The following is a 72,089-nucleotide window of genomic DNA, read 5'->3' as shown; positions in this document are numbered from 1 at the left end:
CGCCGCTGCAAAGTGTCCAAACTGCTCGGGCGCCCACGACGCAACCTCAAAGGAATGTCCTAAAATGAGGAACCAAATAACTATCATGAAGAAGATGGCTAGAGATCACTCCACGCACAGAGAAGCTGCAAGGGCTGTCCGGCGCAGTAGACGTCGTTCACGACACCGACGCAAACGTGGCAACAGTGCTCATCAAGTCGAAGAAAGAACACCGCAGGTCCAGTCTTCATGTCCTCCTCGCTTGCTTTTACCGGCAAGAAATGAAGACGCATGTGCTTCAGCGCCTTTACAGTCGACGAATGGACAAGGCAACCACTCACTGGCCCCTAATACTTCGGAGATACAATGGCCTTCTTTACCATCAAGACCCACGTGCACGCCTTCACCGTATAATGCTGATGAACGCAGTGAGGAGAAAGACAGGATGGATAACACTGACGTCAAGAGTATGCTTGAAAGTTTGATGGGTTCAATGCGCAAGATCCTTGGCGGTCTAAACACTCCGGCTGCTAAGGCTGCTGTACAGCTACTTGAGGTGCTGGAGCCACTTCTGGTGGTTCTACAGTAAGTGTATATGGCATCGGTGTTCGAAGAGCGCATGCGTCAAACGTTTGTTATGCAATGGAATGCTCGTGGTTTACGTGGCCGTTTGTCTGATTTTAGACAGCGGGTGTTGAAGTACCAGTTTCCAGTGATTGTAATCTGCGAGCCAAACATGGATTCTACATTTCGTCTATCTGGATATGTCCAGCTTTGGTCTCGCAGTGAGCAACGAGCAAGCAAAGTATTAGTTTGTATACGCCGCGACCTGACGTACGTAAGACACGACATCACGCCGCATACTTAGAACGATTACGTATGCTTGACTTTAAAACATAAAAGACGCAGGCTCTCCCTGGTTGGAGGATACATCCATCCAAGTGCGAAGATCGACTGTTCCCACCTTCGGTCCATGCTTCAGACTGCACAAGGCCCACACATTGTGATTGGTGACTTTAACGCTCATCATTCCCTCTGGGGTAGCACGGTAATGAATGGTCGTGGCAGAGATGTGTCGGATTTCGTGTGTAATTTCGGACTAAGGGTGCTCAACGACGGATCACCTAGATTCATTCGAGGAACTTCTTACAGCAGCTGTCTCGACCTTACGTTTGTGTCCAGGAGTCTCCTGTCTTCTGCATCTTGGTCCACGGATATAGACTCATGGTAGTGACCACCTTCCAACCTACGTTCAGTTTAATTGGTTCCGCCGCTTCGACTTACGGTGTAGTCATCAAACAGACTGGAGTTTATTCAGGACATCGGTGAAAACCGGCTGTCAGCGCACAACTATGCCATCCGAAGTTGAAGAGATCATTGCTTCTTCCTTGCGTGACACAACAAGACAAGTTAACATCCCGACGCAGCGATCAGCTATCGATGTACAATACGAGGCCCTTCGTGCTATCCGCCGCCGCGCAGAACGGCGATACAGAAGAACAAGATCGCCGTCAGACCTCTCAGCCTGTCGTCAAGCTCAACGACACGTTCTTCGGCACCTCGACAAGCTTGACAGGCAGCGATGGAGGACATTCTGCGGATCTCTGGACCCAAGACAGCCTCTATCTAAGATCTGGCGGATAGTACGAAGTCTGCAGTCATTTCCACAACAAACTCAGCCATTCCGTGCCGTTGCTCTGCATCAGGGTCGGAGCGAATTGGAGGTAGCCAAGGACTACTGTTGCCTTGTCGTGGACACTTCCGATACCATGATTCAAACTCTTACCACCACGGCCCCCCCGTGTTTTGATGAGCGCCTTGATGTACCTTTTACAATGCAAGAACTGGAAGCAGCAATCTCACTTTCCCGACGCTCATCGGCTCCTGGGCCGGACGGAATCACGTACGCTGCGCTCCGCCATCTTGATACAGAAGCACGACAGATCCTGTTGTCCTACTACAATACCTCCTGGGAGTCGGGAAATGTTCCAGAGAAGTGGAAGTGCAGTGGCATAGTTGCGCTGCTTAAACCGGTGAAGTGCCCTAACGAACTCTCATCCTACCGGCCGATCGCCTTAGCCAGTTGCGTTGGCAAAGTGATGGAAAGGATGGTCTTGTCTAGGTTAGAGTGGCTCTTAGAGAGCAATAATTGCTTTCCTGAATTCATGAATGGCTTTAGGAGAGGCCGATCAGCCATTGACGGTGTCATCAAGTTGGTCTCCGACGTTGAGCAGGAAAGATGTCGACGCAGATTAGTGGCCGCAGTTTTTCTTGATATAAAGGGCGCCTACGACAATGTCTTGCATTATGCCTTCCTTGATGCACTAGAGGATTTAGACATCGGCGGCCGAATGTATGCATGGATCGTGAGTTACCTTAGTGGCCGTACCGTGTATATGTCGATGAGCGACGGAGATACCGATCGTTATAATATTATCCGCGGAGTTCCCCAAGGGGGTGTTCTCAGTCCGACCCTCTTCAACATCACGTTGATTGGACTTGGTGCTGAACTTCCTGACACGGTGAAGGTTAGCACATATGCTGACGACATCTGCATATGGGCGTCTGGAGCTACACGTCCTCAATTGCGTGCCCGACTGCAACGTGCAGTGACCATCACAGCAAGGTACCTACGACGTCAAGGTCTCGCACTCTCAACTGAAAAATGCGCACTGCTAGCATTTGCGCGTAAACAAATGACAAGGTACCCAATAATCGTGAATGGGACCGAGATTCCTACGGTAGCACAACACAAATTCCTTGGTGTCATCATCGACCGGAATCTATCGTGGTCTAAACACGTCACTGCTATGAAGACAAAGCTGAAAAGTTTTGTCCACGTGGTTCGGTTCTTGGCAGGAGCAAGACGGGGTCCGCCGGAGGCTGCTCTCCTACAACTGTACCAATCTTCATTCGTAGGATACTTAAGATACAGCATGCCAGTGCTCTCCAACATGAAACCTAGTTGTGTGCGCACGCTAGAAAGCATCCAAGCTCAAGGTTTGCGCACATGCTTGGGCCTGCCACGGTGCACATCAACCAATGGTACTATCGCCGAAGCTCGGGCTTGTCCCATGGATGTATATAGGCTCTGCGAGCCCCTTCGAGTCCATCTTCGCTTGCTGACCCGACACAGGCAACATCCCCTATCAGCACTCCCTGTTACCCACCCAGACTGCTGTTATTCTAGAGCTCTATCGCGGCACGAGAACATTATGCCATCAAGATTCTCTCCAACATCTATTCCTGTGACACCACCGTGGGTTCTGCCTAGACCGCTTGTTAGGCTTCAGATACCTGGGATTACGAAGAAGTCCCTGGTACCATCTATCGGCCTAAAGCAACTTACCCTCCTGCACATTTATACAATGTATGGCGGTGCGGCACACGTATACACTGATGGATCTACCACCTCACGTGCTTCCGCCGCAGCCTTTGTCATTCCGCAAATGACCGTCGCTAGAAGTTTCAAGTTGGATCACAAGACCACTTCAACTGCTGCGGAACTTGTTGCTATTCGGGAAGCAATACGATTCATTTCCGCAGAGCCCGCTCGAAGATGGACGATATTCTGTGATGCCAAAGCTGCTCTCCAAACCATCGATTGCATCATGATACAAGGCCCGTATTATACCTTATCGATAGAAATTGCTGAGCTTATTGGCAATGCTATGAAAAATGGACATCATGTAGCATTCCAGTGGATACCTGCTCACTGTGGCGTGATGGGGAATGAAAAGGCTGACGCCGAAGCTAAAACAGCTTTGCATAATGCCCCGGAAGTGTGCATTGCGTTTTCGCGAGCAGACTCTAACGCCTTACTTCGGCAAGTAATGCGCACCTACACTTCGGAGCACTGGAACAAACCAGAACGCCGGCACGAGCGGCTTCATAAATGGGACCCAGAAATGAAGTTTCGTATGCCTCACAAGCTGAAGCGAAATACGACATGCATCATTCACCGCATTCGTCTTGGTGTGGCATTCACAAGACGCTATGCCCACTTGATCGGCTGCAGTGACACAGGTCCCGATTGTGGTCATTGTCGGATACCAGAGACACTTCAACATATATTTTGCGCCTGTCCGGCGTACGCACGAGAAAGACAAAAACTGATCTCATCGATTGGGCAGTATCATAGTAGGCCTTTAACTGATGAGGTTGTGTTAGGTCCTTGGCCTGACGTCAGCAGCACAAGTGTGGTCATAGAAGCAGTCGTAGCCTTCTTACAAGCCATTGGACTAGATGCACGTCTTTAGATTTGCCCCAGCGTCACGAACTATATTCTCATCTCCCTACCTTACCATCGTCATTCATCACTCTTTCGCTCCCCTGTCCCCCCTCCCCAGTGTAGAGTAGCAGGCCAGAGCAAACTATAGCTCAGGCCGACCTCTCTGCCTTTCTGTAAATAAATTTTCTCTCTCTCTCTCTTTCTCGTGACGAAGACATGACTACACGTACGCCCCTAGCATAGGAAATGACAGCGGAAATTCGCGTCACCATTTTGTATGGCCACGAGGTCAGATGGGGGCCCTTTCGGGGCGTGACCGCGAGGTTGACCGCGCGGCAGCGCTGCAGTGTGGCGGGCTTTGCACCAACCGCGCTCGTTACTGGTAATACTAATCAATACTAGAGATATTTATTCATCCCCCGTGGCATCTTCAGTGGTGAACTGGATACTAGGGGGCCCATAACTACACGTGGACGCAAGAAACGCGACATGCGTAAAGTTTGTCACTGCTAATTTAATCATCTCCGTCCACGCGCTTCTACCACGGACAACACCTTCGTACGTGAGCTATTCCTTCAGCGCTTGCCCACCCAAGTCCAAATAGTGCTGTCCACTGCTTCAACCCAGATTTTGTCAGAGCTCGCTACATTGACAGACAAGGTTATGGAAGTTGTCAATCCACTTCCTGCAGATGCAGCTGCAATTCCGGCTGCAGCATCGCACACTGTGAGCCCTTCACTGCCTAAACCGGTCCGAGCCAGCATCAACACCATTTCTCGTCGCTGAGTTGTGTGGTACACTGGAGAAGGTTCTCGTTGCGACCACTCGTAGGAGGGTTTCTGCCTCCTTCACGTCTCCGTCACCGTTCCGGCATCTTGTCGACGCGGTCCATCCATCGAGAACCAGCGCAACGATGAAGCACAGCAGTCTGACATCTCCTGGTGCCACCGCCGCTTTGGTGCCCACGCACGTCGCTGCCTTTCCCTCGGGCCTGGTCGGGAAACCGTCCGGCCGCCCGATAGTGGACGACGAGCGGTCACGAGCCCACCCCATGTCGCCTCTTCTATGTCCATCGACAAGGTCACTAGGCAACGCTTCATGATTGTCAGCATTCTACCTGCTACACGCATGGATCGCGCCGCTACTCCTAGGCTGTACTTGCAAGCTGTGAATGGAACACGAATTCTAGTATTTCGACAACGGCCGCTCACACTCAACTCTAGGACTACGAAAACCGTTTCGATGGGTGTTTATGGTTGCCGACCTTCCTTCTGCCATTACCGGCTGCTGCATTTCCTCACTGACCATGGGCTCATTGTCGACGTCGAGCGACAACTTACCTCTCTGTGAAAGGCAATCCTGCGCTGGGAACCGCAGATTTGGCTCTCTCTTGTGCTGCGGTTTCCAATAAACCCTTCACGGCTTTATTACGAGAATTCCCTGACATCGCCGCACCACCAACTTGAAAAACCCAGTGTGCCACGGCGTACGGCATCACATCGTCAATTCCGGACCTGCTGCTTTCTTCCAGCTGCGTCGACTTGCTCCGGACAAGCTCAAAGTTGCACGTGCAGAATATCAACACATGCTGGCATTAGGAATTATTCTCCAATCCACCAGTGGCTGGGCACCTCCACTCCACATGGTGCCCAAGAAATTAGGTGACTGGACGCCATGCGGAGACTACCGATGTCTGAACAATAAGACGAGTTCTGAATCGGTACCTTTTGCCCAGCATGCAGGACTTCACCGCCACTCTGCACGGCGCCGTCTTTTCGTGGATTTACCTTGTCCGCGCGTACCCCCAAAATTCTGTGTCTGAGCCAGACATACAGTTCGGCAGCAGTGCACAAGGAAGGCGTGCTTTTGACGCTCAACGTACTGCTTTCGCAGATTTCCCTGTCAAAGCGGCCTGTGCTTTACTGAGCTTCGTCTAAAGACCGCGTTCCTTCAAGAAAACAAGGAGGACACGCTGGAACCCCGGGCATCGCTTGGGTGTTTCTGCGCAGCCATTTCGGAGCACAGGCCCATCCGGTCAGCTGACACTGGGGGAGCGACGGCGAAAAGTAGAAAAGACGGTGGAATCCTGCGGCTCGCTTAGTTCGGCAGCAGTGCAGAAGGAAGGCGTACTTTTGACGCTCAACGTACTACTTTTGCAGGTGAAGCTTGGTTCATTTGTTTCTCTGGCCTAGGAGTGCACTGCTGCCGAACATAGCGTCATTGCTATTGTATCTGTCATTTCGGAAATGGGAAGTAAGGGCTCTGGAAAAGGTACTACAGATTCTAAAGAGTTACGTGACCTGCTCAAGGCGTTTGAAAATTTCAAACGCGATTTTCGGGTAGAAATTAAAGAACTGAAGGAACGAGTGTCATTTTAGTTTGATGTGTGCAGTGGCAGAAGATATTAAGATATTAAGGGAAGAAATGAAGGAACTGCCTACTGAAAACAGGACACTAGAGGCAGAAAATGAGCGTTTGTCGAAGAAGTGTGAAGAGTTAGAACAGCAACCGCGTTCAAATAACCTAGAAATAAGGGAGTACCACCTCGTCGTGATGCGCTCATTGTCCTCCAAAAGATTGGGAAAGTATGGGCGAGACCGTCGACACATCGGACATTGATATTTGTCACTGGGTTCGCACACAGAAAGCTACAGTTAGAACATTGTTGTTCGGTTCGTCAGGTGTAGTAAAAGGTATGATCTTCTGAAAAATGCAGAAAGTTGAGATTAGACACTTCAACTCTTGGTTTTAGCCAAGGGGCTGACATCTTTGTAATGAACATATAACTCAGGCGAACAAGGTCCTCCTTTCAGCCGCCATCCAAAGGAAAAAGGGTAAAAATGTGGAAGTTCGTCTGGACTTCTGCTGGTAGAGTGTTTCCACACAGGGATGAATCTTCTGCTGTGATTCATGTCACCTGTCAAGATGACATACAAATAATGTGCTGATTTCGTTATCTTGTGTATGCCAGTTTTTTTCTTCGTTGCTCATTATGAGTGTTTTCAGTGAAATTCCTAAATACTACGATATTCCTGATCTAAAATCTTGTTGTCCACAAAATACGAACTTGCTTTCTGCATTGCGTGTCAATGCCAGAAGTGTTACAAGTAAAATCGATGACAAGCATTTTTCTAGAGAGCCCAGTAGTAAACTTTGATATGCTTATGTTCTCTAAAATGTGGTTAACCGATGATAGTGATGTCCCTTGTTTTCCTGGATATCGGTCTGAACATTTGTGCCGCATTGATAGAAAAGGAGGTGGTGTCGCAATTTATTGAAAAGAAAACTATGCTTATGAAAAAATTAGAACTGTCGGTAATCACAGCAGATTTTGAATGTCTGGCTGTGAGAGTGGATAAACTTGTAGCAGTTGTTGTTTATAGGCCGCCTCAAGGGCATAAAACACGTTTTTTGGAATTTCTAGACTTATTGCTATCTTCCCCATTACTTCATAACACTTCTTATATTATTATGGGGGACACAAATATTAATCTTGCTGCAAGAGATACTTCCACTGCACATTTTGAGACATTGCTTCCTGCGTTTGGTTGTGCGAATCAGATATGTTATCCTACTAAATTGACTAGACACAGTACTACATTACTCGACATACGTGTCACTAATTCGAACCCATCGGAGACCATATGCGGTATCGTATCAAGTGATCTTAGCGATCATTTGCCGGTGTTTTGTTTTATACCCATGCCATCGAAACGCCAAAAGCAACAGAAGGAAACCTTCGTCCGACGCAACATAAATAACGATAGTAAAAACTTATTTTTTCAGCTGGTTAAATTACTACACTGGAGTGAAATATACAATATAAAAGACGCTCACGAGGCCTACAATGGGTTTCTGAATTTATCACGTCACTGTTACGACAACGAATTTCCTAGAGAACAAGCCTCCTTCAGAAAGAGGGAAAGTTGCCGGAAACCTTGGATAAACAGCACACTTTATAAGCGTATTCAAATAAAAAATGACCTTTTTAAACATTTTTGCGCATACGAGATCCCGAGGCATTCACAGTGTACAAAAAATACCGCAACGCGCTAACATCATACTTAAAGAAAGCTAAACGAGAATATTATCAGAAAAAGTTTGAGAACATATATGATAACCTAAGAAAGGTCTGGGAAATGGTTGACGCCCTTACTGGAAGAAAGCAAGCAACATATGATATCGCTAAAATACAGGGAAAAAACCTGGTGCTGCGCGGCGAAGCTCTAGCCAATGCTATTAATCGTCATTTCGTCAATGCGGGCGCGTAGAGTAGTTGCTCTGAAAGCGAACACCGAATCTTGTTTCGAAGAAACGGCAGCGATGCAGAATTCCATATGTATGCTTCCCACTGACAGTGATGAGATATACAACCTAATAAATAAACTTAAAATCAATGTTGCACCAGGTATAGATGACGTCACCGCGGCTGAACTAAAGCTGATATGTCCACTAATATCTGATGTGCTTGCTTACATAGTAAATCTTGTACTGACAACAGGCGTGTTTCCAGCACAGTTAAAGGTTGCAAAGGTAACCCCAATTTATAAAGGCGGTGGCATAAACAACATGTCAAATTATAGACCAGTATCAGTACTGACGACATTATCTAAGGTTTTTGAAGGCGTTATTCACGGCAGGTTGTTATCCTTTTTTTAACAAGTATCACATTATCACAACCCATCAATATGGCTTTCAGAAAAATAAATCTACTGAGCAAGCATTAACGATTATTACAGATGAAATAATTGAAAACATGGAAAATAAGATATTTACGCTTGGTTTATTCTTGGACTTAAAAAGGCTTTTGATTCCATACATTATGACATATTATTACGGAAACTGTCACGGTACAGCAATCGTGGGATTGCCCTTAAGCTTTCGCAAAACTATTTACATAACCGGTACCAAGTAGTACAAATGAAAACAGCTACGTCAAGTCATTTACAGTTGACCCAAGGGGTTCCGCAGGGTTCTATGTTGGGCCCCTTGCTTTTTTACAGCGAAAGCTGTTATGAGATCATTTCACCGGCCGTTTTTGGCGCCGTAGTTGTCTGCCGCCGCCGCCGGTGTCCGTAACCGGTATCGCTCGAAACAAGAAAAAAACGAAATAAGAAAAGAATTCCAGGATGGAACGAGGTTCGAACCTGGGTCCTCTGCGTGGGAGCCCAGTATTCAACCTCTGAGCCATGCCGGTGCTTGAAGCTGCTTCACAAAAAGGTCCTACACAGGCTTCATCTCGGGAAGGAACCACATTAGCATATGTAATATAGCGTGGTAGAAGAGTAAAATAAGCACGAAGCGTCGCACAACGCGAATTCTGTAACCAGGCGTCACACAATGCGAATTGCGCAACGAGTAGGTTGTTGAATGCTTCCAACCCATTACAAAGGGCTCACCCATAATTTTTCATCGTCATCAGGCACAGCATCAACAAAGTGCGCATAATGCCTTACATGCGTTTAGCAGGCTCTCCGGAGAATGACGAAAAATGACACAGCGCCTGCTGCCCTACTCAAAAATTACAATGATTTATAGCGTAGTGGGTTCCTCGCAAGTGCACTTGTATTGGTTGCCAAGGAAGCCCACAAGCGCATGATCCTTTTCTTCGGGGTCTCAGTAAAATTACAATGATTTAGAGCGTAGTGGGTTCCTCGCAAGTGCATTTGTATTGGTTGCCAAGGAAGCCCATAAGCGCATGATTTATTTCCTCGGGGCCTCAGTAAAATTACAATGATTTATAGCGTAGTGGGTTCCTCGCACGTGCACTTCTATTGGTTGCTAAGGAAGCCCATAACTGCATGATCCATTTCCTCGGGGTCTCAGTAAAGTTCTTCGCCCCCCCCCGTCTCTCTCCCACGTCAACGTATGTTATAAAGCATGACGGGAGAGGGAAATAGCAACCGGGCGTCACCCAATGCAAATTACATAACTGTGGGCCGTTTAAAGCTTCCAACCCATTACAAAGGGCTAAACCATAATTCTTCATCGTCATCAGTCGTCGCGTCAACAAAGTGCACATAATGCCTTACAGACGTGTAGCTGGTGCCTCGCTTCTCCGCAGAATGACGAATAATGGCTTAGTAGGTGTTTCCCAACTTCACAAATATTGTTACTTATGTCGTAGTGGGCACCTTTCTAGTGTACTTGTAGCCCCAAGAGAGCTTACAAAGGGCTCCAGAAACGCCGCTCTTCCAGCTTTCGCTGTGACTGTGCTGCGGTTTCAGCGCAGGCCTGGCGTTTGTTGGCGCCGCCGCCGCCGCCGCCGCCGGTGTCCGTAACCACTATCGCTCGAATAAGAAAAAAAACAGACATAACAAAACATTTCCAGGATGGAACGAGGTTCGAACCTGGATCCTCAGCGTGGGAGCCCAGTGTTCTACCTCGGAGCCATGCCGGTGCTTGAAACTGCGTTGCAAAAAGACCGTATGCAGGCTTCATGTCGCGAACGGACCACATTAACGCATGTAATGTAGCGTGGTAGAAGAGTAAAATAACCAAGCGTCACACAACGCGAATTTTGTAACCAGGCGTCACACAATGCGAATTTCGCAACGAGTGTGTTGTTGAATGCTTCCAACCCATTACAAAGGGCTCTCCCATAATTCTTCATCGTCATCAGCCGCAGCATGAACAAAGTGCACAGAATGCCTTAAAGGTGTTTAGCGGGTACCATGAATCTCTGCAGAATGACGAAAAATGAAATAGTGGCTGCTTTCCTACTTCAAAAATTATGATCATTTATAGCGTAGTGGGTTCCTCGCAAGTGCACTTCTATAGGTTGCCAAGGAAGCCCATAAGGCTCCCATGATGCATTTCCTCGGGGTCTCAATAAAGTTCTTTCCCTGTCTCTCTCTTTCTCACCTTGACCTATGTTATATAGCGTGGTGGGAGAGTAAAATAACGACCGGGCGTCACACGATGTGAATTGTGGGTCGTTTAAGGCTTCCAACCCATTACAAATGGCTCAAGCGTTATTCTTCATCGTCATCAACCGTCGCATCATCAAAGTGCACGTAATGCCTTACATGTGGTGGCTCGTTTCTCCGCAGAATGACGAATAATGTCGTGGTGGGTGCTTCCCAACTTCACAAAAATATGATTTGTGGCGTAGTGGGTACGTTGCTAGTTTACTTGTATTAGTAGCCACAAGAGAGTTTATAACGAGCTGCAGAAATGCCGCTTTTCTAGCTTTCGCTGTGACTGTACTGTGCTTTCCGCGCAGGCCTGGCGTTTTTTCGCTCTGTGTAAATGATATTGCATGTATACCAACCTCCACACAGCTTACTATGTATGCAGACAACACAAAAGTATTTTTTACATCAGGACATTTAGAAACGCCAGAAAAAACGTAAACGAGTATATGACATCACTCTCAAACTGGCTTAAACAAAACAGGCTGCAGTTAAATGCCATGAAGACAACATACATTATATTCCGCCCATTAAATAAACATATAAAATGCGACATAAAGATAAGCTTTGACGGTAACACTGTAAAGCGTGAAAAACACCAAAAATTCATGGGGGTATGGTCCAGTGAGGCCTTAACGTGGAATGTTCACCTTAATGGTTTAGTTAGGCTACTTGCGCTAACGGTAGGATGCCTGTACAGAATTTGATCACCTATTCCTGTGTGGCTAAAGAAAAATTTGTAAATGCCCTCTTGTATTCTAGACTTACTTACGGCGTACTGTATGGGGGACGACAACAAAAAAATTACGACAAACTTATTATGCTACAAATGAAAATACATCGTATTCTGAAAATTGCAATGGTAGAATAGACTGTTTGCGCACTTCAGTGCTCCTTTACAAGCACGAAATGTTAAAGGCAAACCAAATACATTATTTTAAACTACTACAAGAGGTACACAAAAATAAGAGGTATAAACCAAAAAAAAATCACCAAGGTTATCCTGCTAAAAGAAATTTACAGCGTTTACCCAGAACTAGGACAAATTATGGAAAGCAAACTATAAAATACCAATCAATGCGAATAGTTAATGAATTGGATAATAGCTTGCAGCTAGACGTTATTGCAGAGTCATTCAAAAAAGAAGCTAAAGAAATTATATTGAAAAATGAAATAACTTATGACCACTAGACAATGTTGCTCAGAACGTGTAGTGGCATCATGGTACGAAATTTTTGCTCGTGTACGGAAAGTGTGTCATTCATCCTTTTCTAACAGATAAATACATTATTATTATTATTATTCATGTGGTTACACGATGCACCGAGTTTTCTGTTCCTTTTTTTGTGTGTGTAAGACATGCTTATTTGCAGTATCCTATGTGTGGCATGTGTTGCTTGTGTTGATTGCAGTACTCCTTTGTTAGCGCTCGTGTGGTTTTATGATGCGTCAAAACTTTATTTTTTTATTGTGCATATGTACAAGGAATGTGTATGTGTTGCGAACTTCAGGTGCAGAGGCCTTTGTCGGGCGTATGAAACGCCTTTTGCCTCTGTTCCTTTTTCTTGAATTACAAGAAATAGAATAAAGATACTACTCCTCCTCCTACTACTACTACTACTACTACTACTACTACCAAAGACGGTCATACAACGCCATTCGGACTGTTCAATTTTTGGAGAATGCCGTTTGGTCCCAGAAACTTCACTCATTACGACTTTTCACTGACATGATCACGCGTTCCCTACCCTTCGTCTTCACCTACGTCGACGATTTGTTGGTGGCCATAAAATCCGTCGGAGAGCATTCACAACAAGGTGCTGTTTTCTACAATGACTATCTGAAGACGGAATCGTCATCAAAGCCTCGAAAAACGAGTTTGGTGTATCTGACTTCGTCTTTCTAGGACATCACCTCGATACCAGTGGCATCTACCCATTATCATCAAGAATTGAAGCAGCCGAGAGCTTCCCTAGGTCCACAACGATCAGGAAGCTGCGGCAGTTACGATACGAAGCGGCGGCATGGTTAACTTTTACCACCGATTTATCAAGAATTGTACTGATATAGTGGCGCCTCTGGGCCGTCTGCTTGTCAGCAAGAACAAAACATCCTTGTTGCATTGGGACGCCATTGATGAAGACGCTATTATCAAGATCAAGGGCGCACTCGCCAGTACTGCCTTTCTTGCTCATTCCAACCCCACAGCATCTCTAGCCCTCGTGACTAATGCGTCTAGCACAGCCGTGGGAGCGGTTCTCCAGCACCGTCTTCACAACTTATGGCAACCCCAAGCCTTTTAGGGGCGAAGCACCTTACAGTCTCGGCTTGTCATGTCATCGTCACGATCCATCACAAATGCGTATGTGCCACGAAAATTGGGCAAATCCCATTACTTGCCACCGGTCCACACTATGCATATTATAAGTTAAAGGTTCGTCGTTACTGCCTAAAACATTGTTTGGCTTATCAGCGGTGTCAGAATCCTCGACGAAATTTAGCAAGGCGCTCAAATTTCTTGTCTAAGACCAGAGCCACAAACGAGGTTCTCCACGGTCAAGTGGTATGTTTGAAACGCCACTTCTTGAAACACATCTGCAAAGTGATGGTGCTTTACTCGCCACCGGTCCACTAAAAATGTATAAGGCAGCAGTTAGTCCAACAGATAGCCGACGACGTTAGTGCAGCTGAAACACCCTTCCCTACATGTCGTAGGGAACTGAAACCAGGCATGTAGGGAAGAAGCCCCATAGGGTCAGCTGCATTCCGACGACGTTAGTGGAGCGGAAACAGCCTTCCCTATATGCCCGGTTTCAGGCTTGGCACGCACCACTAGTGCCTCAACAAAGAAATTTATCTCAAATCAATTGGCGAAATACCTCGGTCACGCCCTTCTTCTCGTTGTTCTTCTGTCTCTCATAGCCCATTAGTAGCGATATTGCTGTAGGAGACACCGGCGCACACTGCATGCTTCGCCCCTCCCCAGTTTTTTTGCCAGGAATCTCATTTCAGCACAAGCTTGTTACAGCACATTCGGTCGAGAGTTGCTTGGAATTTACCTCGCCCATATCGTCGAAGGTTGACCCTTTACTGTGGTCAGGGACCACAAGCCATTGACATATGCGCTTTCCAGAAACTCGTTCACGCACACGCCGCGCGAAATCCGCCATCTCTTCTTTTTATCGAAATTCTCCACCGACATCCGACATGTCAGCGGTGACCAGAATATACCTGTTGACAACCTGAGCCGTGTGGACGTCGTGACATCACCTGCAAATCCTGCGCCACTCGATGCGCAGACGCTCACCGCACACGAAGCTAATAATCCCGAGCTCATACAACTGCGCTCATCTAAAACAGCACTGCACTTGGGCGAGATCCTGCTTGATAGCGCCACCCTCGCCTGCAATACTTCTACAGGCACACCCAGACCATTTGTCCCTAGCACATTACGCACATTACGCACTGCGGAATCAAGGCATCGACGAAGCCTATATAAACATAATGGAAGAAATCTACAGCGGATCCACAGACACTATAGCCCTCCATAAAGAAAGCGACAGAATCCCAATAAAGAAGGTCGTACGGCAGGGAGACACGATCTCTTCAATGTTATTCACCGCGTGTTTACAGGAGGTTTTCAGGGCCCTAGCTTGGGAAGAGTTAGGGATAAGAGTTAATGGAGAGTATCTCAGTAACCTACGATTCGCTGATGACATTGCATTGATGTGTAACGCGGGAGACGAATTGCAGCTCATGATTACTGAACTGGATACGGAAAGTAGAAGAGTAGGTCTGAAAATTAATATGCATAAAACTAAAGTAATGTGGAACAATCTTGGCAGAGAACAGCGCTTTGCGATAGGTGGCGAGACACTGGAAGTTGTAAAGGAGTACGTCTACTTAGGACAGGTAGTAACCGCGGAGCCGAACCATGAGAGTGAAATAACTAGAAGAATAAGGATGGGTTGGGGCTCATTCGGCAAGCATTATCAAATCATGAATGGTAATCTACGACTATCCCTCAAGAGGAAGGTATATAACAGCTGCATCTTACCGGTACTTACCTACGGAGCAGAAACCTGGAGACTTACAAAGAGGGTTCAACTTAAATTGAGGACGACGCAGCGAGCGATGGAAAGGAAAATGATAGGTGTAACCTTAAGAGACAGGAAGAGAGCAGAGTGGGTCAGGGAACAAACGGGGGTTAAGGACATCATAGTTGAAATCAAGAAGAAATGGATATGGGCCGGGCACGTAGCACGTCGGCAGGATAACCGGTGGTCATTAAGGGTAACTGACTGGATTCCAAGCGATGGCAAACGCGTGAGGGGGAGACAGAAAATTAGGTGGGTAGGTGAGATTAAGAAGTTTTCAGGTATTACGTGGCAGCAGAAAGCACAGGACCGAGTTGATTGGCGGGACATGGGAGAGGCCTTTGCCCTGCAGTGGGCGTAGACAGGCTGATGATGATGATGACATTACGCAAGCAGCTTTTCGACACACTGCACCAGCTCGCTCACCTTGGCGCTCGTGCCTCTCAACGCCTTGTTTCATCGCGCTACGTATGGCCCCGGATGAACGCAGACATACGCGACTGGGCACGTGCATGTGCACCCTGCCAACGAGCAAACGTTCACAAGTACCCTGTTCCCCCAACACGCCAGTTTCTTCAGCCTGACCATCGTTTCGACTTTGTTCACATCAACATTGTTGGGCCACTACCACCGTGTGATGGATTTCGCTATTTGCTCACAGCTGGCGACAGGTTTACTGGTCGGCCAGAAGCAACTGCACTTCAAGGCAGCTCTGCTGCAGCGGCCGCGGCAACATTTTTCACAACATGGGTTGCCCGCTTCGAATGCCCTACCAAGGTAGTCATTGGCAGAGGGCAGTAATTCGAGTCTGCTCTCTTTCAAGAGCTCCTGCGCTTGCTTCGCACGAATCGTTTGCATACGGCCGCCTATGATCTCCAGACCAATCGCCTCGTGCAACGCTTTCATGGACAGCTCAAGGCAGCATTGATTGCCCATTGCACGCCATCGCATTGGGTTCAATGTCTACCACTGGTACTTCTGCATATCCGGTGCGCCTTGAAATCGGACATGGGGTGCTGGAGCGCGGAGTTCGTCTACGGTACTATGCTCCGTCTGCCAAGCGACTTCTCATCACAACCACCATCGGCAACTCTGCCTACTCGCGAGTCGCGAGTACGTGCACCTTTTTCGGGACCTTTTCCGGGACCTTAGTCTCTGTCCGACACGTCCTGTTCCAGCACGCACACCCTACCTGACCAATGCAACCCACGTTTTTGTGCGTTTTGGACCTATTCAGCCTGCTGTCCAACCACACTACCTCGGGCCCTTCCCGGTACTGGAGAAACGCAAGTGCGTAAGCAAGCTCGAGGGACAGTGTGCGAATTCGACGTATGCATGTCCCCCCGTGCAATGAACTTGAGTACGTGTGTTCTTTCGTGCGAACATTTTTTTTTCAACTTAAGACCCTGTTTTATTCAATCAAGCCATCCTGTCATCTGTGAGTCCCGGATTTCTAGCATCTCAGAAGCAAGACTACTAGGCCTAAGGAACTTAGCGACACCATGAACGTCAAGGAAGTTGGGAGTGGAGGTGGCCGAGCCGACAGCGACAGCGTGAGGGGTGTTACTGGTAAGACTGATTGTGAGACTGCGTGAGGCAGATTCTCCCGTGGGTGCCGACCAAAGTGATGGTGTTACCGTGCGCGAATTGTTAAACGCTCTAATGGAAAATGACTGCTTCATAACGGCGTTGCACGAATGCTTGGTTCCGTCAGCGACGCCACAGTCCGTGACCGCGGGAAGGTCCGGTGTAACCACTGCGTTCCAGTTAATGCCCGAACTCAGCAACAACATACCAAGCTTCGAAGGCTGCGAGTAGTAGTAGTAACCATTTATTAAGCTGTTATATACAGAGAGGCTGTTCGCGAAATCATCTCCTAGTGGGCCAGCTCCCTTACAATACCAGGTGGAGCCCCTAGTCAGGGACCTCAATGGTCGTACCCGCTGTCCTGACACGTCGGACCATGGTTTGTTGGGCCGGAAGGTCCTGGCAGCCGAGCAGGGCCGCCTCCCATTCCTCTCGGGCTGGGTCTGGGTTCGGAGGCAAAGAAGGATTGAGCTGGCATGCCCATACCATGAGGTAGATGTCAGCCACCTCCGCACAGTGCTGGCAGAGGTCGGAAAAGGAAGAGCCAAAATGTTTAAGCACTGCCGGGCACAGTAGCGTATTAGTGAATAGTCGGAGAATTCTCTTGTCCGTCTTCCTGAGTCGTTTGCAGGGCGCAGGAAAGCAGTGGGAGCAGTCCCGATAACTGGAAGTTATATCTTTAAACCTGAGAAGAGGAGAGTTCTCTTCCAGAATAGAGGGGTCGTCGGTGAGCGAGGCCCGTGTATGAGTGCGCGGGCGGCAGCGTGCGCTGCCTCATTTCCTGCGAGGCTCTGATGGCCAGGAGTCGAGATTAGTGAGCGAGGAGAGGGGTCGTCAACCTGTGGAAAGGACTTAAACACTGACATCAATATACGCATGTGGATCTTCTTGCATCCGCGAGTAGCTATCAACCGCCTAGTAACGATTCGCGACTGAAAATGCAACGGAGGGACGAATAAGTATCTGTAATATTGATTAATGTATGCAGTATCAAACGCTATTCAAGATGAGAGGAAAGCCTGCCACTTTGTAGTGCTGGCAGCGCTACCTCACGGCAACGTCGAGGCCGCACCCCAGCCAACGCCCCAGCTGATCCCGTGGCCGCAAAAAAAAGTGACGTCACGTCCACCTGACATTTTGTCCGCTAGGAGCACATGTGCTGCCATGTCTTTGTCGCCAACATCGTCGTCGTCACTGTCGTCGCGGCCAGCATCGGCAAGTCATGATGACAGCGATCTGGAAGAAGCGGCAGGCTCGCGATTCTTGTCTGACCAGCTCTGCTTTAAATGCAATGTATTTATCAGCCCGGCCGTACTGCTGGAGCACAGGAACAGCAACTACGCACATCATGTCGCGGACGTTTGGCGAGTGAATCACTGCTTTTAGCTGGAGTGGGCCACACGCCGATATATATGGTGGGAATAGCCACGGCCTCGAGAAGGGGCCTCGTATCGCCAGGCAGACCCAACTGATTCGACAACACAGATGTAGCAGCCCACCGCAAAGTGCAGCGAGCAAACGCAGCTGTCGATCACGGGCGTCCAATACCTTGGTCCAACGGCGCGTACGAAGTGAACCCACTGGCTGCGTTGGGGTTCACGGCTCGGAAATGCATGAAACGCCATGCACTTTCCGCTTTTTCCGCGCCTCGACGAGCAGGTCCGCACTATGCAGCGGTTCCCCGACGTGCTGGCACGTAGTCGCTTCGATTGATCGCACTCGCGCTGAGGAGCAGACGACAAATCAGTCGATGCGACACGATGAATTGCAGGCATGGATCGGGGCAGCAAGGAGAGCCACTGGCTGGGAGTGAGGGCGTCGCCGGGCGTCGGCGCAAGTCGGCGCTACAATAAATAAACTAAAATCGTCGACGGCATTGTTACTAGCGTATCGTCACTCAGGATGGTATGTGTGGAATGTTTCACACCGAACACGTAGAACTAGTGTCGATGTCGCAAGATTTTGAATCTCTCGTTGAGCTTTTGTACGATGTTTGCCCTCGAAATAAAATTACTTCCACGCGACGGACGCCACTCAAATTTGGCCATGAAGAGCTATGCATACCGACTAATCAAATGAAGGGCACACCTCGACGTTGAACTTTTATGTCAGTGCCCCTTAAAGAATTTTAGCAGCTAGAGGTGAGATCCGTCCCAGTGCGAAATTTCGGCAGGCTCCTCTGGAGTCTGACATTATAATTTTAGAATTGTCATGTGAGATGGCTATTTCTGTGGCCACCTCTTCAGAGTGGGTAGCACTGGGTGCACGGAAGGAGAGACCATCACCCTTGGTGGACTACGGCTGCCGTATACCAACCCTCGTGGTAAGGGCCGGCGATATCTGTCTAAAATACGTTTTGTTTAGAGCCGTATTGGCGCCAGAGGGCAAGAGCCTGCGGCCAGCGTGCGACTCATGGGACATCTTGGGGGGGAGGGGGGGCCGTCGAGCATGGAATGCGTATTTCTAATGTTCGGGCACTCGTACCCGCTCCTCTGTGTGGAATTCATGCCTGATGTGTAGGCGACCTAGGAGTCGTCTGCCTGATGGGGTGTATAGGTTTGTTAGGTGAGCATCCTGGAGCTCCCTATAGGTATTGACCACCCCCAAAGCAGGAAGTCTTGCATTTGGAGTAGAAATTGGGAGATCTAGGGCTCGCTTGAGGATTTTCCAGAGGGTGACCTCCGAAGAATCTTCATCAACTTCCGTAAGTGCAGGCACGGAGTCCCATACAAGGTGCGAGCAGTGACAAAACATCTGCCAGACGAAGCGTATCCTTACTTTTCAGACACCCGCCCCCCGCTAGTTGGAGACCCGGCGGACCGTGCGGCCCACCTGTTGGCCAACCTTACGGAGTTTGTGAAGTGTTGTCTCAACTCTGCGGTGTTTGTTACCGTAGAGACAAAGGACACGGATCTCCAGTGCCTCGTCAATAGATCCACTGCACAGGGAAATGTGAATGGACGAAGTGCATTTCGGCACTGGCCGAATATGCACGAATTCCGATTTCTGTAGGGAACATTGGAGGCCGGAGTATGCCGCATATTCGTCTACTACATGGGCTGCGGCTTGCAGGCCCGGGCTTCCTTCTGTGGCCCACAGGGTAATGTCGTCGGCATAAAGCGGATGCTTTACCCCGTCGACAGCACCCAGGTGGGCCGGAAGCTGCACCATAGCTAAGTTGCAAAGCAGAGGCGACAATATAGCGCCCTGTGGTGCGCCTCGCGTGCCCAGTGGATAGGGGCCGTATTCCTGATCTTGGATGTGAACGTACGCATTTCGGACGGTAGGAAGTTTTCGGATGTAGTTGAAGGCGAGCCTGCTGCAGTCAGTCACTCAGGTGCGCTAGGATGACTTCGTGCTTGACGTTATAAAGGCTCCCTTAAGGTCAAGCGCTAGAATCATCTTGTCATTGTGAGGGTATTGTATGGGAGCAAGTACTTCGTGGTGTAGTTGTAGGAGTATGTTCTGCGAAGATTTCTTGGGCCTGAAGCCATACATAGAGTCGGCGAAAATGTGGCGTTCTTAAAAGTGGGAAGACAGACGGTCTTTTACCACATTAACCATTAGCTTCCCCGCCCAAGAAGTAAGAGAAATGGGCCTGAGGTTGTCGGTGTTGATGGGTTTCCCTGGCTTTGACATGAACACTACTAGAGACGTTTTCCAGTCTAGGGGGGGGGGGGGCGGTGTTTTTTGAACTAGCTGGCATTAATGTAGCCAAGAAGCAATTGGTGCTCTGTATCGGGTAGATTTGCTTAGATATTGACGGTTTGTCTCGCCCGGGAGCCGCGCCCCACCTTATTTTGAATAGAGCGGCGCGGGGGTCGTGTAACTGGAAGGCAGCGTCTAGCGCCGAGTTCTCTCTGCCTGCATAGTGATACTTGGGGCCCCGCTGGTCTTGCAGAGTGCAGAGCTATCGGTCCCGTAGTGAGAAGGCTGGTCGTATTGTGCAGCCTTGAAAAATGTGAAAGCCTCGGTGTAGATGTTTTTGTGTTTCGCCTTGTGTTTGAGCGGAGACAATGAGACCGCGGAAGAGTCTCCATGTATTGCGGCCAGACATTTGCCTGCCGGCATTGTTACATCGATCTATCGAATGTCAGTCGGCGAGCTGGGCAGCGTCTCGGCCGCCTCCTGGTTGAGATCCAGTATCCGCATGCGTAGTTTGCGGTTGTTTTTGCAGGCGCTATGTCTTCGTGAGGCTGCGACAAGCCTCCCAAAGATGGAGGAGGTGGTTGCCCACATCCGAATGACTGTCCGTGAGTTGTAGTGTCGTGCTGTCTTAGTGTTTGAACTACGACTCCGGGAGTTTTTGTTTTCCCCGCCCTCATTCCTGAGCAAGCGTCATTGCATTGTTTACGTCGATGCTATGCCCTGTCGTCAAGCACTGTTCAACTAGCTTCGTCTTAGAACACGTGGCAACGGTGGCTTTAGCAACATTCCATTTGTGTTCTTTAAGCATCGATGACCTTTTCCTGCCCGCTCGCCTGTGTAAGTCACGTCGCAATCCCCGCATCGTACTTTGTGGATGACCCCCCTCTGATCGCCCAAAGGTGTACGTTCTTTGGTTTTCACGAACACATGTTACCAGGTATAAGTGGGCTTATAAACGGTTTATAGGCCCAGCGGACGCAAAGCTCTCCGACTAGAGTATGACACGCGTTGAACACACTGACGTCGTCTTCACTCGTGACGCACTCCCCGTTCCTTTTGAAGTGCGCTTTTGAGTATCTATAATAAACATCTTGGGACAATGCCGTTGTTCCAGTGAATGAATCGCGTTTTCCACTTCTTGCAGCCGCAACTGGTGAATTAAGCACACTGGATCACGCGTGGCAAGGAAGTTCTTACAAAAGACCCTTTGTGTGTTCGGTCGGGTGATGCGAGTAAAAGGACAAAAAATTCCCGGTGTCACACTGCTTACGCTAGACTGTTGTTTCCCAACTGCCATTACGAGGCCTGCGTACAAGGACATCCAGAAAAGGCAAGACATTGTCTTTCTCTGTTTTGTGTGCGAAGTGAATGGAGTGGTGTGCGTTGTTCAGAGCCGACTGGAAAGCACCCACATTTACTGCTTTCAAGATTGCAAAAGTGTCATCCACGTGCCTACAATACATTTTCACCTGAAAAGGCAGTGAGTCCAGTACACGTGTTTCGACGTGCTCCATGACTAAGCTTGCCACGGCAGCAAAAGATGACTTCTGATAGGGCGCCCTTCAATTTGATGGTAAATCATGTTAGGAAAAGTGAAGCATGTTTCTTTCAAGTAAAACCACCACAAAATGACGGCCTCCTCCACCGACATGGACATACGACATTCTCATTTCCGATGGTGTTTCAAAAGGGCTTCTGCCGCATCAATAGAAGCGTCCCTGTTGTCCTGGCTTCTACCGCTGCCAGGACAACAGGGACGCTTCTAGATAAGAAAATAACGTCAAAAGACACTATCACAGCGTCATCATCAAGGTGCTGCGTCAGTTGCAAAATTATGTTGCAGAATCATGAGAGCTTTTAAGTCACCTGGTATTGTGGCCCTCAGTTGACGCCTTTGGCATCCTAACCAAAAACTTCGAAGGTTGAAAGCTGGTAACACGATAAGACGGAAAGGAGAATTCTCTTTGTGCACCTTGGCCAACCCATAGATGAATGAATGGATGTTTATTCCAGCAAAAGATGCAGGATATGAGTCTGGAGCGAAAATAGTGGTAGCTTGAGAAGAGCACGAAGTCCACTAACGATCGTTCGAGTGGCCCCGTCCGAAAAAAGCAGCTGGCGGTGCAACCTTTGACCTAGGCGCCTTTTGTTTCGCAGTGTCTGTAGTTTTTCAACCAGCCGTCGTTCTGATTCTGGTGTCGGATCACTGTTCAGGTTCCGAAAGGGCAAGCCTTCGTTCAACTTGTTGTACATTTGCTCCTCATAATACTTTTGATCTAATAAGAACGGGCCGTTGCCCTAGTCAGCTACAAGAAGTGGGCCACAACTAGCGCAAAATGAGGTTGATGCACTGGAACGACGGCATCAACCTAGGACATTTTATTACCGATATTGAGAAGCGCATGGGAAGAGGACTGGGGAGCGCGTCACGATTGAGGACGACGTCCAGTGCGTCCATTTCCTATGTTCAAGGTGTATCAGCCAATGTCCGTAGAGCTTTTCGTCCGCTGGTTATACAAACGTTCTTTAAAGGCCAACTCCGGCGATTTTTTGACCATGCCAAAGTAATGGTGCTTTTACGTTCCTGAGACGCTCCTGTCAAGGGCCCGATAGCAGAAATACTCAGTAAATTGAAGAGTAATTTTAAATAAGCAAAAAAGCGCAACACCGAAACCGAAACCCAACCATGCTGTCTTCGCGTGACGTATAAGTAGGGCAAAACCGGAAATCATACAAGGCATTCTGGTCCCGCCAGCGCGTAGTATGAAAGCTGCGAAAGCGGCGAAGAGCAGACGCTCAGGGGAAAGGTGACTCCCTCGGAAATATATCTTGTGCGTGACTGACCGTGCTACGTGCACGAGCTCCTCGGAGCTGTCGGAAAATGACGGTTGCGATTCGGATCTATTTGTAGGCGAACTAAAATCGCCGTTCCATTCCTCTTCGATGAAATAGACACACCTGTTTAGTTCTTTGCTTGCCTGGTTGCGCATTCCACCGCCAGATGGCGCCACCTGTCCAGGCGGCCCAAGTTTGTGGGGCCGCGATCGGGTAAAATGCTATCGCTGAGAAGTTTGCGGAATAAATAAAGCTTCTTAATATTTCTATGGGAAGAGTGCATAAGTTTGGCAATAGCGGCGTTCAACGTCGCGTTGGTAGGACCGAACGAATTTAATATAAGCCAAGTACGAGCCACCTTTTCGCACCAACGTTACTAGATTGGGGTACGTTGTTTAGCACGACGCCCAGGTCACCGTATACCGATAAGCCCGGTGCACCCTGATATGTTACGGAAAGGTTTCCGTAGGGTAATGTTCACGCATGTGCATGCTTGAGCCGGTACGGTTATTACCGCACTCTCCGTGCGGTAAACCGGCATTGGTAGACGCAGGGTAATCGTTAGGTGCGAGTATTTCGTGACTGCCAACGGGGAATCGTGCGCAGCCCACAACGCATCACCACTTGCCACATATCGCACGCATTACCACAGGGAACTGAAATTCACACGCCCAGTCAACCAAGCGCTCGCCAAACACACGCGATTGTTGCCTTGCGGATAGCAGACGCTCTAGTGGCCCCTAGGTTCCGTCACTTCCGCTTTAACAAAAATGACGTCACGCACACAATGTTGCCAATAATTCTGGGAAGCGAGGTGGGCAGAGTCGGGGCAATCAATACAATTCATTTGTAATAAACCTACGTATGTCCCCAGCCTGTAATTTGGCATAAATAACGGGAACGTGAAAAGGAACGTACCCAGCGAATTTTATTGAGATCCATTGACCTCGAAAAATCGCCGGAGTTGGCCTTTAAGCCCCGTTATATCTTGGAACATGTGCTTGCCAAACCCAAAGACCGCACACCTATAGACGATCAGAGCGGGGTCATGTACAAAGTACGATGCGGGGACTGCGACGCGACTTACACCGGCCACCCGGGCAGGAAAAGCACGACGACGCTTACAACACAAATGGGAAGTTGCTAAAGCCGCCCATGCAACGCGTTCTAAGACAGAGCTTGCTGAACACTGCTGGACGGCAGGCCATGCCTTCGACCTAGACATTGCGAGGACGCTGGCTAGAATCGTAGTTCATTCCTCGCGACGAATTGGCTCGCAACAACAACCTCGGCCCCCTGCCGGACGTTTACAAGGACGCATGCGACTAGTGGACTGGTCGACCTCCACTAATTACTGCCAATGTACACATAGGACGCCACCTGTATAGGTGGCGGAACACTTACGTCATCTTCTTAATAATTGTTTTTTAAGTCGGAGTAAACCTTCCGGTGGCAAGTCCTGAAAATATCCGCCCCCCCCCCGAAATTTTTCGTGCTCTCATACACCATCGACGAGGGGCGTCACCCGGGGGGTGGGATTTATTGCGCTTCAGCCTCCTCGCCACCTCCCCCCCCCTGAAAATGTTTGTTTTTCGTTCTATTCTACACCGCCGTCCGAAATAACCACCTTCACCGAAAACCACCCAGGATGTCGTCTAAAATGTTTTTTTTTTTTCGAGCGCGACAATGTCATAGGCAGTTGAAAGGTTCTGGAAGGTGGCTTTTCTGCAAGCATTTTTTCAACCATGCAGCTACTCAGCGCTTCAAGAGGGTGTGTTTTGCCGAGTGTGTGCCCTTTTTAGCATAAGTGAGGTTGGCAAGGGCCAATATGCGCGCACTGGGGCCCTCGTATCCCAACCATTTCAAAAGTGGAAGCACGCCCTCGAAGTCTTCGGTGCACACGAAGCCCCTAAATATCACACTGACGCTCAGCTGGAAGCCGATAATTTTCTTCAAACATTCTCAGGATGTGTGCCCAGTGTTGTTGATCAACTGGACCATGGCAGGCAAAATCAAATAAGAGAGAACCGAAGGAAGTTACAGCCTATTGTTGAGACAGTTCTCTTTTGCGGGCGGCAACGTCTGGTTCTCCGTGGCCATAGAGACAGTGGTCCCATGGATTATAGAAAGCACAGCCTCCTCTACAAATACAGGCCACTTCAGAACGCTGCTTCGCATGCGAGAGGATTGTGGCGACACAAATCTAAATTATCATTTGGAAAGTTGCCCAAATAATGCCTCGTATATAAGTCCAGATGTAGAAAACCAGATTATAGAAATCTCTGCTGCAGTCATTATTCAAGGGAAGCCTAGTCACAAAAGTAAACGCTGCAGGCTGCTTCTCCGTACTTGCTGATGAAACGACGGATATTGCTGGTATCAAGCAGCTTACTGTTTGTAAGCTGCTTGAGGATGCGAACGAAATCGAAGAAGTCACTCTTAAAAAAAATGGTTGTAGTACTTACTAACTTCGGTTTACTAACTACTTGTCACATATGTTACTACCTTAATAGTAAGTGCGGTTAGTAACGGGGAGGTTAGTAACCGTTACTACCCTCGCCATTACAAACGCACTTAGTAGCGGTTATTAGCCTTCTTTTTGCTAACTAGCAAAAAAAGGTAGTAACGGTTACTACCAAAAAAAGTTGCTAACCATGATCCTTTCGCCTCACGAGTCTCTTGTTCTTATAACGATCAAATTCGCGAGTATCAACATTGCGATATATCATTAGGTAATTATGCACATTATGTCATGAATCAGAACAGCACACATGCGCAACGACAAGGCTGCGCGACACTCTTTTTTTCTTTCTTAAGTGCCCATGTAGACAAGGCTACGCGACACGTATGTACAATTCAAAACTGTTTCCAGGAGTATATATAGCCCTACCTCCGGGGGCTGGTGCAAGTGGGCAGCTAGGCTTTAGGATAAATAGTTTAGGTTATGCGCATATATTTATATAGCGTACAATTTTATTAGGTGCGCGAGGTAACGCAGCGTAGAACTTTTAATCAAGCATATTAAGAAAATCAATATGTTATATGTCTATTTTGCGTAATATCGTCTCAACATGACCTAATATACACGACCCATAATGGGGTACTAAACACTAATATCGCCTCAATGAACTTGAATGGATCCCCGTGCTAGTGAATAGGTTGTAAAAAAAACGCCAGGCCTGCGCTGAAAGCGCAGCACAGTCACAGCGAAAGCTGGAAGAGCGGCGTTTCTAGAGCCCGTTAAGCTCTCTTGGGGCTACAATACAAGTACACTAGAAAGGTACCCGCTACGCCATAAATCACAATTTTTGTGAAGTTGGGAAGCACCTACTAAGCCATTATTAGTCATTCTGCGTAGAAGCGAGGCACCAGCTACACGTCTGTAAGGCGTTATGTGCACTTTGTTGACGCGACGACTGATGACGATGAAGAATTATGGCTCAGCCCTTTGTAATGGGTAGGAATCTTTAAACAGCCCACCAGTTATGTAATTTGCATTGGGTGACGCCCGGTTGCTATTTCCCTCTCCCGTCATGCTGTATAACATACGTTGACGTGGGAGAGAGCCGGGGGTGGGCGAAGAACTTTACTGAGACCCATTTAAGGCATTATGAGCACTTTGTTGATGATGTGCCTGATGACGATGACGAATTATGGCAGAGTCCTTTGTAATGGGTTGGAAGCATTCAACAACCTACTCGTTGCGCAATTCGCATTGTGTGACGCCTGGTTACAGAATTCGCGTTGTGCGACGCTTGGTGCTTATTTTCCTCTTCTACCACGCTATATTGCATATGTTAATGTGGTTCCCTCCCGACGATGAAGCCTGTATAGTACCTTTTTGCAAAGCAGTTTCAAGCAACGGCATGGCTCAGAGGTTGAATACTTGGCTCCCACGCAGAGGACCAAGGTTCGAACCTCGTTCCATCCTGGAATTTTTTTTCTTATTTCATTTCTTTCTTATTTCGACCGATACTGGTTACGGACACCGGCGGCGGCGGCGGCGGACAACTACGGCGCCAAGAAAGGCCAATGAAATGATCTCATAACAGCTTTCGCTGTAAAAGCTCGTAGTAATAACTTCCAAGATTCGTTTAACAAGTTAGTTTAACAGGTGCATGGCAAAAAGTTAGTAACAGTACGCAAGAAGTAGTAACCGTTGCAACTTTTAAGTTTCTGCTAACGTAGGTAGTAAAAAGGTAGCGAAAAGTTAGTAATGTCCAAGGAAAGCTAGCAACAGCTGCTGTCACTAACTATTTGCTCGTGGTTACAAGCTTTTTCCTAACTTTTTTTTAAGAGTGTGTTCTTAGGTTTTGTGCCAATTCACGACCAAAGTGGCCGGGCCCTCGCCGACACCATCATAAGGTTCCTTATAGACATGGGAATTAACATCCAGCATCTCCGAGGTCAAGCCTACGATGGTACAAGCTCGATGGCCGGCAAAACGAATGGTGTCCAAGCTGCTGTTCGTGAGAATTATCCAGCCGCATTCTACACTCACGGCGCCAGTGACTCCCTTAATCTTGTTTTGTGTGCGGCATGCTCCGTCACAAACATCCGAAACTGTTTTGCGACTCTAAAGGCAACGTCAGTCTTTTTTCATAAATATTCAACCGCTCACACGTTTTGCGAAAAATGATAATTCTGAGCTGTCCTGAGTCTACAAGGAAGCGCCTTTTGGGACTATGCGAAACGCACTGGGTCGAGAAGCGCAATGCAGTGCATTCATTTGTGAGCCTCTTTGAGCCGTTGATCGCAGCACTAGAGGAGATTATGTTTAACGGAAATGGCGAAAGTCCAGTGCAGGCAAACAGTCTAATGTTGGCACTCTTGTGACCAGCTTTTCTTGTAAGCCTGCATGTGACGGAGCACGAGTTGGCACTGACTTTGCCACTGTCAAAGAAGCTGCAGACTTGGAGTATCGACATGAGCGCTGCCATTGACGACATAGAAGCGGTACAGCAGACAAATGAAAATGACCGCAAGAACGCGCATGCTTCTTTCTAAAAAATATTTGCACAAGTGCAGGCATTAGCAGAAAAACTGAATGTGGAGATAACCAGCCGTCGAGCCGGTGTCCGGAAGCAAAACCTTGGGAGTAATGCATTCGAAAGCGCAGAAGAATATTTTCGCAGAACCCTGTTTATTCCGTTCATTGACCACGTATAGCAACGGTACGAAAAGCACAGGGCACTTCTAAGGACTCTTCAGTAATTGTACCATCCGCAATACCACCGATGCAAGATTATCGGGAGAAAGGAGCAGAAAATCTCCTGACCGTTTCTGCGCATGACGTCGAAACGAGGGCTGCTTTGGGAGAACTGCGACTATGTAGCACAAAGTGGGCGAACAAAGCAGGAAACCAGCGCCCCTGTACAGGAACCGATGCTCTCTCTCATTGAGACAGCAGGTTCTCTCCGAATGTGTACAAGCTACTCCAGATTCTAGTCACCCTTCCAGTGACCACTGCCAGCGCAAAGAGAACGTTTTCAAGCATGAGGTTACTTAAGAACTACTTACGCTCCACGATGTCTGAGGAGCGCATGGTTGGCCTGGCACTTCTCTACGCCCACAGAAATGTCGACATCAGCGTGTCGGAAGTCATTGACCGCTTCAATAAGCTTCCTCGCCGGGTCAACGTTGTCCTTTGATACCGAGCAGGACAAAAAATCAGCGCAAACGAAAGGAAAAGGCACTGCTGTTCCAGAGTTCTGGTCAATGAGCCCGCAATTATGACGCAAAAATATTGTTCGCCACCCTTTAAAGCCGTGAGGATTTTGTACCTTTTAGCAGTTAACACCGTGAACTAATATGAACGTACGAATACGGGCATAGGGTGGATATTACCAGCCAATCGACAGCTTCACCTTGTTCACTGAGAGGTCGGCATACGCGGCGATACCATACAAATTCAGCTATTGGGAAGCCGTACTAGCGGCATTGTTCGTTACTTTCATTTGTCGGTTTTGTTCTTTATTGCTTTTTGAACTAGAAGCGACAACCCCCTTTCTATATTGAGTTCACAATAGCGGTTCGCAATTTTAAAACAGTTTTGCAATAGTTTCTTTCGTTATTTCTGCGCTCTTCCTTTATAGTTCTGTCCACATGGTGCGTCCGAGACAGCAGCTTGGACCAAGGACATATCAGTTTCTGTGATTGTGCAGCATGTTCTTTTGCCTTATGTTGGGCATTGTGTATAGTGATCATTGCTTAATTCCGTATATTGATTGCATATTTAAATATACATTTGTGATGTTTTCTGTAAGCATACAGCGCACTGTTTCCGGTGACCTATGTTGTGCCCGTATTTAGGGTATACTTTCCCATTCTTGTTTTTTCCCTGGCCGCATCCTTTGTGCAAAAAGATGAACATTTTGCGTAAACAATCTGCATTAAAATATTTGATCTCGTCCTGGTTATTTTGTGGACTTCATTCTTTTTTTTGTTATCAGGCGCTTCTTCAGTTTAAAACTGAGGCAGTTCCAAAGTTTACGTGATATTTGCCGTAACTCTTACACAAACAAAATAAAAAAATTGAAAAGATTGAAGACGGTTATTTCCGGAAAGATTTTGCGGGCATGCCAACATGTTTTTATCAAAAAACACATTTCTTACTCGTTCTTGACAGTGCGCCGCATTCAAGAAGTGATTTGCAGCATCTAATACAAATTGTCGTGTTTTTTATATACTTAATCGTTTGAAAAATTCAATGAGGAGGTCGCGCTGCAAAGTGAGCCCCCCTCCCCCCCTCGAACAAAATTCCTGGCTACGCCACTGTTCACAGCCACTTACTTTTTGCAAAAAAAAAACACGCTGACAGCGTACGCATTGCGGCGTTCAATGGTTTTCAGGAGATGACCGAGCCGGCATTGGTGCTACTCCCCGTTCACAGACGTCCATTGTTCTATAGGCGATATGGTGAGTTCCTAATTGCACGAAAGTGAAGGCAATTACTCAGGCTACATGGCGCGTTGCCGAGATAGTTTTCCTGCGTTGCTTCTCGCTTATATGCGGAAACATTTCAAGACGGTGTCTCCCAATACTAGGAATCTCGTCAATAGATCGCTCGACTGCTGACCCGAAGGTCGCGGGATCGAATCCCGGCCGCGGCGGCTGCATTTTCGATGGAGGCGAAAATGTCTGAGGCCCGTGTACTTAGATTTAGGTGCACGTTAAAGAACCCCAGGTGGTCGAAATTTCCGGAGCCCTCCACTACGGCGTCTCTCATAATCATATGGTGGTTTTGGGACGTTAAACCCCAGATATTATTATTATTATCGTCAATAGATCGCACTGATGCCAACAGTCACCAAGGGTGTCGCGCTGCGCCGGCGGCTGCTGCGTAGTTTGCCGTGTAGCGCGCATCATACTGTTTTAAGAAGTTCGGCATAAGTTAAGCGCCACAGCATAAAACGCACAAGGGGCAGCGCTAGTAAAAATCAACCACACCAGCAGAAGCGCACCACGCCTTAAGTACCAGGCCGAACACGAGAGATGCAGCACGCTCCTGTGTGTTCAAAAAGAAACGGAAAAAATAGCGACAGGGCGATAGTGACGACGCCAGTGCAAGGGTGCCTGAGCAAGTTTCAATTTGGCTTTCAAAATTTCCACCGAATCATAATGCGCATAGTGTCGTGAATAGCCCAAACTAATGCACTAACGTTGCAGTCCGCAAGTGCATTAAAGCAGTTCTTTTCCATTCCAATCTGACATAACAATTTACTGTAAGTTATCATCATGCGGAAGAATACCTTGCTAAGCTGCTGAGGCGAAGTGATGAAGCTGTATAATGAATTTTAAAGCGAAAGTCTTTAATGTCTCATACTCGCGGCGTCCGTCGTCCTACCATCCGTGCCCTGGAATGGTGCCAGCTGTGGCCTTTCCCCCTCACACTATCTCAGCAATCACGTGATGGCACAGCGGCGCATAGTAACAGTTCCTCGTTGCTCCTTCCAACGCGCATTGCGCAACCGTTGCGTAACGCGGCAGTGTCCGTCCGTCAACGCGCAACAGTTGAGCATTGCTCCTTCCAGCGCGCGTTGCGCGACTTTTGTGCAACGCGGCGGCCGCGTCCAGCGGCAGCATCCGTCCGTGCTCCCTCACGCTCTCTCAGCAATCACGTGATGGCACAATGGTGCTCGCAGCAACGCTCCTTCGTCAGACGTCTCGTTGCAGCAGTCGAGTTAGTCGAATGGCTCCCAAGCGGCCCGGTGATGATTCCACGGCAAGTGGTTCGGGAAAGCGCCCCAATAATGTGTGTTCCCCCGATACCGTGGCATAGTCAATTGAATGGCCACAGGCTTTCGCCGAACACACTTCGGAATGTACAAAGGGTCCTTCAATGTTTTAAGGACGTTTTCTTCGACCTTTACATCCGCAGCGTATGTTGTGCTTTCTTTTGGCCGTAACCATCTTTCTTAGTACAAAACCGAGCGAGCCACGATCAAGTGGTCCACAAACTTCTGTCCCCGACTGTACACCCTCATCATCAATTCAGCACCACTAATTGTAGCACTCTTCTTGCACCCACGTATACACCCATCTGGTAATTGCATCCTTTATGTCCGGCTTGTGGGGTGCTCCGGCACAGGTAGGGTGTTAGAAAGACGTGCAGTGGGGTCTCTCACACTTCTTCCCACACTCAAGAGTGAAAAATGTTTAGTGTGTGCAATATGTTGGTTAGATGGCTAGCTGTTGCAAAGAAGCAGATAAAGATTGTTAACTACAACGTCCACATGTTTGCGTAAGCTCCTTGTATGTATTCATTACAAACGGTTATGCACAGTCGTGTAGCGATAACTATCAATATCACTGCTGACCCGAAAGTCGCGGGATCGCATTTGGATGGAGGCAAAATGCTTGAGGCCCGTCTGCACCAACAAGATAATGAGCAGGCTTAGACACCAACTAGCCCAACACGTTCTTCTACAGTAGCATATTAACTTCTTCGCTAGAAAAGCGAAAGGTTTCAAAGCAAAATTAAACTCCATACTTCTACTGCTATCTGTCTGATCCCATAACATTTATTTTTTGAAAAATTTAAAAAGTAGGACAATGCCTTTCGCAGCACCGTATTTCCTTAGCCGATCACTCACAATACAGGGCTGGAAATTTACAAGTTTTCTTTTTTTTCTCCAAGTGCTACTGGAATCTAATCGCGCACACAATGGTAACGGCGTGCATTTTGCAGCTTCAAGTGTAGCGCCTTACTTTTGTTCCGAAACAAGTTTCTCGGCAGGTGCACAATCAACAACGCTTCCCGTACCATCTATTTTCACCCGTCAAAGCCACACAAGATATTGTCCGAAGAAGAATGCATCGTCTTCTATCAGCTCGTGCACAAAAGGAAGAAAAACTTACGCAAAATGTGCAACTTGAACAATCGCTATGGCAACTCATCTCTGTGCATTTCGCTAGATAAAGGAACATGATGTTTCTGCACATTTATACCACGCAGGCTACAGCGCGTCAAGGCAACGCCTCCTCTAGAAAGATGCCTGCCGCGTGAGCCCAAAACCGCCTGCCCTACCCTTTCCCTCCTTTGCCGTTTCTAATGAGTGCAGTAGCTGGCGATCCTTGTGGTGGCCGCTTGGAACACAAATTTGGGCATGCGCTCATTACCTTCCTCGACGTCACACCACGCCATCCACATTGAAAACAATAGGAGAGTACGTGGCGCCATCTCTCGACAAGCGACCACAACTGAAGGCAGGACGGCTACAATGGGATAGCCAGCGACGCCGCAGGCATCTTTCTAGTGGAGGCGTTGGTCAATGGGACAATTGTGCACGGAAATTTCGCCACAAGTCCCCCTGTATCGCGGCATGAAGCACATCTTTTTTATTATTATTATTCAGATACCGCGCTTGCAATAATTTTAGAATAAAATATTGTCACTACGCTTCGCTTCGCTTTCTTAAAGCATTATTTTAAACGGCACTCAGTGTCCGGTCTTCCTCTTCATCTGCCGCGTGGCGCGTGGAAGCTCCCAAAGTGTCAGCTATGCGTGCCTACTCCGTGATTGGGACCACACTGGTTATTCTCATCTCAACTTCGCACAGTTCAGGGTTCGACGTTGTTTTCCCGGAGACAGGGTGCCCAGAGCTTAAACAAGAACAAACTAGGGGTCCTATTCAGCCACTGAGTGCGCCTCAAGTAAGTGATTTAGCAGGCCATGAGATTTGAGAGCGATCCTTTCTCAAGTCACTCCTCACATTACTTTGCATTCGTTGCAACATCTTTATTATACCGTTATTACCACTTTTCGTGCACACTGTCTTTTAGTATTCGGTAAATATCATTCGATTTTAAAACGTCGTCTACGTCGTGAATTTAATTGAAAAGTGTGTTATCTTTCGGGAAAGGATACCTGTACTAAAGTCCAGTTTAGTAATACAGGCTTTGAATTTACGAAATATTTTGAACGTGTGAGCGTTGGTATCACCTCTTTTTTAGTAAAACGTAACTCGTCGCTATTGAAACGCATAAGGTAAGGGCCAGTAGATAAGACAAATGAAATATTTAAAATGAATTACAGCATATTTTTAATACCGCTATTGTTGCTGATTAATAAACTTATAACTAGGGCAACATATGTGCGAAGCTGTGCGAAACAGTTTGCATACGGAGTTCTCCAGCCAAGAAAATTGCTTCGGCCAAATATTGCAGCGAGTTGAATGCCTCCATAAGTCTTCTTTTATTGCAGCTGAAAGGAATAGGCGAGTCCTGCAAAATTACCACCGAATGCCAACAAGGATTGGGCTGCTTACAGCAGGACCATGTCGACACTTGCCAGTGGATGTCATTGTTTGGTGAAAGCTGTTCACCTTATCAGATCAAAGGCGGTGTCTACAACGAGGATGGTCCCTGCCTTAACGGGGATGGTGAGGATAAGTTTTTAACCCTGTACTGAAGAACGGCGGGCTGAAGTACATACTGCTAGAAAAGCATCGTTCCTAACGCTGCACAAGTACATCCCATGTATCATATGTTTTACATGTGCACAACGTCATGTTGTACTGTTCAGTTTTAATGCTTGAATCTATCAAGTGCCTATTTTACTTTATTTCGCTGAATCAATTTAGAGCACATTTTTAGCGTGGGCGTATTTAGAAGCATGTGTGAATGATTTACAGTATAAGTGTGTAAGCCAAACAAACATCACCTTGGACTAACAATTTGCATCGATTGCATTGCCTTCCATTACACATTAGGTAAGTTCTGTAGCAGCCTATATGGCTGCAGTACTGAGGAATTCATTTTAGGCAGTGCGGTGGTTTAGAACTTGTTGTGTAAGCTTGAAACAAAATTATCTTCGCTCTCCGCTTTCCCTTCCATCTTTCTTTCCCCTTCCCCCTCCCCTTAGTGTAGGGTAGCAAACCTGATGCTACAATTCTGGTTAACCTCCCTGCCTTTCTCTCGTTTTATTATCTCTCCCCCTCTCCCTATCTTCGTCAGGTTTAACTTCTATGGACTAGTAAGCATCTTCAATTAGCTGCTAGGGACTAGTTACTGAAGTAGTTATGCATTAACTTACACTTTTGTCTCTTACACAGGCTACTGTATAAATGGAACATGCATCGCATAGCAGTATGCCCCTTTCGTAACAAAAGGTATGTCACTTCGGCTAGCGAAAATTACGTAATTCAGTATGTGTCGTAGTTAGCAAAATAACACATTGCACGCGTTTACCGATGACGACAAATGGAAGGTCCAGAATCCACCGGACATTTCGTTCCCTATGCCTCTGCTTACAATGTACACCCGCGAAATACAAGAAAATATTTCGTCACGTACCCGCTTGCGCGCCTATGCGCGACGTGATCGCAGTGCTGCCTGGCGTTTCGCGTGCAAGGAACCACGACATTTTGCTTGCTGTGCTGCCACTTAAAAGATGACAGGGCAGCGACGATGGTAGTGGATGTGCAACGACGCGCATTTTCCTTGCGGCAACATAAGCATTCAACGTTGCATCTGCTATCGTGAACCACCGTGAGCAAAGCACATCATTCGTAAGTTAGGTAAGTTAGGGAGCACCTATACAATACCTTGGGGATCGTATAATTGAGCTTGTGTTACCGACTGTGGCAAAGTGCCTCAGCCTGGCCCTAGGTACAAACGCATAGATAGCAGGCGTGTGTCCCATAAAGCTTCAAATAAGTAAACAATCCTGCCATAGCTATAAAATACTCTTTGCTTGCCATGACAAGTGGGTTATACTTCTTCAGCTTTAAATGTTCCTTAATTTTTTTTCAGGCGTGCTCAAAATGACAACAGCCGGATTATGACTAAAATTACTATTGATATCCCATTGGAATGGAAGCCTTCGCAAATGGCCACGCAACCTGATCGAGCTACGTTCGTTTTGCTAGATTCGTTAACGCCTAGAATATGACGTAGGCCCGCTTTCTTCGGGTCATACTGAGAAGACATCTTGTCATTTTATTGCAATGAACTCAGTCGCTTGTGGACTATTCCTCCAGCCAGCTCATCATTCATTCTCCCCAGTAAGAATATTTGCTTCTGGGTGCCCTTGTTCCTAGACAGGCACCTACAGCCTTAAATAGGATGGCTCTATCCTTGTTGATATCATGCTTATTTCTTTCTTTTCAACTTTCTTTGCGTATTTGCTCATCTTGAACCGCTTTTTCGTTCTTTCCTGCAACTTCGTGTAGCCGGTCCTTCATACGTATTTCTGACCTTCTTGTCCATGACTCCTGGTTCTTCGTTAACACTTGCAATTAACCACTGCTCGATTGTCGTATTCCTTTGTGTCTTTCTCCATGTCGAGCGCACATTATTGAGCTACATAACCCCGCTCACATCGACCACCCCCGCGTTTTCATCAGCGTTCTCGAGCCTGTCTTCAAGGCTCATTTCACGCTTCGATTCTCTTAATTTACAACATACGAACTCCTTTCGTCCTTTGCTGCCTCGTTTGTGCTTTTACCATAGACCCCGCATACAGTCACCCCGCTGTCTTTTGGAGAACTTTCTAGTAAGAGCTCGGATAGTAAACGCAGACTAGCATTCGCTAATCATGTTACCGCTGGCGCCATTGCTTCTAGCCAAACTAATCTCATATACACTTGTAGAGCCAGCGTTATCTATATTTCACTATAGCTGCATGATCCGTGCTTTTCATTCTCACACAATATTGCGAGATGGTAAAAGGCATTTCCTTATTTGTATACGTCGAGGCATTTGTGTGGCTTCCCATGAGTGTGAATAATAAAATACTGGCCGCATTTTCATTAAAGACCATAATTGTCAATTTCTCAGTGCTCAGTTACATATGTCGCTTCGCTGACATTCATATTCGCCTCTCTCTGTACATCTCGTACATTGTCCGCTCGCAGGTCTCTCTCTCCGCTCACGGGCTCACATATGGACATTCCGTTGCACCATTTCCCATTCACGCGTGCAGTTGTAGAAGTATTCCCTCCTATTTTGGGATTACAGTATGCGTTTAATACATACTACACTCTCCTTCATCCAATGCCTTCACTATTTCCTTTTTTCATAATGTATATTCATAATGCCAGATTGATAAGCAGAGGGCTGCAACTGAGTAGCTATCACTTTTCTTGTGTCAATAAACTCTTGTGGTTAAACGCCCCAATTGTCTGATGTACAAATTTCTGACAGCCTGTGCACAAGACAGCATCCGCAAGTTTATGAGTAACGGTCACATGTACTTTTTCGCCACGATAATCTTTACAAAAAGATTGACTTCATAAGAATCGCACTGTCCACAAATGGGTAAACATAGACAGTGCTAGCATTACAATAAGGACCTTCATACAGAACAGTGCCTAGGCCTATAAAAAGGTACAAATTCTATTAATTGTTCGCTTAATAATTGAAGTAATAATGATTTCACGCTCGCACAGGCAACCGTGAATGTATCTCACTCGATGACCACGAACACTCATTTTCACATTACTGGCGTAATGCAAAGCGATAAGGATCGATGAAGAACACAGGCAGAGGTGCGCAAATGTTTCGCGCCACCTAAGGTTCGCAGCGTCCGAGGCACGACCTCCTATAATTACACACCAGGCACCAGGCATGCATCATGCGTGAAGCAACCGTGCCTAAGTTTTGTGACCGCTACGCTTTATTTATTTATTTATTTATTTATTTATTTATTTATTTATTTATTTATTTATTTATTTATTTATTTATTTATTTATTTATTTATTTATATCACTCTATAGGCCTAGATCATTGTAGGTTGATGGGGCGAAAAGGAGCACCTCCTAATTTCGCGAAGTGCATTTTGCATGAGAAGTAAAAATTGCAAACACAAAATGTACATTCTAATCCAAAATGTCCACGGAAACCTAAATGTCTAATGGAAAAGTTAGGGACGTACAGGACGCTGTGCTGCGCACACAGGCACAGAAAGAAAGCATGAAAATGATTATTGAGTGTTTGGCACAATCCGTCATGGTTAGTAATATTAGGGGTTGGTGGGATCACGTAACTCCACTCACGTCGTCTATTGGGTAGGAAGGAATGTAGACAATTCCTGCAGATCCCACGCACTGTGGGAATAGATATTATGGGAATCAATCAGCCAGGCGCTTAATGTGCCGCATGGCTCGGCACTAAGCCAAGCGTTACGAGGCTGTTTGACTTATATCTGTCGATTCAACAGTTTGCATAGCGTGGGCTTGCCAGGCACGCCGACTACACGTGACTTCTAAGATGTAGCACTCACGTTAGAGAAGAAATGTTTCACCAAAAACCAATTCGCGTTATTCTATGCTGTTCTGCAAATCGTAAGCAGCGTTCCCTTATTCTTGTGGCTCCAAGCAACGCTAGGCAATTGATCATTCAGTCATACTAGTACATATGTAATGGTCAATACGTTGTTATAAGAGCGGGTAGCCACCACTGCGACTACAATTGGCATTATACAAGTAACACCCCCCCCCCCCCCCCCCACCAACACTGGCCCGAGGTCATTGGCCAACCTCGGCCGTAGATCAGCTGCCGAGGTCGGCCCACGCTTGGGGATTGTCATTGGCCTCTCGTTGGCCGATGTTACGGTCACTGACATAAGTCTGACCTGATGGCAAACCTGGCCGAATTGCAGCCACTGAAGGGCCATGCTTGGACTGGTGAAAATTAGCACATGGCCAACTGCCAGGCACTGCAGAGCGAAGCTGGCCCCGGTGTTTGTATATGGCAAGTTGCCAGCCACTACGGGACCACGCTTGGTCCGGTGCTTATTCGCACACGGATGGCTGTCAGCCACTGTAGGACCTAGCTTAGTCCAGCCATAATTAACATTGAATAATTATTTGCGAGGCCACGTTTTTTATGCTCTAGGCAATCAGCACATGCAGCAGGAGGGAAGCCCCGTCTTGCACACCTGTTCAAAGTAGGCAAACACAAGTAAAAGATGCAGCAAATTTTCAATCTTTTTCACCATTTATTCAAAAATTTTACATATAAAAAAAACACGGACTGATACCGTGAATTCGGGTACACTGTAGGAACACCAATACAATTCTCGTCACCAGTACGTGCATGTAAAACATTTGTTGCACAATGTGCATAATTTTCATAATGTTATTGCACAAGAAATTACAGCGCAAGCAACTCGTGTTCATTCATTTCGAGTTCCCTGCCTGCTGCCTCGGCGTTCTGCCATCTTCTCTATGATGCAGTGTCAGGGAGTGGTTTCGAGAGGGAGGAGAAAGGGCGGGAATCGCACATGTTTACATCAGTCCAGAAGGCATTAAGAGGGAGAACTTGTTGGAAAAGCTCGCAGGTGAGACTGCATGTTCAGCAAGCCTTCACACCTTCCGTGGGCATTCTTAGTTTAGTCGCGTCCCATGTTTCATTTAGCTAAACGCGCAGCGTCTGTCTCTTTCGAATATTCTGTTAGTGTAGTATTGCCGCGAGCATGTTGCAAGTGTGTCACGTAATTGTTATTTCTTGAGAGTCAATTTCCGCGTAGCTTTCTTTGATTGTCGCGCCAGAGTGTGATCTGCTTGTGCTGAGTTCACATATCCCTGTGTTTGTGATGACGAGGTGCGTGGTTTTATTTCGTTCATATGAGTTTTTTTTTTTTTTTTTTTTTGACGCCCGTCCCTTTTGCCGTGCGCCGGCTGCTGCGGGGGAAACTGGTTCTGGCGTCCACTGGAAAAAAGGGTAGCGGGAGTGTTCGCTCCCCTCCAGCCGCGCACGTAGCGGCGAGAAGTCAAGGCAATGGGGCTTGTCGAGTACACGTGCTTTGTGCCGAATGTACAGACAAACTTTTAATACTCGGATATGCACGGCTAACGACTTACAGCGTGACTGAAGCCATGTCCGTGCCTACTCCAAAAAACCGCACCAGGAATGGGCGTTGCTACTTATGCAACGGTCATATTGACGAGCATCAAGTGACCGCGGCCCACGCTCGTGTTCCGACCAAGCCTGGTAGCGTTGTCAGAAAGTATACCGACGATGTCTGGAACAGTTCGCTGGCCGACCTACTGCCGACGTGGTAGATACCCAGTCACGACCTGACCTCTATCTTCGGTTTTATGACCGATTAAATTGGCAACCGACTGGTTCCCAACCCATTGCCAACCATCGGCTACTGGCGCATGTCTGAAAATGACATGCGCAGCCCTTTTGATGACCTCAACACTGACGTCATGCTTGCACTCCACTGCGCGTGCTCGGAAGTTTACTTCGTATTGTACCTTTGACCTTAATAAACAATCGGTATTTGATGCTCCTCTATTTATTACCTTTTCCTTTTTACAGCGAAAGCTGTTATGAGATCATTTCACCGGCTGTTTTTGGCGCCGTAGTTGTCCGCCGCCGCCGCCGCCGGTGTCCGTGACCAGTATCGCTCGAAATAAGAAAAAAAACGAAGTAAGAAAAAAATGCATGATGGAACGAGGTTCGAACCTGGGCCCTCTGCGTGGGAGCCCAGTATTTAACCTCTGAGCCATTCTGGTGCTTGGAACTGCTATGCAAAAAGGTCCTATACAGACTTCATGTCGGGAAGGAATCACATTAGCATATGCAATATAGCGTGGTAGAGAGTAAAATAAGCACCAAGCGTCGCGCAACGCGTTGCACAACGCGAATTCTGTAACCAGGCGTCACACAATGCTAATTGCGCAATGAGTAGGTTGTTGAATGCTTCCAACCCATTACAAAGAACTCTGCCATAATTCTTCATCGTCGTCAGGCACAGCATCAACAAAGTGCGCATAATGCCTTACATGCGTTTAGCAGGTACCACGGCTTCGTAGAATGACGAAAAATGGCCCAGTGCCTGCTGCCCTACTTCTCAAACATTACAATGATTTGTAGCGTAGTGGGTTCCTCGCAAGTGCACTTGCAGTGGTTGCCAAGGAAGCCCATAAGCGCATGATCCATTTCCTCGGGGTCTCAGATAAATTACAGTGATTTAGAGCGTAGTGGGTTTCTCGCAAGTGCACTTGTATTGGTTGCCAATGAAGCCCATCAGGGCATGATCCATTTCCTCGTGGTCTCAGTAAAATTACAATGATTTAGAGCGTAGTGGGTTCCTCGCAAGTGCATTTGTATTGGTTGCCAAAGAATCCCATAAGCGCATGATCCATTTACTTGGGGTCTCAGTAAAGTTCTTCACCTCACCCCGTCTCTCTCCCACGGCAACGTATGTTATACAGCATGACGGGAGAGGGAAATAGCAACCGGGCGTCACCCAATGCAAATTACTTAACTGATGGGCCGTTTAAAGCTTCCAACCCATTACAAAGGGCTGAGCCATAATTCTTCATCATCATCATAGTCGCGTCAACAAAGTGCACATAATTCCTTACAGACGTGCGGCTGGTGCCTCGCTTCTCCGCAGAATGACGAATAATGGCTTAGTAGGTGCTTCCCAACTTCACAAAAATTGTGATTTATGGCGTAGTGGGTATCTTTCTAGTGTACTTGTATTGTAGCCACAAGAGAGCTGACAACGGGCTCTAGAAACGCCGCTCCTCCAGCTTTCGCTGTGTCTGTGCTGCGGTTTCAGCGCAGGCCTGGCGTTTTTTTGTTCTTGAAACTCTGCACTAGCAACCGCGTGCTCAGCAGGCTTAGATGCCAACAACCCCATGGACAAGTTCTTCTGCAGTAGCCTTTTAACGTCTTCACAACAAAAGCTAAAAGTTTCAAAGCCAACTTAAGCAGAATACTTGAATTGCGATGGCCCTAATCGCCTAGCAGTAATCCTAGCAGTAATTTTTGGGAAAAGTTAAAAAGTAGACCGATGCCTTGAGCCCCATCGTACTCGCTGGAGTGGAGTGCTCACAATGCCGGGCTGGAACTCAAGTTTTTTTTTTCTCCACTGCAATCTAATCGCGCATACAATGCTGATTACGTGCATATTGCAGCTGCAAACTAAACGCACTCATTTTTTCACCAAAGAAAGTTTCTGGGCGTGCACAAAATCGACAACGCTTCCCGTACCTTCTGTGTATTCGCACTCAGCGGCAGCGCCTATGACATTGTTCGAAAAAAGAATGCATCCTCTGGTATCATTACCTGCTCCAAAAGCGGAACAAGTTACACTGAAGTTGCCACTTGTACAATGCCTATTGCACTTCGTGTCCTTGCGAATTCCATTACCTAAGGGACGACGGTAGTACTGTTCATACAAAATATCACAGAGGCTACAATGCATGTAATTGTCTGCGAAAATCTCGCCCCATCGCCGCCTCTGTTAAGGCGCGCGGGTCAAATATTTCTCTTTTATTCGTACAATACCGCGCCGTGAATATAATTTCAGCGTTCGTCATTGTTACGAAACTTAGCTTCGCTTTCGTAAAGCGTTTATTACAAATTACATGCCATTTTTTGCCTCTTCTGCTTCTGGGTGCTCTTGAAAGTGCGTGACGCGTTAACTATGCGTCCCTTCTGTGTGATCGGACTCATGTTTCTCGTTTTAATCCCAATAGTTCAGGGTTTAAACTATCCAATCTGGGATAGTGTGGAACTCGAAGGTCATTTTCCGGATTTAGGTTGCCCGGAGTCCAAAGAAGAAGAAATGAAGCGTCGCTTTTGGCCGCCGGGCGAGGAGCCTACCGTAAGTTACCTAACCCACGACCATCGGATCTAGGAACGTCATCATACTAGTAGTCCCTTTACTGTTTAATTTGCTTTATACGCCGTATTTTTAGCGCGCCTTTATTACGGCACGTGAGTTCTATGCCACCGCCTGTAGAGTACATGTGCTCCCCCAAGTGTGCGCGTGGTTCTTTCCATCTCTCTCTTTTCTTATATCTCTCTTTTCGCCCCTTTATCGCTTTCCTCAATGCAGGGTAGCAAACCAGACGAGCATATGCTTAACTTCCCGCCATTTTTCCGCCTCTCTATCTCTTTCTCTCCTTACCGCCTCATACGCGCCCGGTCTTTTACTATTTCACAGATATCAATACGATTTCAAACCTCGCCTATCTTGTGAACTTGAATGGCGAGTGTGTCATCGTTCGGTAAACCGTGCTTCTGTTAAAATAAGCGTTATTAAAAAAGGCCTGGAAGAAACCTAACTTTTCATAGCCTATATGAGTTGATATCACAAATTTTAACTTATCATAATCGAAGAATGAGCTCCAAGGGTTACTACATGTGATGAATCGAATATTCGAAAAGCCGAAGGAGACATTCTTAATACTACTGCAATAGGCAATTTTAAAAACGAAGTTCGGGCAGAATATCTGCGACGCTGTGCAAACTACTTTTGATCTTTCGTTTTCCCGCCAAGGAAATAATTCAGTGGAATTGAAGCACTTTCCTGTGTGTTTTTATCGCAGATGAAAGGAGTAGGCGATTCCTGCAAGGTTACCAGCGAATGTTACCCAGGACTGTGCTGCTTGCGACAAGACCACGTTGACACTTGCCAGTTGCTCTCAACGTATGGTGAATCGTGTACAGCTGCACAAATCAAAGGCGGTGTCTACCACCAGGATTGTCCGTGTTTCAACGGCGATGGTGAGGAGACAGTTTCAATTTTTAGTTATGCAGCAGCCAGCGACAGAAGTTCACGAGATGCGATATCTGAGGAAAAAGTGTGGTTCATTGTTGTACGCAAAAGCGAAAACAAAATCCACCGGAGAATAAGGATGTACTTCGAAATGTGAACAATTTAAATATCTATATTTGGAATGTCAATATGACCTGTCAAAACTTCGGAACGTCTGCTTACCGTAGACATTCCGAAGTAATGAGAGGTAATCGACCACTGTACATAAAACGGAAAGTCTACAACTATTGCCAGTATTAACTAGCAGAAGGAGCGAAAACTTGAAAGACAACAAGGAAACCCGAGATGTTAAGACACGTGCGACGGGTGATTGAACGAAAAATCTGAGGCATGACGTTAAGAGACAGGAAGAGAGTAGAGTGTATTAGAGAAGAAACAGAGATAGCCGACATTCTGGATGACATCAAGAGGAATATGGACCTGCGCGGGCCACATAATGCGAAGGACAGATAACCATTGGTCAGCTGGAACAACGGAATGGCTACCAAGGAATGGGAGACGTAGCCGAACAACGCAAAGCGTTAGATGCAGTGGCGAAATCAGAAAGTTGGCAAGCATAAAGTGGAACCAGCTCGCACAGGACAGGGCAAATTGGAGATCATTGGTAGAGGCATTCGTGCTACAGTGGACATTGGAACAGGCTGCAAATGATGATCATATGATGCTAGTGTTTTACCGTTTAATTGGCTTGAAGCTATGATCAGCCTGTTAGTAAAATATCTTTCCGTGAAACAATTTTGGGAACTTCTGATCCTCAAGCATTTCCCTACATGCACGAACGAATTCAATGAACGTATAAGCAAAGAAAATGACATCGCACTTTTAGCAACTTGTATCGAATGTATTGCCTTGTAGTGCACACGAGGTCGTATCAGCAACGGGCGATATTGTGATACAACTGAAGAATTCATATCAGGCTATGAGGCCTTTTAGGTCAATTAGTGCATCGCTTCTGACGAAATGAACTTCTTTAAGCGGTCAGTGGCCACACACGGTCTAGCTACTAATGTAACTTTGCTTACAGTTGAAAAACGGGGGGTGTCGATGTAGCCAACGTTTCGACAAGCAGACTTCTCTTTCTCAAGGCAGCAACGGCTGCCTTCAGTTGTTGCTGTTGTTTATTCAGTTGTTGCTTCAGTTGCCTTTGTCAAGGCAGTTGCCCCCTCAACAAAGACAAGTCTGGTTTTCGAAACGTTCGCTGTGTGTGAGGTGCGTTCTTGAGTGGAAGCGTGTGTGAATGTGAGTTTGTTTTCTGGAGTGAATGCCAAGTTGCGCTAAGTATATTCAATATGACACCTCCCGTTGAAGTATTTTTCACCTCTTCAACTTCCATCCTCCCCTGAACTTCTGTAATTACAGTGGCAAGTTACACTTTTACAACATTCTGCTTACACTTGTAACTTACACTTTTGTCTCAGATTTCTGTATAAAAGGAACGTGCTGGGCATAATGGCATAACGGTGCGCCTGCTTTATAACAAAAGGTAGGTAACCTCTGCGGCTTGCACATTGTACGTAATATAATATGCGATGTAGTCGGTGAGAGCAAACATTAGGCGCGTTTACTGGGACGACAGATGGACAGTACCGAATCCACCAAGCATTTTGTTCATTAGGGCTTGTAATTCGTCTAGGTGTTTCACTATTCATACATCCAAAGTTGTCATCGATTTTTCGCTTAGGAACACTAAAATTCAAATTTTGCGCATTTAATTTAATTCACAACCGTCAAGTAACGTGAAGCGTGCCGAGTTGCACAACTTTTTTAAGGGGCATTTTCTGACTACGGAAGAGTGGCCCCGGCTGGCTTTTGGGCGCCTGGATGGGCTTTACACGTGCGTACCATAAAGGTGTAAATACTTACCAAATATGTCCTAGCTTCACAAGTGTGCTGCCATTGCAACACCGGTGTACATCTTCATTTCCTAATATGTCGCAAATATCTTTTTCAGACTCTGTCCAAGTGACATCGGGTTCAGCTGCCGAACGATGACCATAATTCCTATTGACGTATGTCTTGTAAGAGAAGCGGCGACAGAGGTACACCTAACCTGACTGACCTACATAGGTTGTTATATATCTGTCAAAGTTTAGCGTTTCACTCGACACTTCTTTATCTGTAGCTAGCTTATCAGTCCTACCTCCATTTTCTAGGTCTGCTTCTAGTGACCCCGATTGATAAATCTCTTCTTATTTCTTCCACCAATGCTCTCGACACCATTCCCTTATCCCGACCGCTCAATGGTTACTACCTCTAACCGCTTCGAATCATAGCGCTTCCTAAACTTTTTTCATACGTGTTTCATACGTGCCTCACCAGGCCAATATCTTCTCATATCATCCCGGTGAACTCGGTCACCTTCGAACTTTTACTGCAACCAGCATACACCTCAGCCTCCCAAGAACGAATGCTTGCTTCGGTGTGTCCTCGCCTTCAGGCAGGCAGCTAGAGCGTAGGAAGGCTGCATCCAGTGCGTTATCATACGTATTTCTTCTGATACTTCTTGGCATGTTTGCAAATCGTTATCGACTTTTTCTCCTTTCGTGCAATTTCATGTAATCAGACCTCCATATCTATTTCGCACTTTCCCGTTCATGATCCCTGGTTCTTCATCTGCACGTTCACTAAACCTGTGTTTAATTGCCATGCTTCTTTTCGTCTACCTTCATAATGTTTCCATTGTATTTAGATACCTATTCACGTTCATTTACCACCCTCTTCTTTCCGTCACTATTCTCTAATCTGCCTTGAAGACTAATTACACGCTGTGCTTCTCTAATTTCAAAACAGTACTGTTCAATTTACCGCTTCACTGCGTCATCTGTCGTTTTACCATGGGTCCCCAAAACCGATCGCCCAACAGGCCTTTAGTAATCTTTGAAGTAAGAGCTCTGTTGGTAAGCACAGAATATCATTAAACAACGTTACGGTGCCCCCATTTTTCTTTGCCAGGCTAAGCAATGTGAAATGGTGCCATCACTTAACATTGTGGTAGCACCAAGATGATCTATGTTTTAGTATAGCTGCATAATTTGTCCTTTTTTTTCTCAGATGGCATTGCGGGATGTTTGAGCAAGCATTTTCATATTTTATGTAGACAACAAGACACTTGCTTGCATTGCTTGGTATCGACGTGACTTCTACGCCATTACTCGCGTTTCAATTAGAGAGCATATTGGCTTATTTTTTGGTGCCAAAGTTTACACGTATATATGTCGTTTGATTGGCAAACAAACTCACCCGTCTCTTTGAGTCCTCTGCACTGTCCTCTCGTAGCATTTTGCCACACACATGGCCTCAGAGATATTCTATTGCACCTGCTCTCGACTGCGAAACGCCTCATTATTTTCTACAATTCCACATTATCATTCACTTTCAACGAGTGCTATCTTCACACAATGTTATCATTTCCTGTTCTTTTGCCTATTAATTTTGCTTAGTTAATTAGCCCCCATTGGAGCAAACTAGCGGATCACTTTATTATGTAAATAAAGCCTTGTTACTAATTGTCGCCAAGTGTTTGACGTACATGTTGCTGGTGTCACAGAGCAAAAATCTTCCGACAACCTGTCCACGAGGTAATACCCTTGAACCTATCACAAACACCTACACTCGCATCTATTTTAACAGCGAAGCTCTTTAAGCTAGCCGTAATGTGACCGACCCTATCTGCAAAAATGAACGGGTATGTGCCACAGAAATTGGGTGAATCCCACTACTCATCACTGGTTCACTAAAATTGAAGAAGACAACAGTCAGCCGAAAAATCGGGTACGTGCCACAGGAATTTGTGCGGCCTATAATAAAGCCGTCATCATCATCAACGGGTGTGTGCGACAGAAAGTGGGTAAATCCCACTATTCACCACTGGTCCACTAAAAAGGAAGAAGGCCACAGTTGGCCCAGCACTAGGGAATGGGAAAGGCAACGGCGGCTACGAGAAGACCTTGAAGCGATCGACGGCCAACGCCAACGACGACGTGCCCGTAGATCTATGAGAGCAGCGAACGATTGGCTTCAGCGCGAGCTTCTGTCTCTGGAGTTTGGACATTCGTGCCGTGCCTTGGACTGTGTGTCGTTTAACTCGAACCTCTCTCCGCTTAGGATCAACGTAGAAATAACCTAGCATCACCCAGCTAAAGCCTAGCAACGACCTAAAAGCAACAAACAAGCCTCATCACCTAGCTAAGGCCTAGAAACAACATAGAAGAGCCTTCAGTTTTGCTGTTTCAAGGCTTGCGCGGCTTAGTGCTTAGTGCAAGCTTGGCCAATTTTTTTCATCAATTGGTCCTTTTAGAAAAGGCCTCTCTCCGCTTAGGATCAACGTAGAAATAACCTAGCATCACCCAGCTAAAGCCTAGCAACGACCTAAAAGCAACAAACAAGCCTCATCACCTAGCTAAGGCCTAGAAACAACATAGAAGAGCCTTCAGTTTTGCTGTTTCAAGGCTTGCGCGGCTTAGTGCTTAGTGCAAGCTTGGCCAATTTTTTTCATCAATTGGTCCTTTTAGAAAAGGCCTAAATCGCCATGAAGTCGCGGTTTGTACGAAAGACGAAACATTGACAGCGATAGCAATGCCACAGGAATCTGCGTGGAGAAGGTACGTAGTCTTACCGGAGGTATAAATTTCAGTAAAGATTTGTTGAATAAGTATGTATAATAAAACGAACGAACTGTCAATGTTAAATGAATCCCAATCAGTGACCACGAACACCCTCTAAAAGCGCCGAAGGACACCGTCGGAAGTGAGCAAACGTTTCGTTCTGCCTATCGGTTCCACGCTTTTCCGAAGCTTGAGACACAACCTCCAATACAAGGCACCTGGGAAGACAACACACACGTTCCGAGAACAAGTCTGCAAGAGCCAAGCCTTTTCACCTGCCACAAGAATCGACGACCTTATTGCCGAGACGCATATTCTAATGAGATGAGAACCCGAAAGTGCTCCTTTTGCCTGGGCTGTCAAGGAGGGATGCTGCAAAGTGATGTTGCCGAGTTGTGTTATAACGAATGAGACAATGCGAGAGGCCCAACCGTGTTTATTTATATGAATCGGAAGAATCAAATTGGTGTCGACAACACTGTACACGTCCTCTTCTATTTCGTCGTCGAAGCAGTATGCATCACGACGTCTACGAGTCTTCTGCCGATGTCGACACTAGGCCTACAACGTCGACGTGGCGAATAATATGAGCGCCAAAATGAGTCTGAGCGCAATGCGACACGGAAACGTGGACATCGGACTCACTACAGATACTTGTGGCGAAATTCATACGCATGCTACTGCGATGCTGCCTCCAGCATAGGCGTGCGCAGGGTTCCCGATTAGGGGGGGGGGGGGCAAAGGTTCGTCGCAGCGCCCCCTCACCCTACTAAGTCAATGTATGGGGCAGATTTTGCGGCCCCCCCCCCTCTTAGGTGATTAGCGGGGGCGGTCGCCCCCCCTGCCCCCCCTGTGCGCACGCCTATGGCCTCCAGACAAGTTGGAGGCAATCTGATACGGCGGATAAGCGCGTGCTTCCGTCGCATCGAGTCGTCATCGAGTCCGTCACATCGCCCTAGTGCTGCGGGGATTGCTATCCTACTCGGCGACTGCAAATGGATACTGTGGCAGTTGTTGTCGGCGGCGTCATTTCTGGTAGGAGGATGGAACCCGCTAGGCGGCGCTGACGAGTGAAGTACCACTCACATGTGCTCCACGAGTTTTGCTAATTTTATGTGATTTCACTGTGACTTACCTGGACTGTACCGGTACACTGAGCTCACGGAACATCAAGGCCACCCTTGGATAATCAATTCTTCCCGGTGAGCAGCCTTTTCACATTTTTGGACGAGGACATGACCGCTATGCCCATGTGAGAAACGCAGCGGCGGCGAGACGCCTACGCCTGAGACGCAGGGAGCGTCGACGGCGCGGCAGCTCTATATGGCGAAAACTTCGGCGGCTCCTACGAGAGCGTCTGTGGCGTCCCATGCCCGGCCGAAAGCGCTGAAAACACCGATTCAAAAGACTATACGCCCAAAGACAGACCACAAGGCACAACCTGATACCTCGAACTGTGGCCAGGCTGAGATGGAATGCCAAGACAGCGAAGCGGGGGATTGCATCACCCACCAAGACAACTAAGGGAACGACGGAATATCTGGAGGCAAGGTACGCGACGACGATGGAGGCTGGCAGACGGTCCTTACCGTTCGTAAAAAGAAAGCTCTCGCGAAGGCGGGAAAGAAACTCACGACAACTGACGGAGACTGTGACTTCTCGAGTCCGCCATCCAACTCACTTGCGCAACCTACGTCGCAAAGAAGACCGCATAAGCGGAAGCTACCACCACTCCCCAAGGAAGACTTCAAAGTCGTCGTAAGACCATGCCAAGGATTACCTATAAGGGAACTAACGGCACCACAAATTGCAGAAGCAGTAGTGAACGCGTGTCAAGGCAAAATAACCGGCAGCCAATTCCTGCTCCGGCTGAAGCCAGGATCCAACATTTTCATCATCTCCACTCCCGACCAGGAGGTGGCAGATATCAGCAGTAAAATGACGGGCCTAACTCTCAACGGAAGACTGCATGCTGTCAATGCCTATGCAGCAGTGGGGCACGGCACGGGAAAGGAGTAATACATGGCATCACTCCCAACACAAGCCCGGACACTGCTAGCAATCCTGCGCATACGAACACAAGGAGTCGACATCCTCAGAGCCAGAATGCTTGGAGAGACTAAGACAGCGGTGATCACCTTTTTCGGTTCTATAACACCGAGATTTGTGTACTATATGGGCGGCGAGGTACCCTGTTACCCATTCAAAAATACTATACAGTTCTGCTATGCCTGCAAGCAGACGGGACACAGAACGGACGTTTGCCCGACGCCCCACATCGCTGTGTGTCACAGATGTGGAATGAAGGAGCCTCAACCGGACCACCCCTGCAACCCTGTATGTTCTACGTGTGGAGAAGGCCACTTGACGGGAACAAAAGAATGCAAACAGCGCTTCAAGCAGCCGGTAAGGCAGCAGCAGCCGAAACTACACGACCAGAAGACAGACAAACAAGAACAAAAAGCAGCATTTTCATCGCCGCCAAAACCAAGGTGGTATTCATCGCAGGACACCGACGATGAAGAATGGCCCCAGCTTAGGAACCAGGCGGACATACCCGAAAATAAAAACTACGAACGAAAGCCGCCACCAAGATCAAGGGACAAAGGGAAGAAATATCGAGAACAAGGACCTCCAAAGTCGCAACCTAACTCCCGTCCTCAATCCCGATCGCCTACCCCAAACAGGGCGCCGGTGGCAGCCGGGAGCACAACCCAGCCGCAGGTGAGCAGGGCAGCGGGGACGGCACGAGGGGCGACCCCTATAACATCTCACCCTGAGTATCAGAGGATACTTTTGGAAAACCGACAATTAAAGCAGTCTTTGGGCGAACTCAAATTGGAAGTAGCAGCTCTCAGGATGCAATTACAAAACTCCGGGGGCGCGATAGTCAAACCTAATGCCACAGATAAAGTGTCCACTCAGCCCATCACGTTGGACAGTATTGCAAAAACGATGACACACCTAGTTCAACAAATGCAGGGCCTACAAAATTTTCAACAACAATTATATGCGGAACTACAGAGCCACAAGGCTTATGTGAACGAGCAAATGAATACCCGACAAATCTCGCGTAAAAGAGCTTGCAGCGATCCGGATGCGCCCATGGCTAGTAAAATTAAAAATGGGGTAGCCTCCGACTCTACCGATGTCGAAAGTGTGATTAACCATGGCCAGTAATACAACTCGCACCGCTGACTCCGTTGAGATATGGCACTGGAACTGCCGCTCGTTCCACAAGCGAGCGGCAGCGCTTCAATCGTACATAGACGCTAGAATTACACTACCAGACGTCATATGTTTACAGGAGATTGGCAAGGGCGTAATAAAATTAAGGGATTATTACACCATCCAAAACTTACAATACTCTAGGATCGCTACATTGGTGCATAAAGGTATCGCGAGCAGTGTTCATCATCAATCCGAATGCCTAACTGAGCATCAACTGATTGAGCTCCACACCACTAAAAAGGGAAAAGCTAAAACATTTATTCTTAATATTTACAGCCCGCCGAAAGAACGTCAAGTCAACTTTCTCGAGATGCTCTAGTGGGCTCTTGGTCACATGGGACACAAGGATAGATTAGTCTTCGCAGGCGACTTCAGCGCCCCCCATACTAGTTGGGGATACCGGAAGAACACTACGAAAGGCGCAGATCTGTTGAATGCAATAGAGAGATGCGAGTTGCAACTGGAGACCATGCCCCAGGCCGAAACTAGACTTGGTAATAGTGTTTGCATGGACACATATCCAGATCTCACCTTTACCTACAATGTTAAAGAAGGATCCTGGCAAAATCTTAATGAAAATATGGGGAGTGATCACTTTATAATCAGTTTTTCTACCTCTACTCCCAAGTTGAAAAGAACGTTTGGGACTGCTAAAATAACTGATTGGGTGGCCTACAGGCAGTATCCAGTGACACAGCAGCCGCTACAAACGCTAGAAGAATGGGTGGCAGAAACAAAGGAGGCGTACAGCTTACACACCAAGCACATCAAAATTAATGACAGAACTCCAGCAGTAGACCCACATCTCATGCACTTGTGGGAAGGCCGGCGTAGCATCATCAAAAGATGGAAAAGACAAAGATTAAATAGAAAACTAAAAGCCAAAATCGCAGAACTCTCGGAAAAGGCGAATGAATATGCCCGAGAGCTTCAGGCTAGCAACTGGGTCAACTTCTGCGATTCATTGCGGGGAACGCTATCTACCGCTAAAACGTGGGCAATTCTAAAAAGTATGTTAGACCCCATGAACACAAAAACCACTACAACTAGAACGTTGCGAACTTTAGCTGGAGAATTCAAAGGGGATGATGATGCATTGTTGCGCATTCTTCGGGACAAATACATTGGCAGCGGCGGGGAAACTATACAGGACCTCGATTATAAAGGCTCGGAAAATCAAGACCTAGATGCCCCTATAAGTGAGCAGGAAGTCTTCGCAGCTGCAATGTCGCGTAAAAGGCATTCGGCTCCGGGAGAGGACGGCATAACTAATGCGATGCTGCGAAACATGAGTGATCAGCAACTTAGAAAAATTACCCAGTACTTTAATGAAAAAGTCTGGGAGGGGGGAGAAATACCTAGCCAATGGAAGGAGGCCAAGATATTGCTTATTCCGAAACCCGGAAAGGATAAAACGCTTCATAATCTTCGACCAATATCTTTGACATCATGCCTTGGCAAACTCTTTGAGACGGTGGTGCACACCAGGCTTTCAGATTATATAGAAAAAGGAAACTACTTGTCTCACAACATGTATGGGTTTAGACAACATTTATCTACGCAGGATATATTCCTACGCATAAAGGACGAAGTGCTTCAGAACGTAACTACTGGAGGCGAGAACGTCGTCGCAGCACTGGACTTGAGGCAGGCATTAGATACAATCTCTCATAGACTTATAATGGAAGAACTGCAATCGTTGAATTGCGGTGCTCGAACATTTCACTATATCAAATCGTTTCTTTCAAACCGTACAGCAACCATTGGCACGGAGAATATACGCTCCCAAAAATTTCCAATGCCAAGTAAAGGCACGCCGCAAGGCGCAGTCCTTTCCCCACTCCTCTTTAATATAGCAATGAATCGGCTAGCAACGCAGCTGGAGCGAATTCCTGAACTCCAATTTGCCCTATATGCAGATGACATCACTCTATGGGTCAATAAAGGCTCATTAGGAAAGAAGGAGCAAATCTTACAAAAAGCGATAAATACAATCCAGGAGTTTGCCGAAGGGAATGGCATGGCATGTGCCCCAGACAAATCAGAGTTTATCCGCGTCCATGGCAAAAATTATAGAAACAAACCAGCGGTACAACTTAGCATAGGAGATCAGATGCTGCCGGAGAGACAGACAATGAGAGTATTAGGCTTATGGTTGCAAAGCAACAAAAGAGCAAGTTATACAATTAAAGTCCTTAAATGTACAGTCAAAAATATAGCTCGAATGATTCATAGGATAACAAGGAAGGGCAAAGGTCTGAACGAAGGGGAAACCCTACGCTTGGTACAAGCCTTCGTCCTTAGTAGAGTCACATATGGACTGCCATATCAGGAGCTCACACCAACGGACATTAAGGAAATTGACTTGCTCATACGGGGAGCATACAAAGCTGCCCTAGGTATACCGCTTAATGCATCAAATCAAAAAGTAGAAGCGCTCGGTGTATACAACACATTCGAAGAGCTTGCGGCAGCAACGCTTCTTTCGCAGAAAGAACGACTATGCCTGACAAAAGTAGGCAGAGAAACCCTCATTCGCTTGGGATACCCTACGAGACCACAATACTGCAAGGAGAACATTACTACTATGGCTAGGGAAACACGACAACACATAACCGTCTGCCCCATTCCGCGAAACATGAGTAAATTGTACCACGGGGCGAGAAGACGAGCTAGAGCTCGACAGCTTCAAAAACAGTTTGGCCAGAGTCACGAGGTGGTGTACACCGATGCCGCCAAATCAAGCCAGGGCTGCGTTATAGTAGCAGTTCAACCACTGCCACGTACCGTTAAAACTGTCGCAGCGTCGGTTAACACGACCTGTACCGCAACGGCGGAAGCAGCTGCTATTGCGCTAGCCATTAGAACTAAAGAGGCGGAGAATACCTCCGCGCTCGTCCTGTCTGATTCGCAGGAGGCTTGTAGGATGTTTTTACGTGGAGGACTACCGAGTGTCGCCTCGAGAATACTCGGCGACAGGCTGACACAGGACCATGCCATAATCTGGTGCCCAGGCCACGAGGGTATCTCGGGTAATGAGCTGGCGCACACTTTAGCTCGTGATTTCACCAACCGAGCGAAGAAGGACGGCGATAACCAATACGACCCTCACACTGCTCTCGATATACTGGAACATCAACGTAAGACAAGGCAGCGGTATGCCCCACCGCACAAATCACTTAAAGTAGACGAAGCTCGCAGCCTTAGACAAATTCAAGTTAACATCTATCCACATTTGGAAAGGTTTCATCATATAAACCCCAATGTATATCCGAACCAATGTCCGTGGTGCGAGTCGCGACCGACGTTGCAGCACGTCACATGGGAATGTCAGAGCAAACCTATGGAGGTACAGTCGCCTCTGATACTCACGATGCTGGGGGAGCCTTGGGAGGCCGTCCTCGCCCAACTGACCTGAAGACCCAAAGGGGTCTCCTGGATCAAGCCGGGCGAGCAGCGGCGGCCACTGGTGTCCTGGAATGGGGAACCCACCCTTGAAATTTGCCCTCCTTTTATTATTTCTTATTTTTTTATTTCTTTTCATTCTTCTTCTCATTAATAAACGTTGTATCACTCTGGTAGGAGAGGTCGCGTGCTTTCCGCAAAGGAATTTCGCGGACGGCAGCCGGGCGCGCGCTTGAGCCAACCTATCCAAGTAATGTATCGGCGTTCAAACTTCATTCCCTTTTTATTGGGTGTCCTTCTGTCAAGTTTAGCCACACGGTGACATTCTGCAGGCAATAACGAGTAGCCAGCAAGACGTCTCCAGCTTGTCATTAAACTTAGTAACTTGGTGTTTTGGGCGTGTTGGTATGTCATACTGAAGATTATAGCCCACGAAAAAACAGGCAAACACGGACAAAGGAAGGCGTGAAACACACAGGCGATAACTTGCAACAATGTTTATTTAGAAAACAGGGAACCATATATATAGGCAACGTCGCATTCCTACCATCATCATTACACGCACTTTGCAAATTCAACTATCTTTACGCAAGTAGGCTAACTCCTTACAGGAGATGGCAATCGACACTTTGGAAATACACCTATCTTCCAGCCTATCAATCTATTCCCTGTTTTCGAAATAAACATTGTTGCGAGTTAGCGCCTTTGCCTGTCACGTCTTCCTTTGTCCGTGTTTTTTCGTGCACTATAGTCTTCAGTTTGTCATCAAATTAAGCATTGCACTCACACATAAAACAGTTCTAAAACCACATCTTTTCTTTGTTCCTTCTCTGACATGGCGAAGGTGCCCTTTTAAGCGCAGTAACGTGAATATTCCACGTTTCCGCCTTGCAACAACAATGCTAAGAGAAACCGCAGGTCCTCGCTTACCATTGTCAAAGAAGTTGTTTGAGTCAACAATGATCCCAATCAAGGACGCTATTGTGGTCGAGTGAAATACTTTTTCTTCTGGAAGACTGTTGAAACTCACTTCTCTATTTCTGGTGTAGGTGTCTTGCGATATTACTAAATGCAGCTGCAAAAACAAGGTTCGCTCTAGATGCATTAAAAAAATAATAATACCAGGTTCCCTGGCGGAGTTTCTAAGGTAGTTAGGATACAGAAGTTTCAGAGCTTTACTGCACAACGCTAAGCAAAAGCTTGCCAGAGCCGCACAACCGCGCTGAGGAAAAAGGCAAGGAAGCTTTCGTCGTAAAAAAAAGTGAAGTTGTATAATACATTCGAATGCATCAAAACATTACACATAAAATTTCTTGTTCTGCGCATTTGATATCTGTCTCACAATACCGCAGTTTCTCTAAAAAAGAAAGAAAATTTTGTCGTGCTGACAATGACCTGAACCTAAATATTTCTTCGTTTTGTGCAATGTTATTACTCGCATGCACTTATGCAGGGGGGGAATATGAAATGAACTTTCGATTTTATTTATTTTCAAATGTACCTCATCAGCGCTCGACACTGTAGAAACACCAGTATTCTTGAGGCACCGCGCCAAATTCAAAATATCCCGCATCGTGCTGTTTTTGGCGTAATTAAAGATGCTGTTTCTGAATTTGGCGTGGTAGCATTCCACGATGAATGTGACATTGCAGTTTCAGGTTTTCTTCATTTACTTAAATTTTACCTCTAAATAAACCGAGTGAAACGGAAATGCCATTCTTTAGAAAAGTGGCTTGTTCATGGGATCCTGTACTGCCCCGTTGCTTATGACCTGAATTCTGGTGCATTTAGATTCGAAGGTTCAAGCACGTTTAGCAAGAGCAAATGTAAGCAAATGCTTTAGTTTTGTAGATGAATGCCGAATCTTGTTTATATGTGATGATACTGACACGCACCCTTATTTCTTTATTTTGAAGTGATCGGGTTTCACCCATAAAAGCACGGTTAGCCCCGCTCGGTGCAAGCCACGCCGCATTTTTAGGGACGCTTCGCGATTGTTTCGGATTATTAGATGCGAAGCAGCTCTTTGACTAGCCTGTGCAACGCTGTCCCTCCGTCCGCACAAACGCGAGGCAACGCGCTTCCCTCGGCGCAGGTGTTGGAGTTGTGCCAAGTAGGTCACGCCGCAGTTGGGCGTTGACGTCACGCTCCCCTCGCACGCTTCCCTCGCAGGTGCGCGCGTACGTCACTCTCTCCCTCACCCGCCGGAGCGCCCGCAGCTGCCAGCTCCAACGCCCGCTCGCCTCCCGTGTCTGCGTTTCAAACAAACGTTTACACCAGTAAACGCTACACCGAGTTTCCCTTCAAACGAATCTTCCAGCGCTCACCGCAGCACCCGCGTTAGCGCCGTTCAACCCGTGACGCCACCCGTGCGCAACGCTGCTGCTTCGCATCCCATCAGGGTTCCCTTCGGGGAGATGGTCCAATTTTCTTTTGTTAGATTACGCTCAGGACCAGAATAGTCTAGTTTGTTCGGGAGCTTAGGCGAGCACCAGCGATGAACCTACAAGCTTCCATCACTGATGTGTAAAAGATGACGCGTTCCGCCAACGATGAGATTATCGACGTCCGACGACTGTGATCGCCACTGTCAGTTTACAGCGTGATTTGCTTTTACTTTGAGTTAGTTTTCCGGGCACAAGTTAGCCCGATGAACAGTTTCGTCTCCGCCAGTTGACGGCTGTCTTCTTCATCCTCACTACCACGTGACAATACTACCTTCAAATCTTCCCTTCAGCGGGCCTTGGTGCTGTTCAAGAAATGCTTCAAGCAGCTCTCTCGCATGCGTGAGCTTCTCGAGAATGGAATTTTTATATTTCGGACTTAGGGCTTTCCTTTTAGAGTAACCATGTGTGTTGGAGGTCTGTGCCTCGTGCAAAAAAACACAAGCCTTTGTTGTGTTTTGCCTCAGCTCGTAGCAAGTTGGTTAAGCGCGGTAAATTTCGCGCATGTTTGCGTAACGCATTAACCAAGTCGCGCTACCATTCCATTCAAGAAAGATCTCCGTATCGGAGCTGTTTCCAAAGAAGTCGAAGATCAGTCACACGTGCCCTGATTCTCAGACAACAGCTCGTAAGAAGGTTGCTGCGATTGTATACGTGCAGTATTTCACATAATCTCAGGAAGATTGGGCGTAGAGCATGGGTTTCGGTTGTTGTTTTTTTCGCCAATCCATAAACGTTTGCAGTTTTTTGACAGAACCAGTCCTGTAGGAAGGCCCCCGAGCAATTTGGAAAATTAAGCACTGAAAGAAATTTGTTGAAGGCGGGAGAGGTGTTGCGTGTGACGCACCTTTGTCCTGTGGCCGAAGTTATGTCTTAATGTGCGTTTTCGTGATCACACTCAGAGTGTAAAAAAAAGCAGTGACTGTTCCTAGGCGCCTCATTCCTCGGAATCGAAATGCATGCCTTTATTTGAAAGAGCCGCCAAGAGAGAGAGAGAAAAAAAAGTTGCCTGAAAAGCAGGGAGGTTAACCAGAAGAAACTCATCCGGTTTGCTTCCCTGCACTGGGGAAGGGTTAAGGTGGACAGAAAGGTAAGGAAGGAACAAAATCAGTTTCGCCGTATGGGCGAAGCAATGAGAGTGACAGCAACAAATTGGAGTGTTATACGAAGTGAGGCTAGCAACTAACTATTCTGGATCTGATCTCGCGTAACTGTACAAAGCGCTGGTTTAAGTGAATATGGCCGCTCCAGGGAGCGAAGCAGTTTTTGTGCTCTCTGTCGTCGTAACCCGAAGCGGTGAAAGCAAAGCACGTATGTGAGCCGTCTGTTGATGGCTGTCGAGAAAGCGCGCGCGCCAGCTCTCGCGACTGCGCACTTATGATCAAAGTTCACTTGCTGCTCGAGCGACGCCCAAAAGGCGCCGCTTCCTGCTCCTTCCCCCGATGAAAGACGGACGCAGCGTTTCCTTTCTGCTTGAGGAACCATCGATGGCAGGCCTCGCACACGGCGCGATCTTATCGCATGGGCCCTTCATGCTACGGAGATGGCCGGACCGTTTCATCTATGATTCAACCGAGTTCGTCCCCAGCGCTCGCGCGATTTTACTAGCGCATAGATCATACGATGTGCAGAGTGACGTTATCGATTTGAACTTTACACGCAACATGACGCCGATGGCGATGGCGACGGCAAAAACTCGCCGAAAGTGTATTCGCAATGCCCATAGACTGTCGCGCCACCGAGCGGAATTCAGGAGCGTCCTCTCGAGGAGGGTTAGTAGACGACAAAATGGCGGCACTGTGCAGTCGCTTCCTTGTTCGGCTGTGCTAGCCTCAGTGTTAACGCGTTGGCAAGAAAGGAACACTACGACTTTGCATGTTCCCTGCATCAGTGAATAAACCGGGCCCTCCGCGATTCGTTCTTGCGAGACGCGAAGTTTTCGTGAAAATACGTGGCAACTCGCGCTTTCAATGCTAGCCCACAGTGTACGCATACTATCAGCTTCGCGAGGCTTTCTGTAGCCACGTAGGTAAGTTAAATGTTATCGTCTGACATATTCAGTTGAAGCTCACCCTGTTTTACTTGCATATATAATTGGTCAGTGTTTCTTGTAGTGCATGAGTCCCATAACACTGTACGCGGAAGGGAGGTCGCGCGGGCTCGCGATGTGCTCAGCCTCATGTATAACTGAGAGATCTCAAGTTGGCAATACATGAAAATAGGGCCTCTATCCTTTGTCAGCAAAGCGCTGTTACGAATCGTGCGAGCGACGTTTCAATCATTCGAGGACGCGTCTGCTCGACGCCTTTCATGGAGCGAACGCTTTCCATCCACGCCGTCCTTCGCCAGTGTGTTGGGTTTCATAGCCACCGCTGCGCCTCTTGTTTTTGTACGTTTGTTGATAGGTGGCAGCACACTGCAAGCGATTTGCTTGTTGACCGGTCTGAGAGCAAAACGTTCTCCGCGCCCAGACGTCTCTGTAATTGTAAACGTGGTGACGCGGAGTGGTCGAAGTCGTTCGGCGGAGGAAATTCTTCAGATTGCTTTCAGCAGTGATGTTGAAAGAAACCATCTTGAGGACGAGGATTTTTCACTGGACGTAGAAGACTGTGAAAGCACCGAGAGTGACAGCGACGATGAACCACCAGCTGCTAACTCACGAGGAGCGAGTTGCACTTCACGTCCCCTCGAGCGCTAATGTTCTTTCACGCTCGTAAGTCACTTTGATTGTATTTAATGTATAATATCCTTGAGCGAGATCAAAATAAAAGCATTGTTCCTCTTGTGCATTGCATGTATCACAATTATTGTGGATATTATGGAGCGCCGCATGCCGCCAACACGCTCGAGCTCGACCAGCGAAGCGAAATGGTTAGAGCGATGGAACGTGCAGTCACGGCCACAATCCACGCCTCACGGCGAACTTCTTCGACGTTGCGAAAAGCATACGTGTGCGTTCTTTTCGATATTCATGTTTCGATCGTGCTGATCGAACCTGCAACATGCGAGTGAAGTACACACGGCTAGAGTCTCAGCATGGCTGTGACACAAGCGCTACTGAATGGCATGTTAAATGCTTGTGTTCCGTTGAAGACGTAACTCCGCGTTTCCGACTGCGCAAGCAATGACGACGGGGTATTATCACAGAACACTTTTATGTTTGCAAGCCATCATCACGCGCAGCAGCGATGGCGCTACTCGCTGGCGGCCTACTACTGCGGCAAATCCGTCAGGCAGGCTCGGTACGTACTACCTCGGAGTGCCGTTCAGCTCATACTTCAATTCTAGTTCATACATGTTCATGTATATAGCACGCACAGGATTTCGCAAAGCATCGTTATGCACGATAACGGAGCTGAAATATAACCTTTCACTTCGCAGCAAATAATTAGGTGGCGAGTACTTAGCACTTTCCATGGTTTGGGAAAGTATTTTAGTCTCATATCCATTTCAGTGCAGCTCGTGACTTCATCCGGTGAAAGTGGCACGGTTCGCACGTCCTATCTGTTCCTATGCTAACGAAGGGGTTGACCCTCCTCCTGGCGCCACCTTGAAAAGCACGGCGCGCCACCTATAGTTCGTGGGCATTGCGAATATACAATTGCTATCGCAATAAGAAAGAATGGGTTGGAAAATACAAAGGCACAAATACGCCCACACATTCAAGCAGGGGAGCGTAATGGTCGTAGAGCGAGGCCGGTTGATCGCAGAAACTTCACCAGCACCTTTGTCGCTTCCTCGCTGGCAACTCCAACGTTCCGGCACTGCAAAATTGATTGCTCGGAAAGCGGCTGGTCATCGAAACGTGCTAACGTTGTTGATGGCAGTTGTCTCTGGGATATGTGTGTGGCCAATGACAAAGGACGTGTGTGATGATTTCCTAGCTGCCGCAGTGATCACAGGCAGCACTGGCTGCCACTCCAATTTGGTAAGCAAGACTGTTCGTGAATGACCCTCCAAGCCACAGGCGGCAGAGGATTTAAAGTGGAAGTAACGGATCCAGACGATAAAGACGGGTATGCGGAAAACCGGATGTATTTCACATTGAATGTGCTACATCAAGCGCGAGCGAGCGAATCTTTGATGCTGCATCAGTTCTCGATAGTGGAATCGCTTCCTGCAAGCCATTTTTATGAGTATTATTTGCAGAATTATCGGCAAGTTCGTTGCCATCGATGCCACAGTGGCCTGGAAGGAACCGAAAAGTTATGTCAAGCCGTTTGTCTTTTGTGTGCTAATAGGTTTGTCTAATTATTTCCAATACTAGTTGATCTTGCGCACCACGACATAAGGCTGATGAGAGACACTGCAGGGCTGACTTCGAGTCTATAAATATGCCCCATTTTAGGGGTCACTCTAGTTTAATCCTTCGAAGTGCACTGCGTAGTGCTCAAGCTCCACAGCAGTCGACTTGGTCCCACGAGACATTCTAAAATGATAGGTTTCGGCTTTTGCTGGCAAGATAACAGCTCCTGCAGATCCCCCAATAGTTGTGGAGCCATCCGTGTACCGTTTGGCGTCGTCTTCGTATTGATCGTGCAGAAACATTAGAGACAGCTGCTTTAAAGCTGGTGGCGAGAGGTCCGCCTTTTTACCAAACTCTGACCCTTCAGAAGAAGTCTAGGTCGATCCAGGCACCGATCTAGTTTTAAACTTCAGATGAAGTTTAGACCGATCCAGACATCACCGTATTCTTTCAGGAGGCCTCCTTTTGTAAGATGATTTCGGCTTCCCGTGAGTGCCTCCCAAAGGGCCCCAAAGTTGGCCACTCACTTTAATGATAATAACACTACGGTCATCATTCAGTCTGCGGCGTCAGCTAATGGAAGCTGCGTCAGCAAACCGCCCATTGCACCGACACATAAGGAGAAATCATACTTGAATTTACCTGTGCGTGATGTTCTTTCGTAGTTTGGCGACATTTTGGGATGGCTTTGTCTTATCGCCCCCTTTCACTGACCGATATAGACGTGATCACGTGTGTAAGACATATATATGTGTGTTGCTGTAATAAACAACACTTAGAAGTCTGCGCTTGTCTTTGCCGCTTCTTTATCCGCTGTATACATTTCGCACTAAACTTTTTATCGATAAAAACGGTATCTTGTGAGTGGTAGTTGTTGCCATTTTACACCGAACTTTTAGAATTTATTACACTGAATAATAATATGTAAAGAAGAAGAATTATTGAGGTTATGCATGCCAAAACCACGATATGATTATGAAACACGCCGTAGTGGAGGGATCCGGAAGTTTCGACCATCTTGTGTTCTTCAACGTGCGCTGACATCGCACAGTACACGGGCCCCTAGCATTCGCCTCCATCGGAATGCGACCCCACGGCCAGCATCGAACCCGCGAGCAGAGCGAATAAATAGAATCACGTATGGTTCACTAATTCTGCTACCCTGTATTGCCGTCTACATCTGCTCTATGTTTTCAATAATTTATTCGAAATTTCTGGTGGCAGTGTTCTTCACACCTGAATATAACTGTAGCTATGGATAGCACAAAATTTTGCACTAGTGAATAACGCAACATGTTGAATAAGCGGCCACTGATAGGAGAAAGAAAGTAACACCAGCTGAAATTTTTCAGACACAATAGGGACGGTAACTTCATATATGTTAATGCAGTGCGAGATCACATTAACATACGCTGTGCTACATACGATACAATGTGTGGCTGTGTCGGGTAATGCGCAAGCGAACAACGCATTGCGACAAAGTGTGCGGAAAGAAGAGTTAGTCCAACTGCCCACACTTCCCTCTGCACAACGGCGTAGTGCCTTACCAGAAAAGATGAATACCTTTGTGCATTTGCGACACCGACTTCCATCGCAGTATAGCATGCAGAGAATCGATAAACTACTTCGCGCATGTATTTTCCGCAAAAGGAGTCACCCAGTATGTTTCTGCGAAACTGGCTACCCTTTCTTTACATGTTCACCTCTGCAAACATCGCATAATGCCAGAACCATTGTGAAGTACACTGTACGATACGTTGCCCATTACCACATGCCGCATAACAAAATCTGAGTTCGTTTTTTTTTTTGTTCTTTGTACTCGTTTGTTTTGATAGTTTCTCTGTGAGAGCAATTTTATCGTCCAAAATACCTTTCGGTTTCTCTGTAAACGAAAGCGAAACGCCCACTCGTCTTCTCGTTCCGAGAAACTGACATCTCGATGTAGACAATGATTATGAAATTCCGCAACTGACACGTCTTTAATAGGCCTAGCGCGCCCGCTGCCTAACATTTCTTTAACAGCTCCGTCAGCGAAAAATATGTTCCCTGCTTCTGTAGCTCTAAACGCATTTGTTCTTGCCCTCGCTGTGATGGAGACCGCCAGCTTTAGCGTTATTCGAGCAGATATGCGCTACTGGTTGGAAGAACGCGCAGACGTTACCGAATCCGGTACCCCATTGAGCGATCTAAAAGAGGTAAGCGCCCAAAAAGTGTACTTGCTAGCTTTTGTATGCTTCAGGTAGGTCGCCAGCAGTGAGCGTTGCTATAAAGAGCGGTCTCTAAAGCTAGATTTTGCTTACTTAGCGTTTCGAAGTAATCAGGACATCAGGAAAAACAAAAGGATCGCGTAAGGTGTAAACACATTCTTTTAGTTTGACGAACAAGCATCTCTTGCTCCAACGCACTGTTACATGTATTACATGTGCACACAACCATAGGCACTCCACAATCGTACTTGATAATTGTTGTAGTTTTACGTAACGAAACCACGATATGATTATGAGGGACACCGTAGTGAAGGACTCTGGAGATTTAGACCACCTGGTGTTATTTAACATGCACCTAAATCTAGGTACACGGGCCTCTCGCATTTCGCCTTTGAAATGCGACCGCCGCGGCCGGGATTCCATCCCGCGACCTGCGGGTCAGCAGTCGAGCACCAGAACCACTAGACCACCGCGGCGGGACATGGTGATATTTTCTATTGAGTATGACGCCGCCGCAAGTTGCTCTTCCTACCAACGCTCAAAATTGCTCCATAAGTGATCTACAGCATTTTATTACTTCATCAAAATCCTTCGTTTTTACGTACGGCTAAACTGTCATAATATCAAAGCACATACTGATTCACAGCTCTTATACACTCTAAGCCGAAATTGGGCAAAGTTGGACTAACTGCAGTCGTTAAACCAACGGATAAACGGTTCGTCTAACAAGGACTCAATGCGAGACAGTGCGTCTCGTGCGCAAACGCCCTGTAAGAAAGGGACCGACGGGAAGTGTAATTGCGCTCCGATCGCCACGTTAACTAAAAGCGGACTGCGGGTCTTTGTGTCTAATTTTTCTTCTGTCCCTCATTGCCCATCAACAGTGATTTTGCTGTGGGAAACACCGGCGCGCACTGCATGCTTCGCCCCTTACCCAGGTTTCACGTTAGTGGAGCTGAAACACCCTTCCCTACATGTTTCGCCCCTCCTCATTTTTTTTTTTCATTAATGTGTAAACTATCGACGACGAAAATTGCACAGGAAACGCATGTTGTGATCGCCAGCGGTCGTTTAAACGTATAGCCGGGCTCCTCGTTATGGCCTAGCGACGTTGTCGGCAAGAAGCCGGCATTGGCGGGGCGCCTCACTGCTTCGCTGGTGTTCCTGCATAAGTGCCGCTTCAATGTTTGTGTGTGAAAAGTGCATTTTAAGCACTTGTGCGCCAGCACTACTAACGCTGGTTCGGCCGGCACAATAGAGTGTCAGATTTTAATTCGAATTCGCTGACGGAAAGGGCGTTAAACATCTGGCGGGTTGATATTAAAAGATGGGTGTGTTGCGGTGCTACCAACGAGCCCACATAGGCTTACACGTACGCTGTGAATGTTTGCTGTTTTATTACGCTGAACAGAAGCGTGCCACCGGCACTACGTGGGAGGTCAAGATATTGTGCCTATATACCGGGTGTTCAAAGTTACGCTTTATGGTTTTGTTAAAATTCAGCACTGGGAAGAACGGGAAAACCACCTTTGTAGATAAGTTATGTATTCAGGGGGACACAAAGTGAGACAATAATAATCGCCGTCAGCCGCCCAATTAACGAAGATTGAATTATTAACTTTTTAATGAGTGCAGCAAAGCGGGCATGTTTGTGTTGAAAAGTTGGAGCCAGTCGCGTTTCTACGCAGTTCCAGATGGAAGAATTTTCTAGCATGTATGTGCCCCGAGATATCCTGCTGCAAAGTTTAATTGCGGTTTTAATGATTACGCATGCAAGACAGTGAGCTCTGGTGCGAAGCTCCTCCCCGATGTGCCGCGGCAGTTGCGTGCGGCGTTTAATCCGACAACGAGTCGATGGCATAGGCAAAGATGATAACCGTTACCATTTTGCTACCGGCTGGCGATAGCAAGCAATGACTGCTCCTCACATCGGGGAGGAACTTTGAGCCAGTGCTCACCGTCTTGCATGCGTAATCGTGCAAACCGCAATTCAACTTTGCACCGGGATATGTCGGGGCACAGGCATGCTAGAATATTTCTTCCAAGTGGAACTGTGTAGAAACGCGACTGCCTCCAACTGTTCTGTACAAACATGCCCGCTTGCTTCACTCATTAAAAAGTTCATTATTCAATTTTAGTTAATTGGGCTACTGACAGCGATCATTATTGTCTCACTTTGTGTCCCCCTGGATACGTAACTTATCTGCAAAGGTAGTTTTCACGTACCTCCCAGTGTTGAATTTTAAGAAAACCATGCAGCTTAATTTTGAACACCCTGTATAGCCGATGGTTGGCCTTCGGCTGTGTAGCGCGGTCGGTCGGTGTGAGTGGTGTTTCACATTGGGAGGCTGTATGTTTGTGCATGTACCACATATACTGCATCATTCGATGCTGATTCAGTTAAAAATGCCATGTATTTGGTGACATAGCGAAGGGTCACCATCCTTCTTTTTTTTTTCCATTAGTCCAGACGTTTCAACGGTTGGACCCTCTCGAGCATTCTACGGGGACCACCATTTAAACCAAATGGAGTAAGTCCTAGAGAGTAAAAGTTGAACCCCTGTAGTTACTCCCGCAGTTGGCCCAAAAATGGTTCAAAATCTGTGGCGGACCGTTTAACCCCTGAACGACCAATGCCACAACCAATTTTGGTCTTTTTCGGCTTAAAGTGTACTATAGAGTTGTTTTAAATTATGCCATTTGGTCAGGGTGTCGCATATACTATTAGCTTAGGAGGCCGGCCAGAACAAAGGAAATAACCTGCGACCAAGACGTTTTACGAAGTGAGCATTTTCGCGCAATACGCACGGGGTCTCGTACTTACGCGATGGTGAACAAGCGCCAGTGAACAAGCGCCTCCGGCAACGCTTTGCTATCTGGCTTCGTAATAGAGGAGCGAACGGTTCAATTCCGAGAAATGAAGACTGCACAGCGCCGTCAGTGGCGCCACCTCCACCATACGCCATCTGCTGAACTGCACTCCAGAGGAAGCCTAAATACGTGCACAGCTTCGAAGATATCCATCCCTCCCTGTCGCCTGTTGCAATGAAGGCACCTTGCAACGGCCCCGTAGTGGTTAGCGCCTTCGGCTGTGGAGCTGTCCCGCTAGTGCAAACGTTCAAACACTTCCCTTGGTCATCGTTTAACAATGAGACTGTTCTAGCTCCGGCTTAAATTGTCTGTCGTGACCGAAAACTATCATCATCATGAACGGGTATGTGCCGCAGAACTTGGGAGAAAATCCCACTACTCACCGCTGGTCGTCCTCTCGTTCCTGTTCTTGATGTCCTTCATCTTCTTCTTCACTTCCAGAACACGTGCTCCGTAAAACAGACTGGTGGGCTGCTTGGTACAGCATATCGGAGACTTAGCGCACGAGAACGCGAGGACGCAAGAAGGGCACGAGGACACAGCGCTACTAGTTGTTAGTAGCGCCGCGTCCTCGTGCCCTTCTTGCGTCCTCGTGTTCTCGTGCGCTAAGTTTTCGAGACATGCTCCGATTTCTCCAGCGTCTCCTGTAATAGCCCTAATGGGTGAGAGAACGACTACACATAGAAAGAGAGAGAAAGAAAGAGAGAAAGAAACAGACAGAAAGAAAGATATAAAGAAAGAGAAAGAGTGAAATTATTGCAGAAAAACATTCGGGACGAGGCGGGGTTCGAACCCGCGTACTCTCCCTGAGGGCGAGCGCCCTAACCATCCTGCTATTCAGGCACGCTAGCAGAGTATACCATAGGTTTGTATAGTATAGTTTAGCAAAGGGGTGGTAAAGGGAAGTGAGCGTGAGGAAGAGAGATGTGATGGTGAGGAGGAGGAAAAGTAGGAGGGAGAGAGTAAAGCATAGCACAGAAAATATGAGGAGCAGATAGAGAGCAAGAAATACGGAAGGAGAAAGAAAGAGAGAAGATCAACGAAAGAGAAAGAAATAGATCGAGAGATAGACAGAAAGAAAGGGATGAAAGAGGAAAAAGATAGAAAGAGCAAGAAAGGGAAAGAAATAGAAAGAGAGAGAGAGAAATAAATAGAAATCAACAGGGGAAAAAAGAAAAAAAAACACGGAGAAGTGGTCGATCCTCAAGCAAAACCTACCTACAACATAAAAGAAACCTACTTACAACGTACAAAACCTAGTTACCACATAACAAAACTTACTTACAACATAGCTAAACCTAGCAAGAACCACTTATAACATAGCAGCAACTGGCGTCAGCCTGCAGACTTCGGGATGGACCAGCTTCGCAGTGCTAAGCTTTGCGCGACTTAGTGCAAACTTCCCGCATTCTTTTAGTTACATGCAGATTAGGTAGCTTGCGTGCCGTTTCGCTGCCACTGCTCGCTGATCACGGTGGAGTCACACAATAAGCCATGTGTTTCTCTCGCACCAAAAATAAAAGTTGTATAAACTATCAACAACAGCTACACGGCTAAAGAGATCGTCCCTGCAAGCTCTCTTCCAATACCTCCAACCCTAAGTAGCGTCTGTCCGTGCGCCGTACTTGGACATCCTTGCGAGAAGCTATTAAGTTAGTCGGTGACATGATTGCTGTACCCACGTAAGAGTTTTTAAAGCGAACCTAAGCAGCACTAACCGCATCAGTGATCTAAAATTGACGAGTATCAGCTGCTTGGTATGCATGCGCAAAGAAAAGCAAACCGTAATTGAAATGATGGGGTTTCTTTGTTTGTTTGTTTGTTTGTTTGTTTATTTGTTTGTTTTTCACAAATACATGTCGAGGCCTTACGTTAATTGGGCCGGATGTCGTTCAGATAACAAGAAAAAATTGGGAAATGGGTGAAGCATGTAGAAAAGGCTGTTTCACCTCCGCTAACGTGAAACTTGTGGAGGGGCGAAGCATGCCGTGTGCGCCGGTGTTTCCCACAGCAAAATCTTTACTCTTTAATGCTTCACTCGCCACCGCTCTACTAAGGCACCATCATTTTGCAGATATATTTCAACGGATAGTGCTCCAAATAGATGAGTTCACCGTAGAGATGCACGTTTGTGTCTCTGGTTTTAGTTAAGAAACTTGAGCGCCTTGGTAAACTTTAACACGAAAGTGTTTTATGCCGGGGTCCACCACGGCTCCGCTGATGCATTTCCGTCACGGATATGACGTCGTAAAATATAAAGACAAACATATGGCAAAGAAAGTTCCGTCACCCGGAGTCGAACTTACGACCCCTCAATCGCCAGCGCGCAGCGCGAAACGACTCCGCCACAGACTGCACGGTCTTCGTTATACTAACGGCGTGCGATTTATATGCACCATTTGCCGCTGGCGGTACTCAGAGATTCGTGGTACATCAGCTTGTTTTCGTTATCACTAGCGAGATGGCGCGAAAGACCCGAAGAGCGCGCTTTAAAGGTCGCCGCCCCACGCGTCGCGATGAGCGCGCGCGTCTACAGGGCGTGGTTGCTCGTGCGCGCGCGCTTATCTGTGATGGCATGGTTTGTACGTCTTGCGCTCTCACCGCAAGCTTGCGTTCAAGCTACAGAGAGCACGAAGGTCACGTCGCTCACTGCAGGGGCCGCTTTTGCGAAAGGAGAGCGCTGCTCACAAACAAATAAGGTACAACTGTCCCAGTTCGCGTTCGTCCTGTGTATACTTGTGCGTTCGTTTCGTGCGTCCTCCTTTGTATTTGACCAGCGCGCTATAACTGTCGAGCTGTGACAGCGGTTAGTTCCCGCTCATCCTGTGTATGTTCGTTCCGTGCGTCCTTTCTGCTTGAGCAGCGTGTTGCAAGTTTTGAGCTGCTTGCCGTTCTTTACAACTTGTTGCTATAGCATTCATTCCTTCGCCCTCGGGGCGAAACAATGCACAACAAACGCTCAACTACGTCTATGAAGAGACGTTTTACTTTCGTGTTATACCGATTCCTATTACAGAGGAATCAGCCATGTTTTTTTGTCAGGCATTCTGACACCGATGCTAATCCAAACGTAGTGTTTTAGGCAGCAACGACGAACCTTTAACTCATAATATGCATAGTATAGGCCGGTGGCGAGTAGGGGGATTTACCCAATTTTTGTGGCGCATACCCGTTTATGATGGACCGTGAAGGCGACATGACACGCCGAAAAGGCGAGACCCTAAGGTGCTTCGCCCCTAAAAGTGTGGCGCCTACATGAGTTTCCACGGTATGTGTTTGTTTTCTGTCTTTCTAACTGACAACGCTTTGCGATATTCTTCATGAACTCGCTATTTTTTTATGGTCGGACGCTATAAAAATGAAACCGCATCATCACGTAGACCAGCAGCAATCAGGGCAAATTAAAGTCTTCCGAATCGACTGAAAGCATTTCAAACTTTCGTGCAAAATGTGCTCGAAGGTTTTTAACAAAACCGTCTTTCTAACCACAGCTGAAAGGCAAAGATGAGGACTGCACGAACACCATCGAATGCAAGCCTGGTCTCTGCTGTTTACAGCTACAGCACGTCGGATCATGCCAGCCCTATGCAGGGTATGGTGAAAATTGTACGACGGACCAAGTGAAAGGCGGGTGCTACGCTAAGAGGTGTCCTTGTGCCGCTGGAGAAGGTCAGAACGCATTTTCGTTGTTTTTGTTGTTGTTGCTATGGTTGTTGTCTGCACAAGTCCACAAACAAGCATCGTTTGTGTGACGCACGTTCCCGTGGCATTCTTAGATCACTGCGGAATAGGCGCTATATCACAGGATTTTCCAAATCATCACATAATAAGGAGAGAGACGAGGAACTGTATCTGTATTTACAAAAAAAAACAAAAAAATTTGCTCAGCTTGCACTAGAGCCGCAAAGCTGGAACACACATCGGAGCTAGGTGGCCTTCCCTATTTTACTTTGTTGTTCTCTTCCATTCTTCTTCTCACTCTTCCTCTTTTGCTCTTTTTGCCTGTTTTTTCTTTCTCTTTTTTGTTTCCGTTCCTTTCTATTTCTTTCTCTCTTTCTCTCTATTTCTTTCTCTCTCTCTTTCTTTCTTTGTATATCTTTCTTTCTCTTTCTGTTAATTAATTAATCAGTATCTGGGGTTTAACGTCCCAAAACCACGATATGATTATGAGAGACGCCGTAGTGGAGGGCTCCCGAAATTTCGACCACCTGAGGTTCTTTAACGTGCACCTAAATATAAGTACACGGGCCTCAAACATTTTCGCCTCCATCGAAAATGCAACCGCCGCGGCCGGGATTCGATCCCGCGACGGGTCAGCAGTCGAGCGCCCTAACCACTAGACCACCGTGGCGGCGCCTTTCTCTTTCTGTCTTGCTCTCTTTTTTCTATCTCTTGTTTGTGTCGTTTTCTTTCTAACTCCACTTTGAGCGAACACACTCATTATATAATTTGTTTTTTTAACCTCCACCCTTAGCTGTGCTAACTTCAATATGTATGCAGTTTGCGTCGATATTATTTTCATTTTTTTATTTCGCTAGAAATTTGTTCCTCAAGATCTAGCTTCTTTCCGGCCTTAAATTACCACTTTTCTGACAGCTTCAAGGCACCAACTAAGTAAATATTGTATGAAGCGCTATCTTTCTGTTAAAATTGTTCGTTACAGGTACGATGTAGTGTTGCCAGTTTCGTTCTCCTATGTTTTCGTGCGCCCTTCTTGCGTGCTACTTGCCCACATATTTATTTTTTCCTACATAGAGGCATGCCAAAAGGGAGTATGCATTTGAGATCTATGCAACTCCGTCGCAATTCAGGAAATTCGTGCAGCTGAAGGTGAGCCATCCTTTTCAATGTGAATCTAATATTTCCTGCTGTCATATTCATTTTAGCCACACAAATAATGGACACAAGAATTGTCAAATACAATTATTCATTTTAGTCACACAAATAATGGACACAAGAATTGTCAAATACAATAAGGTTGTTGTTTGGACAGTAACTAGCATATTTAATTCGGTCCTGCACACTGTGTTGGGGGCAAACGAGCGCGTTTTTTTTTACTTTTTTACTGGTTATCCAGATTCCCTCGTTTTGTTCTCGCAAGGATGCCGGAACGGTATCGTCTAAGGGCCCAGATAAAGGGTCTGGCATTTGGCTCAAGGTCTCTTGAAGCTCGCTGAAAACGGGAGTTAAACGCATTGGATGCTTACAGCTGCTGTTGCAACAGTATCAACTGGTTTTCAAACACCATTATCGATACTTTTATCATTGAAATCACAACTCATGCACCAGGAACTCCTAGCACACTCCTGGCATGCATATATATTCGTAGAGCTGTGTGACCGTTGACCATACACAACCCTATGAAACATCACTAGCAGTCTACAAATTCTGGCTCCTCGGTTGACGTGACCGCCTGCAGGATATGCAAGCTCTCATATCTTTTGTCTATACTGCACGCAGCGGGGATGACATCTGGTGTACGTTTCCCTCAATCGTTCTTAATGCATTGGGATGCAGTGGACACTTTATGACATTGGTTCACTATCGCAAGTTCGCTCGGATGCACGAATCCCGGCTATTGTACTTGATGGCATAGGAGTGAAATACGACACTATCTAATTTATGACATTCGCCCATCCCTGTGAATGCCTTTAAGTGTATGACAAACCACAATGACCCTTATGCATAAATATATTGTAAGAGTAGTAAGAATAACTAAACTTTTTTGTTGTCTAAAAAGCGCCCACGATGACTACAGATG

At 47.1% G+C, this 72,089-nt stretch overlaps 1 long non-coding RNA gene across 1 annotated transcript; it reads left to right on the top strand.

Annotated features, from left to right (window-relative positions):
• Positions 1 to 33,049: 33,049 nt before the first annotated feature.
• On the top strand, positions 33,050 to 36,904 carry LOC119373539 (uncharacterized). The gene is made up of 4 exons (XR_005179889.1): positions 33,050 to 33,446; positions 33,997 to 34,174; positions 34,847 to 34,903; positions 35,547 to 36,904. It is a non-coding gene; the product is annotated as an uncharacterized LOC119373539 (long non-coding RNA).
• The last annotated feature ends 35,185 nt before the right edge of the window (positions 36,905 to 72,089 follow it).

Source organism: Rhipicephalus sanguineus, chromosome 11 (assembly GCF_013339695.2).
Source record: "Rhipicephalus sanguineus isolate Rsan-2018 chromosome 11, BIME_Rsan_1.4, whole genome shotgun sequence".
Classification (NCBI taxonomy): domain Eukaryota; kingdom Metazoa; phylum Arthropoda; class Arachnida; order Ixodida; family Ixodidae; genus Rhipicephalus; species Rhipicephalus sanguineus.
Note: the sequence above shows the minus strand (reverse complement) of the source record. Positions and strands in the feature narration are given on the sequence as shown.